The following is a 72089-nucleotide window of genomic DNA, read 5'->3' as shown; positions in this document are numbered from 1 at the left end:
CTTGGCACTACTTTGTTGATGCACGTGCGGCTACTGCGCGCACAATTCACAAACACAGAAAATAAAATTTTTTTTGGTTTGGACTGGAGTGTACTTTGGGGGTTACAGCACCCTTTAACGGTCAAGCCAGCCGGCCCTTTACTTATGACACAGGCGCACGCTTGGCACTACTTTGTTGATGCACGTGCGGCTACTGCGCACACAATTCACAAACACAGAAAATAATTTTTTTTTTGGTTTGGACTGGAGTGTACTTTGGGGGTTACAGCACCCTTTAACGGTCAAGCCAGCCGGCCCTTTACTTATGACACAGGCGCACGCTTGGCACTACTTTGTTGATGCACGTGCGGCTACTGCGCACACAATTCACAAACACAGAAAATAAATTTTTTTTTGGTTTGGACTGGAGTGTACTTTGGGGGTTACAGCACCCTTTAATGGTCAAGCCAGCCGGCCCTTTACTTATGACACAGGCGCACGCTTGGCACTACTTTGTTGATGCACGTGCGGCTACTGCGCACACAATTCACAAACACAGAAAATAATTTTTTTCTTGGTTTGGACTGGAGTGTACTTTCGGGGGTTACAGCACCCTTAACGGTCAAGCCAGCCGGCCCTTTACTTATGACACAGGCGCACGCTTGGCACTACTTTGTTGATGCACGTGCGGCTACTGCGCACACAATTCACAAACACAGAAAATAATTTTTTTTTTGGTTTGGACTGGAGTGTACTTTCGGGGGTTACAGCACCCTTAACGGTCAAGCCAGCCGGCCCTTTACTTATGACACAGGCGCACGCTTGGCACTACTTTGTTGATGCACGTGCGGCTACTGCGCGCACAATTCACAAACACAGAAAATAAAATTTTTTTTGGTTTGGACTGGAGTGTACTTTGGGGGTTACAGCACCCTTTAACGGTCAAGCCAGCCGGCCCTTTACTTATGACACAGGCGCACGCTTGGCACTACTTTGTTGATGCACGTGCGGCTACTGCGCACACAATTCACAAACACAGAAAATTATTTTTTTTTTGGTTTGGACTGGAGTGTACTTTGGGGGTTACAGCACCCTTTAACGGTCAAGCCAGCCGGCCCTTTACTTATGACACAGGCGCACGCTTGGCACTACTTTGTTGATGCACGTGCGGCTACTGCGCACACAATTCACAAACACAGAAAATAAATTTTTTTTTGGTTTGGACTGGAGTGTACTTTGGGGGTTACAGCACCCTTTAATGGTCAAGCCAGCCGGCCCTTTACTTATGACACAGGCGCACGCTTGGCACTACTTTGTTGATGCACGTGCGGCTACTGCGCACACAATTCACAAACACAGAAAATAATTTTTTTCTTGGTTTGGACTGGAGTGTACTTTCGGGGGTTACAGCACCCTTAACGGTCAAGCCAGCCGGCCCTTTACTTATGACACAGGCGCACGCTTGGCACTACTTTGTTGATGCACGTGCGGCTACTGCGCACACAATTCACAAACACAGAAAATAAATTTTTTTTTGGTTTGGACTGGAGTGTACTTTCGGGGGTTACAGCACCCTTAACGGTCAAGCCAGCCGGCCCTTTACTTATGACACAGGCGCACGCTTGGCACTACTTTGTTGATGCACGTGCGGCTACTGCGCACACAATTCACAAACACAGAAAATAATTTTTTTTTTGGTTTGGACTGGAGTGTACTTTCGGGGGTTACAGCACCCTTAACGGTCAAGCCAGCCGGCCCTTTACTTATGACACAGGCGCACGCTTGGCACTACTTTGTTGATGCACGTGCGGCTACTGCGCACACAATTCACAAACACAGAAAATAATTTTTTTTTTGGTTTGGACTGGAGTGTACTTTCGGGGGTTACAGCACCCTTAACGGTCAAGCCAGCCGGCCCTTTACTTATGACACAGGCGCACGCTTGGCACTACTTTGTTGATGCACGTGCGGCTACTGCGCACACAATTCACAAACACAGAAAATAATTTTTTTTTGGTTTGGACTGGAGTGTACTTTCGGGGGTTACAGCACCCTTTAACGGTCAAGCCAGCCGGCCCTTTACTTATGACACAGGCGCACGCTTGGCACTACTTTGTTGATGCCCGTGCTGCTACTGCACACACAATTCACAAACACAGAAAATATATTATTTTTTTAGCACTTGGGGGGAGCACCCCTGATGGACAGAGCACCCCCTGGACAACACTACAGCACCTCTTTAGGACTGGGACACTGCACAGGACTTTGGAGTGGACACAGCCCCTATGGAGAACTGACTGCACAACACAGTCCAGCCAGCCCCTATGGACTTTGAAGTAGTGGACACAGCCCCTATTAACAACAGCAGCACAGCACAACACAGCCAGCCCCTATGGACTTTGAAGTAGTGGACAACAGCAGCACTACACTACACTACACTACACAGCCCTAACTCCCACCCTCCCTCTTCACTGTCCACAGCCGAGTGAGAAAATGGCGCCGACGTGGGTACCTTATATAGGATCCAAAACCCGCGAGACTCGGAAGGCGGGATGATGACGTTTTGCCTCGATTTCAGATCCGAGTCAGGCGGGAAAAGTCGAGCCTGATTCGGATCAGACTCGGATCGGGGGGGCTCGGGGGGGTTCGGATTTCAGAAATCCGAACCCGCTCACCCCTAATTTCTAGTAATAAACAACACTTCTTTCTCCATCTCGTTTGTTTTTTTCTCTTATAATTAAGGACTTCTTCTCGTTTAAGATTCCAACTTTTTTCCTTAGCTTTTATAACTCTATCCTTATTGTATCCCTTACTCAAAAATTGTTTTTCCATTGCAGCCAGTTCATCATATATTTCTATTTTAGAACAATTTCTCCTTAGGCGCTGGAATTGACTGTTTGGTATACTATTGATCCAGTTGATGGTTACTATCTTGATTTATGTATGAGTTACAATCTGTCGGCTTGATATCATTTTTAGTCAGCAGATATTCCAGATATTTTTTATCACAGTCTCAATCTTTTTATATTGTTTATTAAATCTAGTGCAAAAAAGCCATATTAAAATTATCTTTATGGGGAGCTTTATCATTAACCTTTAGTAATATCAATTTATCCTTTGTGTCTATATCTGCATAAGTCTTATTTAAGGTTACACCATCACAAAACTATTGGATTAATATTTTTACCACCTGATTTTGAAAGGTTGTTTTGTATGTACAGTTACATCATAATCTCAAAAGTTGTTCCTTTGGTATACCATTAAGCCACTGAGGGAAATGGTTACTGTTATTATTTATATAAGTTTCACAATCCATTGTTTTTTGTAATTGAATGTAACTAAAGCTCCTTTATAACTTTGATTGACAAATCCAAAAAATTTAACAAATTGGACTGATATTAAGGAAAGCCTAATGCTGAAGATATTATCATTAAGATACTCACAAAAACTATCTAACAGGACCTCTCACCCCTCCAAATAAAAAGTTCATTGTCTATGTACCTCCACCAGTGCACCAGGTTTGCGCTCCAGTCATGTCCAGTCCAGACATGTGACTTCTCCCTCCTAGACATGAATACATTTCTATAACGCGGTGCAAACCTAGTGCCCATTGCAGTATCGATATCCTGCCTAAAAAAAGTCTTTCAAATTTAAAGTAATTATTTTGAAGGATGAAAAGTTTACCCTCCAACATATACTGACATAAGTCTTATCCAAATTGATGTGATTTAATGTGGGTTTTATAGCTGCTATCTCATCCTAATGTGTAATGATCATGTAAAGGGATGAAACATCTGCTGTAACTTAGATCATATTACTATCCCATATTACCATATCTAGTTTGTTTAAAACATATTTAGTATCCTTAAGATGGGCTTTTTCCATGCAAACCAATGGCTGTAGATAGTGGTCAATGTAGGCTGATAAATTTGAGTAATAACATTAGACACTGCAACAATATGTCACCCTGGCGGGTTAATCGTACATTTATGTACCTTGGGCAAAAAGTACAAAATAGGTATGGAATATTCCTCATTAATAAGATACTTAGATAAATAAACCTTTATATGTCTTCAGCCTTTAGTATGATGTAAAATATTGTGTGAGCATCACTATCCAAAACATATATTTTGCCATTGTGGTTCCTGGGATGAATATTGGTTTACAGCTAAAGAAACCTTTATGTTTTCCACATACCTATTTTATGTAAGCATACATGTGAGCATCCTCTCCTTATTAATTGAGTTCACCTAAGGTGATTGCATGTGCAGAGGGCCTCCACTTTTAATTATTTCACTTGGACTCTCACTACTTCTGTTTCAGTAAAACAGGGTGTGAAATAGGTAATTTTATGTTGTTCCTAATTTATTTTTAATTGTTTATTTACATATCATCTTTATGCTTGCAAGGAATTGTAACCAAAGAATTAGAGATGCCCTTTTTCTAATATTGGGATTTTACTTGGACTGCATTTACATGGAGTTCAGCTGCTGAAACAAGATTGGCACAAAAATTGTTTATCTTATTTCACAGGTACTCATACTCGTTCCTCAGGACCCCAAACAGTGCATGTTTTCCAGATCTCTTCACAGAATCACAAGTGAAATAATTAGCTCCACCTATGGATCTTTTAAAATATGTCAGTAAGTAATGATTACACCTGTGCACCTCCTGGGTGACCTAGAAAATGTGAGCTGTATGGGGTCCTGAGGACCAAGTTTGAGAACATCTGCCTTATTTCATAAATACTGTATTGTCTGATTGTATACAAGCTTGGTTACCTTTTTATAAGGTATATTTTTGCTGCCTTTCTGGTAGTGCCATGGTTTGGTTTCTATTGTTTTTTCTTGTATCTGTGCTGAGATGTCCATGAAAGATGATGTTTTACCTCTTTCTAAGATCAGAACTTGGTGTGAGAATCTGAGACAAAACTGTACTGCTCATCTCTACAGTATACAGAATATAGAATAACAAATGTTCTTTATAGTATAAGTCCCAGTTATGCCATATGTTTTGTAATGGGGTTGATGTGTTTAGTTTCTATAAATGAACCACAATTTCTAAGATTTTTCAAGCATTTGGTAAATAATTATCATACTATAGAAACCAGGTCATTGTCTAATATGCATAGGGTTAGTTCCTTATAATAATAAAGACTTTTCCTAGATAACATATGTCCACTCACTACTAAAGTCTACCACAACCAGTGTGATGAAGTGAAGTTCATCTTTACAGGCAATGTAGAAACAGTATTCACGAGGATATATAATTTGATGCCACATATATAGCAAGTATACGCATAAGGTGTCTTTATAATAGAAATAGGTTTAATAACACTATTCTCACTGTTAGCCAACATGGGAAGGTTTCATTGATTTGGGGGAAACTCACAATGTTCAACCCACACAAATCATACTAAAAGACCCCGAAGTAGAGCTCATGGTAATAGCTTGTTTTATAGATCATAAGCAAAATTTTAGGCAATGCACAGTGTTAAAGGTGACTGTTGGCTATGGGAACAAATGTGAGCCTTGAAGTTTCCATTGTTTCACCTCTCATGGAACCCTAAATAATCAGTCTCTTTTTAACAATATACAGGGATCTGGGAGGAGTAATATTGTTCTTGCTTTATAGTCTATTTAATAGTGTAGATTAAATAAGGAATACAGCATTTTTTGCTCTGATTATGTTATATTTGTTCCATAAATTTAATGAAAAAAGCAAGAAAATTATTTAAATTCAAAAATTTTTTCAAAAAGAGCAAGATTCTGTCATAGCTCATTAGTGAAGAAAAGGGAGGACTTCTTTTTAATATAAATATTTCTCTCTTGTTTTTTTTCTAGCAGTCTCACATCTAAGATGATTAAAAATGCTGCTGGTTTGAGCTTTTTCGCCTGTCACAACATCTCTTCTTTTAACATTTGTCTGACAGATTTTTCAGCAGTTTCTGAAACCACCAGATAATATATCCAGAAATTTGTAATTTTCTTGTGTTAAAAATTGCAATTTGCAACTTGGAATGTTTAAAAATTTTGGTTTTATAGCAGTTTTCTGGCGGTCTTGCTCTAATAAATCACTTGTTTTTGAACCAGACAATATATTTACTAAAAACATATTTTTTTATATTATTGCCAATCAATAAATTGACCCCGTTGTTGCTAGGAAGTTGACCTATGGTTGATTCTTAGCCTAGTTTACAAGTACCCCACTCACTATAGTTCCTCCTATGGTATTACTAAACCATGGATCACCATCATTACAGGATTTAAGCACTGAACTTCACAGTTCTTAGTCCCTCTGCAACAGGAAGCCTGAAATACTGTAGTGTACTCAGCAACATATCAGACATACTTTATAACTGCCCAGCTCCCACTAATACAAGAGGGCTAATTAAACTTACCAATCATGTTTCCACTTGACATCAGGGTGAATCTATTTAGTGTTCTTAGCATTAGCTGATAGATATTTACTCTCCCACACATTAATTACTTTTTGACTATTTTCTATATTTTTTATCTCTCAATACAATTATCATAGTAATTACTAGTGTGCTTAGCATTCTACAGTATTTTCAGCAAGCTGACATTTACTGTTACTTATCAGTGTGCTATATGTCAAATTAGTAAGAAGCATTATTGCAATTTATTTCATAGCAACGGTTGTTCATTATTGTTCACTGTAGCTTAGAAACTAGAGATGAGTGCAGACCCCCTTGTTTTGGTTATAATTCATTATCATGTTTTAGTTTTGACAAAACCACCTTCAAGTATTTTGGTTCGGATTCAGATTCAGTTTTGGATTTCTTTAAAAATCTATAAAAACAGCTAAAATCATGTAATTTTTACTTGTTTTTGTACCTTTTGTATTATTAACATCAATATCATTGATTTCCAATCAATTTTGACCACCTACCAGCACCTGAAATTACAAGAGAGGGACTTAATTGTAATCTGAAACATGCAAGATCCGTTTTTTTTAAATCTGACTTCCGAATTGCGAGAACACCCAAGCCAGAACTCAGTTCCAATTGGAACAGCAAAGTGATTCTGAACTGGAACTCGATTCAACTCTGAACCCTAAAAGTTCGGTTGTGAGGTGTGTTCGTATTTCAGAAACACAGAACTGCACATCTGTACTTACAACATTACACTGCATTAGTTAAACTAAACAATATACATATTTGGTGGTATATAGCAGAATGCATATATGCAGCATTTGTCCATCGATTTTGACCTTCAAATTGACAGATATAAACCCAAAATCAAACTGTTCGCTATGTAGGGTTGGTTTAGATTGTAAGTTTGTCAACCAGGATCTTTATATTGTCATCAAGGTATTATAAGACACCGACAATCAGATCACATGAAGTCCTTATTAAAAGTATCTTATTTTGAAGGTAAAGCAAAGCTTTGAATTGGCTATCTGGCTATTTATCTGAGCAAGTCACAGGTAAGTTTTGGAATCTTTTTAGATTTTGAATTCCCAGGTAACTAGATTGGATAAATCTATCTATCTATCTATCTATCTATATATTATTTTTTTTTAATTTTTCAAAATAGGTGTCACTACTTTTGTATTTTAGCAGTATAATGTTACTTAAATATATTAGGCATGCTTTCATTTTTGTTTTTGAAGGGGCAATACTTTATTATTTGGATGTGAAGTGGCACTATTTCATTTATATTTATACTACAGTATAAGTGTACATTCAAATAAGATTTATCTTAGAATTATTATTATTATTATTATTATTATTATTATTGTTATTACCTGATAACCGCACACTAGGGTTATAAGGTTGGGCAAATGGTATTTAGTATTGGGCCCACCATCTCTGGGTAGGACAGGACCCAATACTGAAGAGACCTATTGGATAAATGGTGTGGTTTTTTTTTTAAACACTAATACCTCTTTTCCACCAAAAACCCAGGTCCGACCAGGGTTTTTGGACTTGGTTCCAACCCTGGTCAGACCCAGGTCAGACCCATTTACATTGCACCTTTGATCTGGGTTACTCCCAGGTCAGCCCTGTTCACACTGAACTCAGGTCTGCTCTGCTATACTTGTGAGGTCATAAAAAGTGGGAGGTGAATGCTCCACAACCACCAATCAGCTCATTTTAGGCATGACCGAGGTCAGATAACCTGGGTTGCACCGTTTACACTGCACCATTACCTGGGTCCATCCTGGGTCCAACCCTGGTAGCTACCTGGGTTGGATTGCAGGGTCACTTGACCCAGGTTATTTTTCAGGGACCCTTTTACACTGAGCTGCGACCCAGGTAGACCCAGCAAAAACCCAGGTTTTTGCTCTGGTGTAAAAGGGGTATTAGTGCTAGCTCATGCCACTGGCAATGTGTAAGCTGTAAAAATTGGCACACATAGCAGAAAGCTATGAGTATTACATCCAGTGATTTGGAGGCCAAACTCAGCTGAAAATTGCAGCTATTTTCTGCAAGTTACTGCAAATTTGCAGCCTATTACATTCTGCACATCTCTTTCTCACATTCTTTCTCGCAATATTTCTCAGTCTCCCCATCTCATCCTCCTTTATCTTCCTCTCTTATGTGCTGATCTATCAAAGGTCAAAATGTCCTTTTGCCATTGAAAACATTTATTTTTGCTTCACCGTATATATATCAAAGGTCTCGCACCAGTGATAGCCTTCAGTTGTTGTGAGTTTCCTCTGCTTTTCAAGTTTATTTAACTTGTACCACCACCATACCTGTTCTATAATTGCCATCTCAGCATAGTGAGCTTTGGTCTTTGAATAGGTAACCAGTCGACTTGATGACATTCAGAATGTTGACAGGTCATTAGGGTGACATGAATTTAGGTCAACATGGTTAAAATGTGGACATATCGCAAATGGGAATGGGTATGTAATTCCAGCTGTCAGGATGCCTCCTGTCAGAATACCGACAGTGGCATCACGATGGTTGGTATACCGACATGGGTCGGGTAAGTATAGTTACCCTCCCCCCATCCTCCCTAACCTTCATTTTCTATAGCCTAACTAACCCCACACCCTAATCCTCCTTGTTAGTGCTTAAACCTAACCCTCCCCCCTTAGTGCCTAACCCTAATCCCCCCCAGTGGTGCCAAACCCTAACCCTTCCCCCTAGGGATGCCCAACCCTAACCTCCCCCCAAAAAAACCTAATCCAAACCCTGCTGCGCTCTCCTAAATAGAATAAGTAATTTAAAAATAAATGAGATAGCTTACAATAAATAAATATTGAAAACTTTCCAGACTCTGAAGCTGGCCACAGACAGAGCTATGTGCTCACGATCCGACATCATGTACGATTTGGCGTGAACTCTCCACGGAAGCTCCCAGCAGTCGTGAGCATGATTTGGTCCAAAAACCTGCAAATTTGACTTCCATTCTCACGATCCATCAGATCGTATGAATCGTGAGTTTCATCTTGAATTTTCCAAAACAACAGAATAGGCTCTTCAAGATTGGTGGGAAATTTATATAATAATAACAAAGGGAGGGGCTAGCCAGGGTGTATGAAAAGCAGCCACCATTTTAACCCTGTGCACATTCTGCTCTGATACTAGTGAGGCTAGGTTTATATCAGCTGAAACCTGTACATTGCTACGGTACTCTGCTTTATATTTGGCTTTTACCTTTTACAAAGTGTCTTCTATCTTCAAGTGTGTGCAACTGCATTCTATCCTGTTCCTGAATTCTGTACTGATGCATCCCTATCAGTATAAAGTTTTGGTCACCCAAACTGGGGTCCAGTTGATCCAGGAGAGGGCCCAGAGAAGGAGAAGAACATGTTGGACCAAAGAGGGGCTGCATTTGTTCAATTTAACTCTTTATACAACTGTGACAGCCAATAAGGCAGCATTAACAAAACTGTGCTGCATAGCAGTAATGAACATTTGTGTGGCAACAATACAACACTATGTAATTGTAAATATATTACATAAACATGTGTATAAACAGTACACAACAGCATTATCACCACATTTTATCAATCCCAATAGGTAGCCTGCTGTATGCTATACGGCGGGTCAGACACCAGATTGAACAGGCCAATACACACATGGCACAATTGCAGATTGTGGCCCCGGCTTCTAGCAATCTGTACTTAAGCCATATGTGTAGTGACCTTGTCCAATTTTTGTTATCACCACCATGTAGCATATAGCCTGCACCTATTGGGAGTGATGAAATTTGGTGATAGTACAGAAGAGGTAAAGAAAAATAAAAAACCTATCAACAAATTTTATCAATCCCAATAGGTAGCCTATTCCCAATAGGTATGCTATATGGTGGGTCAGACACCAGATTGAACAGGCCAATACACACATGGCACAAGTACAGATTGTGGCCCTAGCTTCCAGCAATCTGTACTAGTGCCATGTGTGTAGTGACCTTGTCCAATTGGTGTCATCACCACCATATAGCATACAGCCTGTACCTATTGGGAGTGATGAAATTTGGTGATAGTATAGAAGAAGAAGACATAAAAAAACATTAAGAGTAATGCGGCAAATCCTCCTCTGCATCCAGCTGAGCAATGTAAAAGGTCCTGCTTGTGGTTGGGGTGCTGGGTGAGGGAGTAATCTCCAAAAGGGCTGGGAGGGTACTGACATTGGCATTTGGAGGAGGCGAATAAAGCATATTGTCAGTAATATAGGTGAAGTCGTGCAAATTACTGCTAAGGGATCGAATGAGAAGCTCATTGACGAGCCTATGGAAATTCTTGGAATTTTACCGCATCCATTTTTCTCATCTGACTATTAATGTGAGCAGTAAAGTCGTCAATAGCATCAGAGGCTCTTTGAAGGATGCTTTCTGCTTTTTGTAGAAACAACTCCTCCTGTTCTGTGTGTTTTTGCTTTTTTTTGTTGGGTGGTATCGAGGAGGATGATGCTCCTGGTTCAATGGGTGTGGCCATTGTGGTGAAGTTTCCACCTCGCTGTCCCCGATCAAAGTTAGGTCGGGCATGATGGACAAATCAGGATCTTGGGTGGGAGTCTATATAGGAAAAAAAAAACAATATTAAAGTTATGTTTATCTAAAAAATTATTTTTCTATTTTTCCAGTTTCCTAACACCATGGAAGAGTGGAAGAGCATTGCTGAAGAATTTGAACAATGTTGGAATTTCCCTAACTGTGGAGGAGCCATCGATGGAAAACACATCTGCATCAACTCACCTGCCAACACCAGATCATATTACTACAAAGGCTTCTTCAGCATCGTTCTCATGGCAGTGGTGAATGCCAACTATGAATTTTTGTTTGTGGATGTCAGCAAGAATGGCCGTGCTTCAGATGGTGGGTCCTTCAAATAGACTGCTTTCTACCAGAGACTCACCAACAAAACCCTCCACTTGCCATCACTGGATGAGACAAAGCATGGCCTAAGTTAAGTTTTCATCGCAGACAAGGCTTTTGCATTACATGAACATGTGATGAAGCCATTTGCACAGAGGGGCCTGACCAGAGAGAAGAGGATCAACAACTATCATCTATCCCATGCACGGCACATTGTGGAAAATGCGTTTGGAATACTCAGCAACCTGTTCTGCATTTTCCACACCACCATAAACCTCTGTTTGGAGAAGATAGATTGGGTCGTGTTGGTCTGCTGTGTGCTACATAACTTTCTGCAAAAGAAAACTACACAACGAGGACCAGTCCCAGCTAGACAAGAAGATGTTGGACCCCCGGAGGAGATTGGCCAGTTTACATCAGTGTCTGCACTGACAAATTCAACAACATCAACAACACATGCCAAAGAAGTGTGGGAGGAGTATATGGCCTATTTCAACAGACCAGGTTTGGTGCCATGGCAGGAGGGCTATCTGTGAGATAAATGACTACAGTGGACAACTGTGATTGAGCAACAAAAAAACTTTTGAACTGTGTCTCTACTTACCAACAAATCCTCAGACAGTGCAATCACTTCTGCCACCTCCTGTTCTCCCTGTCGCTCAGCCATCAGGACCACTGACTGGTGTTGTGGCTCTCATTCACTTGTAAAACTTATAAGGTCATAGTACCAGAGTGTTGGGTGGTACACATCTTCACTGCCAGCCCCGGCGCTTTTGGAATCATCCACTTTTTGCTTTTCTTTTATATACACGGTACACAGATTCTGTATTTTGTGCAATACTGCTTTAAGTCAGCATCCGCAATGAACCTTTTTGTATATTCCAAAAGGACATTCAAAGCAGCCAATTATGTTGACTTGCGGTGGTACTGTCGACAGGATATCCTACAAAGGCACTCCTTTTCCTGGAGGATCTCTAGGAAACCGGTAACAAATTCCCGTTCACTATCCACGGACATTGCTAGGAGGAAAAAATAAGGACATTTTAATAATCTACAAATGTGAATTGTTTTGTAAATTTTTCATGTATACTTTTACCTTTTTTCAAAATTTTACTATATATTTTCTATGTTATTTTGGTTTTTTATATTAAATTTTTCAGGAATGTTATGTGTTTTAATATGTATTGTAATCAGTTTTTTTTCCAGTAATCTAATGTGTTTTTATATGTATTTTAATCATTTTTTTTACAGGAATGGTATGTGTTTTTATATGTATTATCAGTTTTTTTTATAGGAATGTTCTTTGTTTTTATATGTATTTTAATCCGTTTTTTTTACAGGAATGTTATGTGTTTTAATATGTATTTTAATCTGTTTTTTTACAGGAATGTTCTGTGTTTTTATATGTATTGTAATATGTTTTATTTTTGATGTTGCAATGTATATGTTTATGTTGTTGACATACATTTGTTTATGGTGGTATATTCAAACATCATAAACTAATGTATCACAGCAACAAAACAAATTTTATATATGTATCGGTGTTGTTGTAATTTTTTAATATTTGTTGTTAAACTAAATTTTTTTAATCAATTTATAAAATTTTTGAGTGATTTTTTTAATGTGAGGTTATTTTATAGATGTCACGTCACATTGGTGGGTAGGTGGGTGGCACATATTGGTGGGTAGGTGGGTGGCAAACATTGGTGGGTAGGTGGGTGGCACACATTTGTGGGCAGTGGGAGGTTAATGCATGGCCCAGCCACCACCCGCCTCATTATGGTGGGCAGTGGCTAGATCATGCATTTATAAATGGCTGGCACACATTGGTGGGTAGGTGGGTGGCACACATTGGTGGGTAGGTGGGTGGCACACATTGGTGGGCAGGGGAAGGTTAATGCATGGCCCAGCCACCACCCACTTCATAATGGCGGGCAGTGACTGGGTCATGCATTTAGAAGTGGCTGGCACACATTGGTGGTCAGTGGGGTTGCGGTAAAAACAGTACCAATACTCACCAAACTGCGGTAATCCTGCAGGCTCTATCATGCTTTCCTTTTCCACTCTCCATGATGCTGCAAAATATGGCGATTGGGCGTGTCCAGGGTCTTGTCCGTCAAATTCCCCAATGTACGATACATTGTGAGTATAAAAAATATCACAATTTGGATCAAATCATGTCTAAGATTGACAAATATGGCCTACAGCACGCCAAATCTGAAGATGCAAGGTGCGATGAGTGGGGACGCACATCAGCATCGTGATCATGAGTGGAACTTCACAGTTTGGCCATATTTGACACGATTTGTCCTCATGATTCGTCAAAATCTTCCAAATCGGGTAAAAAATCGCCATGTGTGTGGCCAGCATAAGGTAAAAATGTAATAGACACAGATTTGCTCAATTCTGGCAATAGATTTGCTAGATTTAAAGTGGCTATGCATTTTAGTTTTAAGGCAAAAACAATCAGGTTATTTTTACCTTAAACTAAGTGCCATTCTAAATCTAGTGGCTATGGGCCTGATTCCAACTAGCTACACACTGTCAGATTTGTTTCATCAGGATGACAATCTGGACAATTATTCGGCTACAGGTAGTTCCCGATATCTGTGATACACACTTTATAAATTTTTCTGAAAAATGGGATGATTTCTCATGGAATTGTTTGATGTAAAAAATCAAACAATGAGCTGGTCAGGTGCAGAATAGAGAGCTGCTGTCAGTGTCACTGCTGAGTGCAGTCCTGTCAGGTGCCATTAGATGCTCCCATCTCCATTTGTGCTGTCCCATCTGCCAGAAGTCGGCCCTGCAGTGCTGACCACAAAACTGAAAGCTGAACTAACTGAGGGATGGCATGCAGCTCAGAGGTGGCAGCACACAGTGTGGGGGAGAGACCTGATTCCAGAGATCCCACTCAGGAGGATCAATAACTGGGATCCTACAAAGGAAGTGACTAAGTTTTATTTTTTATGTCATCTATCTACAGTCTTTATCTCTCTAAGGGATTTCTACATCTATCTATCTATCTATCTATCTATCTATCTATCTATCTATCTATCTATCTATCTATCTACTGTATCTATCTCTTCGGGCTGTTCTACATCTATCTATCTACAGTGTTTCATTGTCTGGGGGATTTTTACATCTATCTATCTATCTATCTATCTATCTATCTACAGTCTCTATCTCTCGGGGGTGGGGGTTCTACATCTATCTATCTACAGTGTTTCATTGTCTGGGGGGTTTCTACATCCATCTATCTATCTATCCATCATCTCTCTCTCTCCTTCTGGGGGGGTTATACATTTATTTGTCTACAGTGTCTCACTATCTGGGGGGTTTCTACATATATGGATCTACAGTACAGTGTCTCACTCTCTGGGGGGTTTCTACATCTATCTATTTATCTATCTGTCTACAGTCACTCTCTATGGGGGGGTACTACATCTATCTATCTACAATCACTCTCTATGGGGGGTTCTATATCTAGCTATCTATATATATATCTATCTATCAATGTATCTATCTTTCTATCTATCTACAGTGTCTCACTCTCTGGGGGATCTCTAATTCTATCTATCAATCAATCTACAGTCTCTAACTCTCTGAGGGGTTTATACATCTCTGCCATTTGGGCCTCAATGTCCTGTCAAGGGCAGAAAAGCCCTTTGGACCTTGTTGGATGTTGCCCTATTGTTGCTGGTTGCAAAGGGGCCCCCATAACAGTTTAAGATTCAGGGACCCACAAACATAGATCTGCCACTGGTTGTTACAACTTGTCACTCCATTCATAAAAAAGCAAGATACTGTACTCACTTAAGACCAGCCATCACTCATGAGCAAAAACTACTTGCAACATTAAGGTTTTTGGTGACAAATCTTTTGCAGATTTGAAATTTACCGATGCTGTATCTCCTCAATCTTTGGGCTACATAATCCCAGAAACCTGTGATGCTCTATTTGCAGCACTGAAAAAATAATATTTTAAGGTAATTTTTATACAACACATGATGCATACAACCTTATACATTGTTCCCAAACATACACTTTCATGGCCAAAATAAGTGAAACTTCAGTTCAAACACAAACATTATTGCTGTCAATATGTTACAGTAAACAAAAACAATTAGTTATTACATTACCTTATCAGTGCATATGTTTCAAAAATACTAACAAACAGGCAGCTACAGTATAATTACTGATAAGTATAACTGTCTCCATGATCCTGTGGTGAATGTGTATTGCTTGCCATAGGTGGATAGTATGTCTGCCTTGGGTCAAGTATGTTTGGTGGATATGTCCTCATTGTATGTTGCTGTTGGTACATGGGCTGGTACATGTGTGTTTGCATGTATTGCCCACTTGAAGTTATGGTACCGGTCTCATTAAATCTCACCTTTATTATAGAATATATCATGTATCAGTCTTTCTGCATCCTGCCTATATTTGAAATCTAAATTTCTCATATTTAGAGCTATAGTGACTCCAAAAGCATCAAATGAATCTGTTGGTTTTTAGAAAAAAATCTTTGTATGACTCTAGAATGTGGTGTGTTATTAAGTCATGGCTACCCCCAGATGTGTGGGCACTTAAAAAGGTGGGATCTAAAAAAAAAAATAGGATTACACTTGCTAACATTCATATACAAATAAAAAGCAATTTAACACCTTCTATTAGTAACACAACACCACCATTAAATGAAAATGTATAAACTATATTTACTGTACAATGTTTTTTTGTAGAACAACAACAAATGGCTAGAGAACACAGGAAAAATGACAAAACAAGTAAAGGCCAGTATGGCCAGGCCACTGTAGATGTGTGTGGGCATAGAGCAGGCACAAGAAAGTACAGGTATAGTACATGCATGAGTTCCTTTAAGGTAGTTAAATACATGTTATTTGTGTAATGACCCTTATACTAACATAAACAATTTCTTACACAGTGACCAAGGGCACACATAAAAATAAATGAGGAAATTGTGAGAATCCCTGAGAGAAGCAAATAGCTTGAAAATTACCAGATATCCAGTACTGCAAAAGCTGTAGTACACTGTGTATTGAAACTTACTTTAGGAACAAACACATACTATATAACCCTATAGTCATCTCAGATAGCAGCACAGAGGATGACATACCTACACAAATGGGAGATGGAAGAGAAGTCATTGGGTTGAGAAGGCAACAAAACATAACCAAACACAGGGCCTGATTCAGAGCCGGACGCTATTTGCGCTCGCTCGTTCAGAAAAAGGGGCCGGGTATTTAAATTGAGCCCTCACTCTTTGCGGTCTGTTGACGCCTCCATGTCTGAGCGAGCGAACAAAACATGCGCTCGCTATTTTGTAAAGACGCCCCCTGGCCGCTCGCATCATACGTCATCTCAGCTATTAATTAGATTAATCGAGTACATCGAAAGGCGCCTGAACTGCTCGCAGTGCTTGTGGTTGGATTTTCCTACCGCAATCATGCGAACAGTTCAGGCTAAGAAACAACCAAGTGACGTGGTCGATGACGCTGCTTTGTTAATTATGCTCACCCTTAAAATGCCCGTTTTGACCGTTTGGCATGCCTGCGTTCGGATCACCACTCCCCGTTTTCAAGCACCTTCCCCTGTTACCACCCACAAACGCCTCATCCTGTCACTCAAATTAGCAGGCACTCGCTGTTTTGCGAGCGCTCGATTTCCGACCGCAATGACTGGTTTGCGCATGCACATTACGACCCATATGCATGCGCAGTTGTGCGAACATCGCTCGGAGCGAACGAGCGGCCGCTTACGAGCGGCTCTGAATCAGGCCCACAGTACAGAAGAAGTTGAAAGTTTGGTGAAGGAATGTACAGTATAGTGAAAATAAGGTTCATAATGGATCAAACACGTTAAGTGGAAATAACATTAAAATACAACCTGAATTTAACTAAATCTCAGGGTAGTGGCCAAATTCTAATAAAAAAAGAGTTTGATGTGTGTTAATAAGAAGTTTTTTTACTCATATGTGTACCTTTACCATGTTCATGCATGTTAAATTTGGTGTGCAAACTCAGTGCATGTTTTTCCTCAAAATTTACATTTGAATTTTAGACTGTTAAGCACATTAATGTTTTTGGAATTGACTTATAGAATAGCTCATGATTACACAAACTGGGTCCTTAAGGCACCCCAACAGGGCAGGTTTTAAGGATATATTTGCTTGTATAAGCAAACTACTGTATACAAGATACTAATTTAGAGAGTTGTCCTAATGCATGGATCTCCTTAAGACCTGGCCAGTTGGGGTGCCTTCAGGACCAAGTTTATAAAACACTGACAGTTTTATTGAGATGTTTTTTTCCATTTTAGATTGATACATTACTGTTACTTTGTCTTAATGGTGGGACAAACTTGTAAGCTTTGAAAAAGTAAAAAGCTTGACTTACATTACAAGTGTTCTTTTGTTTTTGGAATATATAAGTACATTCTTGAGCATAACACAAACTACAACATAAAGCCTCCCATAATGTCTACAATGCTGTGCTCCTGGCCTACAAAGTCACCTGTGTAAAGCTGGTAAATTCATGTAAAACATACTTGCACACAGGTGATTGGTATCATATCATAATAGTGTTTCACCAGGTGCAAATCATTTGTAGTATGACGGGAGTGGCATTGTGTGTGGGTAGGTAAGATAAAACATTACCTGATATTGTGATACTGACCTGTATTGCTGGTTTCAGAGGTGAAAATATAAAATTATACCCTCATGCACGCATTACCAAATATAGATGCTGACAGTGTGAATTCTCATACAGTTTGTAGGATGTTTGCTTGCTGACAATAAGGAAACCACATGGTTTCTTGAGTTAAATTAGGTTTTATTAGTTATAATATAAAGCATGGAATAGGAAGTCATACTACACTACTCAGTTTGAGCATAAAAAGAAGACTTGCAGTATTGTGTTCTCCTGAAAATTTACCAAAAAGTGTTTTGTCAGTTGTATTTGCACCACAATGCAACATACATTGTGTGTTTTTATACAAGACCTGAGCATTACAAGAACTGTCCAAGGTACTAGTGGCAGATGGACCGACTTCACAAAACAGTAATAGCATGTTGCCACCCACAAGGCAGATTAGGTATGGATGAAAATTCATATGACATGGTGAGATTATTGAGAATGCACACACACTGGTCGATATCGGGAGATTGCGGACGAGATTTTTGTGCTTGGCCGTTCGTGTTTGTGGGCAAACGTTCGTGTTTGTGGGCAATATTTCTACGAATTATCGTCAGAATTCCGAAACTATCGTGCATGCACACTATTCAATAAATGAATCAGATTTCCTGATTATTGGCAAATTGGCCCAATAATTGTGTAATGTGTAGGTAGGTTTAGAGTTGTATTTGTTGCACAGCTGCTGCTACTTTGTATGCAGAGGCTGTGCAATAATATGTTAATACCACAGAAGGCATCTGTGTAAATAGAGACCTCCTTCCAACTTCTACGATTTGCTGCTGCATCAGAGGATGCAGCCATCATGTCACTTGCGTGAACATCGGCCATCTAAATAAACCCTTAGGTTACTAAGGATGGCCGTGAAATTAACGCAGCCAGGGCCAGAGAAGTAGCCCTTGTTTTCTGGGATGCTGACCATTCCCACCCCTCCCTGCCCCCAAACAGCTGCAGCATGTCAATCATGCTGTGTCTTAGGGGGCACTGCAACCATCATCGCAGACACTGATTATCACAGTGCAGATCTTGTGCATGCACCAATTGGGAACCATCGATGTTGTACACAAATCATTGGGTTTGCATACAATTCTGAATCAGGCCTTACAGTATTTCATCGCAATTGTGGCACTTCTTGCAAATTGGTACACAAGGAATAAAGCTTTTAAATACTGTATAAACAAAAGGTTTAAGGCTCAAACCTGTTTTCATACAATTATGGTTTTTACAATTATACTAATGTACATCAATCTAAAACATAACCGCTATTTAGTATGAAAATAAAAAATAAATACACACATTTAAATTCAATAACAAGAAAAATCAGCACTAATAAATTTAGCCAAAATCAATTGTTTAGGATGTGTGACAAAATGTTACCAGTATTAAAAACCACAATAGTAGTAGTAGCAGCAGTCGTCTTAGTAGTATTCTTTGCAGAATGACCACATTTGTTAGGATTGGAAAATAGAAGCCAACATACTGTGGGTCAGACTTAATGGCAAAATATCACCCTGTAGGCTTTGAGGTTAATTATATTAACCTCTGTAGTGCTCTCCTTAACCTTGTTTCATTGACTATATGCTGCTTCTGTAGAATTGATATGTATTATAAAGTTGCTTACTGAAGATAAGCAGTTACAAAGAGATGAACACAGCAAATTTTATATGACTACAGTATATACTGTACAGTAAATGTCTGTACAAAGTAGACTGTTCATTTTTAAAGAAAAATGATGGCTCTGCATTACTTTCTTGTACAATACAAATACAAATTAGATTTCCCAATTTGACAACATATTTGCAGTTGAGACTTCAGTGTAAAGGATATAAAAAATATTGTTTAAATGGGCATTTCAGGAATGTGAATAAAAAAAATGTATGGGACTGGGAATTTAAATACAATTAACAAACATATTAAGAACAACATAAAGGTTTTTGGTTTAAGTTTAGGATTCATGGTTATTTATTTCTCATAAAGGGGTAAATTTACTAAGATTCGTGTTTGGGCGAGAAGGTATTCTCAAGTGAGTTTTGCCTGTTTTTCTGACTCGCAAATTTACTAAGGTCAAACACATGTGAACTCGCAGGAAACAGGCATCAAAACTTGCATGAGTTTACAAAACCCGACCAAATACACCATCGTCCAAACTCGCAAGTACTTTCCATAGAAAGTAATACAATACAGAATTTACCAAAAATTTAGTTTTGAAACTTGCACTGGAAATTAACAAACTCACCCCAAAATATACTTTTCCAATAGATGACCTCCTGAAGTAAGTGTTTGTGTGAGTTTGGATGTGTTTGCAAGTGTTCCCATGTGTTTCTACTTGCAATTACTGGTAACACAATGATGATGCATATAAAAGATTCCAAAGGTGCTGCATTGTTTTGTGTGCTGCTAAAATGGCTGAGTTTTGTTCCACTGCTGGCAACTTCATGTGTCTGGGATTTCAGAGGCTCTACCAGCAGGCTAAAAATGAAACTGAGCAGGCTCAGGAGGTAATGCAGACAGCAGTGGATTGGGCCGCTGGGCTAGTTCCCGCTGGGCCAGTGCCCTTGGTGGCTGGCAGCTGCCCAGCCCACCCCACACCCTTCAATGACTATCCCCCCTCGGGCTTTCCCCCATTGCTCTGCAGCAGTCAGCTCCAGTCGGGCAGCTGAACAGCGCAGCAGCATGGTGGCCATCTGGTCCTTCAACAGTCTGAACCCTACCCCACCTCACCTCCCCTCCCCTCCCGCATGGTCTTGTCTTCCCCAGACACCGGCCATCCCACTGCCGTGGGCTGCACTGTGCAGCTTCAGTTCCACGTAAGTGCAGAATCCAGTGACTGGGTTAAAAAGAAGAAGAAATATGGCCAACGGGGGTTCTGCTGTGCATACCCAGCTGCAGCAGCTCCTCCCACAAGCCTTTGCAGAGCCTGCCAGTCACCACTGATGGCTCCGCCTCCTGCCCCTCTGTGGCTGGGCACGATTCCCCACCTACAGGTCAGCATCCTGCATGGCGACACTGGGACAAGCAAGCAGTGACTTGGTAGCCAAACAGAGTAGCTGAATGTACTGTAAGTGGCTGCAGTGGCAATGGCACTGGTCGATGAAGGGCAAGGCTGAGACACACACTGGGGCTGGGGCATGGGCTAGGGGGAAAAGGCTGACTCACTGGGGTTGGTAGGAGAATGAGGCTGACATGCTGGTGCTGGGGGGAGAATGTGGCTGACATGCTGGGACTAGAGGAAAATGGCTGACATACTGGGGCTGGGAGGAGAATGAGGCTGACATGCTGGGGCTGGGGGGGAAGAGGATGACATGCTGGGAGGATAATGAGGCTGACATGCTGGGGCTGGGTGGAGAATGAGGCTGACATGCTGTGGCTGGGGGGGAGAATGAGGCTGACATGAACTGGGGCTGAGACACACACAGGGACTGGGGGGGAAATTAGGCTGACACACACTATGACTGGGGAGAGAATGAGGCTTACATGAACTGGGGACACATTGGTGGGAAATGAGGCTGACATGCTGAGGCTGGAGGGGGAATAAGGCTGACATGCTGAGGCTGGGACAAATACTGGGGGAAGAATGAGGCTGACACAATGGGGCTGGGGGAATGAGGCTGGGACACATGCTGGGGCTGGGGGAAAATGATGCTGACACAAACTGGGGCTGGGGGATATGAGGCTGACACACACCGGCTGGAGAATGGGGTTGAGACACACAATGGGGTTGGAGGAATGAGGCTGACACACACTGGGGCTGAGACACATGCTGGGGAATGGGGTTGAATCACACACTGGAGGTGGAGGGAATGAGGCTGACACACACTGGGGGGAATGAGGCTTATACACACTGGGGTTGGAGGGAATATGCCTGACACACACTGGGGCTGAGGAAATTGGGATGGGAGACACATTGGGTCTGAGAGCATAACACACTGGGTCTAAGGGCATGGGGCTGAGACACACTGGTGCTGAGGGAATGAGGCTGTTAGCTACAGGTGGGCCTGGGGTTGGAGAGACATATTGGGTCCTGGAGACAGACAAGGGGGCCTGGAGATGGAGAGACATGGAGCTCGGGAGATGAAGAGACACAGGGAGCCTGAAGAACCACAAGGGGCCTGGAGAACCACAAGGGGGCTTGAGGATGGAGAGATGTAAGAAGGTCTGGAGTAACATGGGGGCCTGGAGAGACACAGAAATTCACATTTTGCCCAGCACTAAAACCTCTGTTACTATACATTTTCTGGTTACGATGATGACATTGGTTGTATTTCTACATAAACAGGCATCTTCCAGATAGTGTGATCTACATGAATAGTGAATATCAGCTGAAGACGTTGCTCAGTGAGGCTCAATTCTTCAGAGGGTCCCCATGGCAGAGAAACCACCATATAGGTGGAAGAAAAGACTTCGAAACTGACTGGCCTGTACCTAGTGCAGAGGTATGGCAGTGTATCATTCACCAAGATTTCTGTTGCCGACCCTGCTACCCTCAGCGGCTTGCAAAAGCACCTCCAGGCCCTAAAAGGAGGGAATATACTGCCCTACTCAGACCCATCCCCTCAAATGACCAGCACCCATAAGGGCTGCTTCCAGAATTTTCCCGGGCTAGTTTTCTATCCCAATCGGCCCCTGAACGCAGGTATCAGAAAGGCTGTGCAGGCCACATTTTTTTGGGAGGCATTTGAACCTGAATGCATTGGCCAATGCCGAGGTCATACAGATTTCTCGGCTGAACTGTACTAACATATTCCATCTGTATGACCAAGTCAAACTGGACTTAGACCCTGACCCTAGGGCACACCTGCAGTTTATGGGCGGCCCTACTGATATCAATCATGATGTCAGTACTGGACTTCCTGCTCTATTAGCGCAGGAAGTCCACTTGGGCTTGTGGGAGCCGAGACCCTCCTGCAGGGTCTCGTCACAAGCCCGATGGTCGCGATAATCGCGGCCATCGCCAGGATGCTCGCACTAGCTGTGGTTGGTCACCCACAGCTTTGCGAGCAGCCTGGAGGCCGAAACAAAAAAAAAACTGCCCTGATTCAGAGTGAGCCATCGTCAACAGAAAGCACCTCTGAATTGGGCCCTCTGTTGTATCCGGTGATAATTTGAGCATAGAGAGTGGTAGACATCTCATCACTCAGCATTTTAGCAGTAAGTATCATGTCTTTTTTTGGTAAAGTAACCTAAACATATTTTTGCCTTAATAATGTAATATCACCTTGTATTTGTGGTTTAATGTTTTTCAATATTGGCAAAGTCATACATCAGAAATATTATGTGTTCACCACGTCGGCTCCATTAAATGTGACATTAACTTTTGATGTGTTGCTTACTTGCCTAAGCCTCCTGCAAAGATAATACACTTTCTTTGAAATAGCAGCATTGCTAGATACTTCTGATATGGTACGATAGGTTGGCAAAAAACATTATGATATGTCCTTGAACTTGGTTTGTGTGCATAGAAATCTAGATAGATAAAGTAGTATGCATTTTGGTACCCAATATATCTATTTGTAAAATAATGTAAGGCAAACTAAAACCACACTTTGATCATTTCTCTTTATTGCAAATGTGCTTGGGTGACACCAGGGGCGGATTGGCAATAATATTTAAGGGGAAGATTCCCAGTGGGCCACCACCTGTGGGGCCACTAGGGCTGTTATAAGTCCTGAAAGTGGGGCTGACTGTGCACAATGTGCTCATAGAGCGGGGTGGAGCACAGCCACGGCTGTCAGTGAAGTTGGAACAAGCATGATTACACTGACTCAGAGGACTGGCCCTCTCCACTACTGGGGGTGGGTGGTCTTCTGCCCTGATATATCCAGCCTGCAGCTGCTGTGTGCCTAGGTGTGAGGGCCACATCTGGGTGTAAGGCTCTCCTGGTACATCAGCCAGGCTGTCTCTGGCTGGAACACAGAGACAGAGCAGCTCACTGTGAAAATGCTCCCCCCTTTGTCAGGTTACTGATGGTACAGTCTGGGGAGTCTACTGATTACTTTCAGTTTCACTCTCCAACCGAACATGCACGTTGGCCGGGAGCAGGCAGACAGGGACAAAGCAAGCTGCAGTCCCGACATGTCATCCAACACTGAGAGGTGTACACTGCCCAGAACCAGCACATGGTGGAAGAAGAGGAGGATTGAGTCTGAGCAGGATGAGTAGGTGAATGAGGTAAGGCAGTGTCACATGTCTAGCTTCTCTGTTGTGGAACTACAAGTCCAAGCACACTATGAAAAGCTCCTTCCAGGGCATGGGTGGATTTGTAGTTCCATTGCAGGAGGCACACAGTCTGCCTAAGCTGAGTTTTCTGAATCAGGGGAAGACAATGTGTGGGGGATGCGGCCAATTTCCCGACAGTCAGGATGCTGGTACTTAGAATGCTGGCGCCGGAATCCTGACACCTGTAAGAATTCCAGTGCCAGCATCCCAACTGCCAGCATCCTGACTGTAAGTACTGGGGTTAGTAGGCAAGTTAGTGTTAGGCACTAAGGGGAGGTTTGGTTTTAAGGTGTAGGGAGGGGGAGGTTAGGTATTGGCACAGGGGGGAAAGGGTTATGGGTAGGGATAGGGGGAGGGTTAGGATACTGACCAACAAGTGTTGGTATCGTAACTCTGTTGGGATGCGGGCAGTGACATCCTGACCACCAGGATCCCATGCGCTGGCAATACCCAAACCTTTTGTGGCACTCAGCTGCTGGGAATCTGCACATCCTAGCATGACTTTCCATAGATTTAGGTTGTTCTAACAGCAAAACTGTTGCATGGCATGCTGGGAAGTGTAGTACTACTGCAGTTGGTATGCCAAACATTGCCTCCACCTGTACTATATCATTAACCCCATGATCTACACCCTGCTGCAGTCTATGTGTGGTCTGTTTTGGTTGGTGTAAATTAGGGATGCTATAAGCCCTGTAATAGAGTGTGGTGCAGGTTTACTGCATTTTTGGGATCCAAATGTGTCCCCGATTTTTATTTTAGAAATATAGCAAAAAAGGTAGCCTCCAAATGTGCCATTTTGTCCAGTACTGTCTTTTATCTGTCTACCTGTCAGTACTGGCAAAACCCCTCATACTCAGCATAGTCCTCTAGCATCTTATTGATCACCTTTTTCCTTTAAACATTGACTTGATAGCCACTACATGTTGATGTCATTGTTTTTTTTTCCCTACACAAATAGGCGGCTTCCAGATAATGTGATCTCTTGCATGAATAGTGTAAACCAACTCAAGACGCTGCCTGTCCAGGAAGGATCAATTTCTTCAGAGGGTCCTCATTGCAGAGAAAACATATAGGTAAGAAAATAGTCATTCACATGCTCGCTTTGTTTATTCACTGCAGAGAGGTACTGGGGCATGTCCATTTGCTCTCGGAGCGGTGGGCATTTCCCCAGCACGACGAAAACAAGTGGAAAAATGGCTCGCAAGCATGGCGTCTTACACAAGGTCATGCCCCTTGATACAAGACCAAACCCCATTTTTTGGGGTGCGTGCCTTAGGCGTGCGCACATGGGGCCACTTTACAAGAATTTTCCAGGGCCATTTTCAACTCCCAATCCTCCCCTGGGTAACACTTTACTAGTTTGTAAAGTTTCACATACAATACACAAAAGTTAATTAGTAGTCCAGTGGTGCAGATATAAAAGGGACAATACTGTATTGATCAAATTTATGACATAGTACAATATTTTATCAAGAAGGTTGTCTTTATGTCTTAATCTTTGACATTTGTTTCCAGATGTGTGCTTATTAATATTGACTTAATGTTTTCCACTTTTTCCCACAGCAATAATATTTGCAAAACAAGGTAAGTTTGTTCTGGTTTGCACCAAATTTTGGATGTTCTGTGCCCTAAAAGCCTTTAATTGCAATTTGTCTGTTCAGTTTTAAGCAAGCTTATTGTAACATGTGTTATTACAAAGGGTGTGTTGATTAAAAAACCTATATGTACCCCTTTTTGCAAAAAATTACTCTCAACATTGTTTACACTCACTATAATGTAGTTCAGATGTACACATAAGTCTAATTTAATACCCTAAAAAATAGTGTATGTTTGCAAAAGGAGCAACAAAAAAACAGTTACATGTTCCCTTTCCCTTTATGTGCCTTGTGTAAAATTAACACCTAAATCTAGAGAGAAGAGATGTGCATTAAGTGGAACAACACTGACATTGCAAAATCACCATCAACAAGATTTAACCACACTTTGGGGTTTAGGTACAAAAGTGTTGGTATTTTAAAAGAGGAGATTTATAACTAAAAAAAAATCGTATTATATTATAGTTGGATCTAGCACCTTCTACACGCTAACAGCTAGAATATGAATATGAGCTAAGAACAACATATCCACTTCTAAACCCACACTTTAGTAAATAAATGACTTTGTGTATGAGGCCATGTCCAAAGATGTTTAATTTTGGTGGTCTTTGTTTCTGAAAATGTTCTAAAAAGTAAAAACAAGGGCAGCTACATGTATTTTGGTTTGTTTGCTGTTGTTGCAAGGCTATTTTACATTTTCTACCTCCTCATGAAGTCATCTTATCACCTCCAAATGGGCTTACCAGCAGTAGGTTACATGCTCATGCCTCGAGGCCAGATGTACATAAATGTGTTTTTTTTTACTTCAATGCTTTTTACTCCATAACATAATCAAATATGTTACTTGACAATAATTTATTTAGGCTGTAGCTGGGACTATCCTCATTTTAAAACATTAGATTTGTGTCTGATGTGGAAACGCCAAAAACATTCCAAAAAATATGGCTTCTTAAGATGTTGTCCCTGGCCATACTCAATTACAACCCATTAAATCTAATTTTTAAGTATGGTCCAATGGTTTTTTTTTTAGCCTTCACTAAATGTAGTAGTGTGTAATGTTAACATGTGTGAACAGATTTCAATGACTCACCTTCCAGAAGAGAAGATTCCGGACTAGCAGCCAGATTCAGTGAGGACATTGTTTGACCTATGCCTTGGTCTAGGTGTGTTGTGGGTTGCATTGGTTTTTGAGCCAAGGAGGCGTCTATAAGCAAAACTAACATTAAATATACTGTATGCTGTACTGTTTCTTCTTGTATGCTGGGAGAAGACTATTGTTTGAATTGAATTACCTTCATCATCCAAATCACAAACTTCCACTTGTCTGGACTTGCTTACGTTCAGTGTTGGTTGCTGTGGGCTGGATGGTCCTTAAAGCAAAACATTACATTTTTAACATTGGTTCTTCTTACTGTTGTATGCACAGCCAACAATGTTAGACATTACTTACCTGCAGCATTATCCTCAAAGGCCTGCACTTGGCTACATAGCCTTCTACCTGATGCTGGTTGCTGTTGCCTGGATGGACCTTAAAGCAAAAAATGACCTATTTTACAATGTGACTTCTTACTGTTGTCTGCAAGGGCAAATACTTTGTGCAATTATTTACTGGCCTCTTCCACATCTGAATCCTCCTGTTGCCTGTGCTTTCTCTTTCTTGTGGTACTTTTAATTGCCTGTTGAAAGATTGATGAAAAATTAACATAAATAAGTGTGTGTTTGTAATTTGATATTGAGGGTTGATATTATTGCTTGATTCCAAAACATTTTTAAATAAAAATGCATTTGGTTAAATAATCGTCCTTTACAAATTATTGCCATATTAAAAAGGTACATTAGAATAGTTGACTGTGCCTAAAATAGAAAAATGGAATACAATAATATATGTTTTAATCCATTTTTAAAGAGCACATGAAATTTCTAGCTTAAACAATAGCAAACACACCAGAAGTACAGTAGCTTCACATAAGTTACCAAACATCCTAAAATAAGATATGTGTAATAATTTTACCTTCTGCTATTGTTCAAAAACATATGGCTGCATGTGTAAGCCAAATGTAATAATGGTTTCACCACTAGACTATATAAAGGCATAGTGGGATGTGTAGGGACAAAGCAAGTGGAGTGTGAAGTGCTTTTTAAACCTAAAGTAATGTGTTTGACTAAGGAAATTACAGACATGCAAAACAGGCTTTAAAAATAATGAGTTTTAAATATTGTATGTCAAAGTTTTAAAATACAACTTTTTTTGGACAAAGCAAAACACAAATCAACACCTAAAAACAAAAAAACAAAAAAATAAACCTTAAATTTACATTTAATGTTTTTTAATAGAAAAAAAACCCAGGGATGGTCAATAAGGTCCCCTCCAGCTGCTGTGGAACTACACATCCCAGCATGGTCTGCCACAGTTTTACTGTGAGGGCATGCAAATACTGTAACATACCATGCTGGTATATGTAGTTCCACAACAAAAAATGCATATATTGAGATGTGACAAATTCCAATTTAATAACATTGAAAGTCAATAGTGCAACCCAAACCAAAAGGACATTGAAAGCCTACCAAGAACCTGCAATAAAAACTTTACAGTACTTTGACTTTATAAAATGTAGATAAAACTACAAATCCAGAACACAAATAAACAATTATTTGAACAAATCACATGTCCACTTATCAGTGCACCTAGGGGCATCGGTATCCTGGACATTGATACGTCTGACAACCTCAGGTGGTATCATGGGCTTGACTGCTTTCTCATAGTCAAGGTAGTCTACCTGGTAGGGTGAGCCTCTGCCAGTTTCTCTTTCTGCCTGGGACTCAATCACCATCTTGTCTTTCACATGACGTTTGATGTCTGAGAAATTATTTTTAATGTTATCCAGTATTTGGCAAGTGGTCCCCTCAGCATTGACTGCACTCACAACCGACGCTGAGATGGCATTTATGCGATGTGTTGATGTGCTTGCAGCCTTATGTCCAAACAGCAGGTGGTGGTGTATCATGACCTCCTGAACAAGGGCCATGTTTTACTCCCAAGTGAACTTTACATTGCACCCTGTCTTTGTCTTGCCCCTTGGCCTGGGTGCCACATCACTGCTGCCTGAACTGATCAATAGGCCTGCTTGAGCAGCAACCTCACCCACCTCACTCTCTCCCTGCCTCTCCTCTGCCCTTGACATAATCCTAACCACCTCCCTACAGAAACACAAAACACTGAAAAGTAAATAACAAACAAACACAAACTTACACACCTGCTTCCAGCACACACAAAACACTGACAGGACCCTAAAAAACAAACAATGGAGACAGAAATGAAGACAAACTTACAAATAAGCACTAAACAACTACCACACACCAAACAGCAATCGAATCCACTAGCACCAAACTCTCCTTCACCACTAAACACACTCCTTACTGTCCCTCTGCAAACTCTTACCAACAAAACTCTCACAGGTGTGTCTGTTTGGGGCATTTTAATATACTTGGACAGTGGGTATATGACATGTGAGTGATTCAACCAATCACAGTACTTTGCTAGTAAAATGCATGCATTCTTGCGTGATTATTTTAAAACTCACTTCCTTTCTCATATGTAATTTTCCTCGCATGTAAAGTAAAAAACCATGGACATTTGCACAAGAGATTGTACTCGTGCCAGCTTGGACCAAAGTTTCATGACTAAACTCGATTGCATTTACCATTGGAAAACACAAATTGTGAAAACTCATTTGTTAATAAATTAAAGAATTCTGGCGGGGAAAAGTTGTGTGTGTCCGTGAGAAGATGTTCGAGCTTAAACTCGCCCAAACTCAATTCTTAGTAAATTTACCCCAAAAAGTCTAAATTTTGGCAACCAGAACACCAAAAACTCACAAAAAAACTTTAATTCTAACACTGTAATTAAGTAGCAAGACAGCAAGGAAATATCATGATATTATTTTAAGCAGATAATAGTTTCAAGTGAAAGAGCTGTTACTACAATCATAGGCACCTTCCTCAAGGGTTTCCCATACATACTAAACAAACACACAACACATTTATACCTGTATGAGTTCATATATCATTGAAAAACTTGAATAACATACCACAAATTGCAATGAATAAAAAGTGTCCTACCACAAACAGTTATACTTTCACTAATAAAACATCAGCCATGCAGCCATACCTATTCACAAAGTTGGATAAAAAATCAAGGGAAGGAGACAGATTGCTATGTAACATTAAAGATAAACACAGTAAAATTATCAAATGTGATAAATTATGAAAAAGCAACAATATCAAAATTAAATGCATTTTTGAAGCATCAGAGCTCACACAATCCCATTGAAAATACTCAGAAAGCTAAATAAAGCATCACAATATCTGTCCATAGACTGCCAACTAAGCTGCACACTGCCATACAGATCTTAGTGAATATGCATATGACTTATTGCAAAAGAGCATGCAAGCTAGTTGCTAGGCAAATGCAAAGAAATATCTAGTGAAGTTTTATATGACATAGGGGCCTATTTATCATTAAATGTTTGCGGCATATTCCGGAAAACACCCATTGTCGTGGGATATCTGCAAATATTATGGTTCATCCAATGTATGAATGAGAGAATGCAGCAGATATCTCTGATATCTCTGATATCTGCAGCGGTCGCTGTATTTCTGACAGCAGCTGCAACCCCCAAATGTTTCTATAGGTGTTGCAAAGTTTCAGATTTTACATTCCACAGCTTGGCCTCAATAGGAAAATGCCACCTGAAGATGGAGCTACCTAATGTAGCCTACAGGCTATGCTTCACAAAATTTACAGGGAGAGGGCTTCTCCAGAATTCTCTCCAGCAATGTCCGACATATGGTTGTGGCCTACAGTGACAATCCCGATGGCAGAATGCCGGCTAGGGATTCATGATAGGCATCGAGAAACCGACGTCTATCATAATCCAGAAGCCAGAATCCAGGACGACGCAGGCCTGAACGAGGCAAGTCTGGGTCACCCATCCTCTTAGCCTCGGGGGGGGGAGGTTAGCTTTAGGAGAACACAGGGGGACTTAGGGTTAGGCACCCCTGGGAGGGTATGGGTTAGGCTCAGGGAAGGGTGGGTTAGGGTTAGGCACTACTGGGGGGAGGTTAGGGTTTGGCACCCCCCAGGGAGGGTTAAGTTTAGGGTGTGGGGAGGGGGGATTAGGTTTAGGCACCCTTGGGGGGAGGTTAGGGTTAGGCACCCCTAAGGGAGGGTTAGGGTTAGTGGGAAGAGAGGTGAGGGTTATGTTACTTACGTGCCACTATCAGAATTTCCCCCCTTCGGGCAGCTTCTGTCGGGATTTGAACCGGCGGCTAAACAGCCACTGGCATTTCAATCCATTCCTTAACACACATGTGTGGTTAGTAGAGTGCGAATGTGCCAGAGTCCCATTAGAGGCGTGAAGAGATTGCCGATGCTGTCACTTCACTCTGAGCACATCACAGAGATGGGATCCTTTCAGAGCCCCAGACCCTGCATATGCTATTTGATACATGCCGGAGGTATTATCACATACTGCTCTGCGATTTTGGGCATTAAATTGTACCCAGATTACATTGAGAATGTGATAATTGAGAAATGGATCCAATAGTAAAGATATGCACATATCATGTGTTTTGTTTTTGGTAAAAACCCCTCAAAGGTTTTTTTTCTTTTTTTGGAGGGGGGTTGGATAAACTACCTCAAGTATTTTTGGTTCTGTTTTGGATTTCTTTTATATGAATAAAACAGCTAAAATAATATAATTTGGTTATACAGTATTAGTAATTTCCAGTAAATCTTGAACAGCTTACAGCTCACAACATTGTTTTCATCCACGTTGGCCAAATGCTGCAGTTAGCTGACTGGCTAGAGTAAGTGACTGAGCAGTGGCACAAACACAAAGCAGTTTTATAAATAATAAAGTGTTATGTTCTAGGTTGTTTGTGGACCCGGGGTGGTAGCAGGAGCGATCACAGAAGCAGATTTGAAAATAAAACTAGGATTTTTAATAAGTGCTTGAGTAGACATATAATGTGGCAGTAAATAAAAGTCCAGGAATATATAAATGTGCACAAGAGTTCTGTGGTGAGAGCAAAAGGGTTAATGTCCAAGTAGAAACACTTAGAGCTGTCCAGGTGTGCAGGTAGTGAAACTGAAAATAATCAAGCCAGGTTTGCAGGTAGTGAACTGAAAATAATCAAGCCAGGTTTGCAGGTAGTGAACTGAAGCGCAGGATGTCAGCAGGCTCAGGCACTCAGGTATGGGCAAGGGTGATGGAGGAAGCGGGGTAGTCCAGTGGGAGCTAGGAGCTGACAGGCAGACTGGCAGACAGCGAATTCACAGGAACAGGAAAGCACAGAGAACTCCCTCTCAGCTAGGCTGAGATACATGTTGCACTGGCAAAGAAGGAAGGCACTGACCCTTCCTAAATACCCCATGCCGTGCTGTTATTGGCCGGAGGGAACATGTGACTCACCAGGATTGGCCAGCCGTATCACATGGCCAGAAGGCAAGATGGTGGCGCCCATGCCAAACGTAATGGAGATGCCGCCAGGCCTCACCAGCGCAGAGTGACAACAGGGCCGCACAACAACACGCGCAGCCAAAGCCCCCACCAGACACCAGCTCCGCCACCAGAAATCCCGCGCCACAACGACCTCACAGGTAACACCCGCCTAGCGCCATGCTGAAATACCCTGGCCGTGACAGTATCCCCCCCCTTTTGGGGTGGCCTCAGGACACTCACCAGGCTTCTCCGGATGGGCAGAATGGAATCTCCTGATGAGCGTGGGAGCGTGGACATCACGAGCATCGGTCCAGCAACGTTCCTCTGGACCGTAACCTTTCCAGTCCAACAAATACTGAAGATGACCTCTGCGCAGACGAGAGTCCAAGATCTGGGCGACTTCAAACTCAACTCCTCTCTCCGTCTGGACTCGAGGAGAAGCAGGTAGAGTATTATGGAACTTATTCAGGACTAAGGGCTTTAATAAGGAAACATGGAAGGAATTGGGAATTTTTAAGTACGGGGGTAACTGTAAATGGTAGGCCACTGGATTAATGACTTCTGTTATGGTGAAGGGACCGACGAAGTGGGGTGCGAATTTCATAGAGGTAACTCTTAGATGAAGGTTCCGAGTAGACAACCAGACCTGGTTTCCTACTTGCATGCGTGGAACTATTCTACGCTTTCTATCAGCCTGGGTCTTATAGCGAGAGGATGCCTTCAACTAATCAGACCGTACTTGAGTCCAGATGGCAGCAAAATTCTGCACCATGTCCTCCATGGCCGGAACATCGAAAACAGACAGGCTTCGAAATTCGGGAAAACGAGGATGAAGGCCATATACAACCTGAAATGGCGTTTGGTTAGTTGATGAGTGGTAGGAAGCATTATGTGCAAACTCAGCCCATGGAAGCAAGGCAGCCCAATTGTCCTGGGAAGATGACATAAAAATTCTTAAGAAAGTCTCTAGATCTTGATTAACTCTCTCGGTGGAGCCGTTGCTTTGCGGATGGTAGGCCGTGGAAAAGTTTAACTTCACTTGAAGAACAGAACACAAAGCCCTCCAGAATTTTGCAGTAAATTGCACACCACGGTAAGAGACATTTTCAGCAGGAATGCCATGTAGACGAAATATGTGTTGGACAAACAACTGTGCCAGGTCAGGGGCAGAAGGTAACTTCTTCAACGGTATTAAGTGGACCATCTTAGAAAATCGGTCTATTACAACCCAGATAGTGTTGAAACCTTGAGAGACTGGCAGGTCTGTGACGAAATCCATGGAGAGATGCGTCCATGGACATGAGGAGTAGGTAATGGAAGCAATTCCCCAGCTGGAGCTTGTCATGATGATTTATGCTGGGCACAGGAGGAGCAGGAAGAGATGAACTCCATTATATCTGCCTTCATAGAAGGCCACCAATAGTGTCTTTTCAGGAACTCCAAGGTCTTCCGAGTGCCTGAGTGCCCTGCGAAGAAAGAGGAATGTGCCCAAGTGAGAAGCTGCTTCCTTAATTCCGGGGCCACAACTGATTTTCCCGTAGGAGGCTGAACTTGTAATGTGGCGAAAACTCTTGATTCCAAGACAGGGGTATTGCTTTGATTTTCAGATTGATCATCACAGAGGAGAGATCTCGATAGGGCATCAGCCTTCTGATTAAGTGCTCCAGACCGGAAGGTCAGGGTGAACTGAAATCTGCCAAAGAATATTGCCCAGCAGGCCAAACAAGGACTCACACAGTGGAGGTTTTTGAGAAATAGGAGATTTCTATGGTCCGTAAATACAGTAAATGGAAACTTGGCGCCTTCTAGCAAATATCTCCATTCCTTCAATGCCAACTTTACAGCTAGCTGTTCTTGCTCACCTATGGCGTAGTTCCTTTCGGCAGGTGAGAATTTTTTAGAAAAGAGCCCACACGGATGGACTCGGTTGACCTCATAACGTTGAGACAAGACTGCTCCCACAGCTTCAGATGATGCGTCCACTTCCAACAAAGAAGGCCTGTCCAGATCTGGTTGTCGAAGAACTGGTGCTGAGACAAAGGCCTGTTTTAGAAGATGAAAGGCAGACTCTGCCTCAGGTGACCATTCGGCAGGATTAGCACCTTTGCGGGTCAAGGCTGTAATGGGAGCCAGCAGTGTAGAAAATCCTTTAATGAAGCGTCTATAATAATTGGCGAAGCCCAACAATCGCTGGATGGCCTTCAGTGTCTGAGGTCGGGTCCAATCCAGAATTGCTTGTACCTTCTTGGGGTCCATTTCTAAACTGGAGCCAGATATTACATAGCCGAGAAAAGGTACACTGGGCACTCCAAAGATGCACTTCTCCAGTTTGCAGTAAAGGTGGTTTTCTCTCAAATGGGTCAGAACTTCTTTAACATGTTCTTGATGTTTAGCCACAGAGGGTGAAAAAATCAGTATGTCATCCAGATAGACAAAAACTGAAACATATAACATCCCGAAAAATCTCATTAACAAAACTTTGAAAGACAGCAGGGGCGTTACACAATCCAAAAGGCATTACTAAATACTCGAAATGTCCATCTCTGGTATTAAAAGCGGTCTTCCATTCATCGCCAGCTCGGATACGAATGAGGTTGTAAGCCCCTCTCAGATCTAATTTAGAAAAAATTACAGAGCCCTTGACCCTATCAAACAAATCAGTAATCAGGGGAAGAGGGTATCGATTCTTTACAGTAATGTCATTAAGGCCTCGATAATCGATACATGGTCTTAGACCACCGTCCTTCTTTCCAACAAAGAAAAACCCAGCTCCGGCAGGTGAAGTAGAGGGGCGAATGAACCCCTTTGCCAGGTTGTCCCGGATGTACTCGGTCATGGCTTGAGTCTCAGGCAAGGACAGCAGATAGGTACGACCATGAGGTGGTATCTTATCAGGTATCAATTCAATTGGACAGTCCCATTCCCTATGAGGGGGTAAGATATTTGCTTGTTGCTCAGAGAACACATCGGCGAACATCTGATATTCCTTGGGAATGGCAGAAGAAACTAATGGAACTGTCTTTCTCACAGGTCGAATTTTTGGAAGACAGGATTTCTGACAGTCCATACCCCATGACAGAATCTTCATAGAACTCCAATCAATCCTGGGATTATGTTGACGTAACCAGGGTAGACCAAGAACCACTTCTTGAGAGGCCTCTGATATCACCAGGAATTTTAAAGACTCAGAATGAAGTGCTCCAATTCGGACCAATACTGGTTGAGTCTCTTTCGTGACTATCCCGTTAGTTAGAGGGCGTCTGTCTATAGAGGTCAGAGAGATGGCATGGTTGAGAGACAAACAAGGAATCTGAAATTTATCTATGAAACTAGACGTTATGAAATTTCCGGCTGCTCCCGAGTCAAGTAGAGCAGTAGCAAAGACAGGTTTGGGTTTAAGATCAAAGGCTAGGGTAATAGTGAAATCTTTAATTTTTGGAGACGGGTTCATAACTCCTAACTTGATGTCTCCAGGGTCAGATAGGATTTGGCATTACCCGGTTTACGGGGGCAGGAGATTAGCAGGTGACCGGACTCTCCGCAGTACAGACAGAGGTTCTTTTGCATTCTTATCTGACGTTCTTCTTTGGAGAGGTGTGTATGATTCACCAGCATAGGCTCCTCTTCAGTAGGAGAAGGAATGGGTCGGGTAGAAATGGAGGGGGTAAATGACCTTTGCCGGTCAGTTCTGTTTTTTTCAGCCTGACTTTCCCTGAAGCGGAGGTCAACTTTGATACACAATGAAATCATGTCATTCAGATTAGTAGGAAGCTCTCGAGTGACTAGATCATCCTTTAGTCGGTCTGATAACCCATGCCAGAAGGCCGAGGTGAGGGCTTCCTCATTCCATTTGAGCTCTGATGCTAAAATTTGAAATTGCACGGCATATTGACTGACAGGACGGAACCCTTGTCTCAGTGTCATGATGTTTGATGATGCGGATACAGTACGCCCAGGTTCATCGAAAATCCTCCTGAAGGATGACACAAAGCCTGCGTAATTATCCAGCAGCGGATCTGAGCGCTCCCAGAGTGGGGAAGCCCATTCCAAGGCCTGGCCGGATAACAGAGAGACTATATAAGCCACTTTAGTTCTTGCATTTAGAAAGTTGTCAGGCTGCAGGGTAAAATGTATGTCACACTGATTAAGGAATCCTCAGCAGAGTTTAGGATTGCCATCAAATTTACTTGGTAAAGGAAGATGTAAGCGGGGAGATGATCTGCCTCCTGTATTCCCAGACGCTGATGCGGATGTAGATGCTGGCACTTCAGGGATAGAAAAGGAAGTTTGCAAACTATCCTGTCGCTTGGACATCTCTTGCAGAAATTGAGCCATCTGATGCTGCATGTTTTCCAGATTTTCTAAACGACCAGAAATGCACCGGAACAAATCCACTCCTGACTCCTGATCCGTGGCTGGCTCCATGGGGCCAGTGCAAACTGTTATGTTCTGGGTTGTTTGTGGACCCGGGGTGGTAGCAGGAGTGATCACAGAAGCAGATTTGAAAATAAATCTAGGATTTTAAATAAGTGCTTGAGTAGACATATAATGTGGCAGTAAATAAAAGTCCAGGAATATATAAATGTGCACAAGAGTTCTGTGGTGGGAGCAAAAGGGTTAATGTCCAAGTAGAAACAATTAGAGCTGTCCAGGTGTGCAGGTAGTGAAACTGAAAGTAATCAAGCCAGGTTTGCAGGTAGTGAACTGAAAATAATCAAGCCAGGTTTGCAGGTAGTGAACTGAAGCGCAGGATGTCAGCAGGCTCAGGCACTCAGGTATGGGCAAGGGTGATGGAGGAAGTGGGGTAGTCCAGTGGGAGCTAGGAGCTGACAGGCAGACTGGCAGACAGCGAATTCACAGGAACAGGAAAGCACAGAGAACTCCCTCTCAGCTAGGCTGAGATTCACATTGCACTGGCAAAGAAGGAAGGAACTGACCATTCCTAAATACCCCATGCCGTGCTGTTACTGGCCGGAGGGAACATGTGACTCACCAGGATTGGCCAGCCATATAACATGGCCAGAAGGCAAGATGGCAGCGCCCATGCCAAATGGAACGGAGACGCCGCCTGGCCTCACCAGCGCAGAGTGACAACAGGGCAGCACAACAACGCGCGCAGCCAAAGCCCCCCGCCAGGCACCAGCTCCGCCACCAGACATCCCGCGCCACAACGACCTCACAGGTAACACCCGCCTAGCGCCATGCTGAAATACCCTGGCCGTGACATAAAGCATGTCTGTGAAACATAGTGGCACTATAGGCAAACAGGATGGCAGTAAAATATAAACTATATGATACTATAGAATGTTTTCATTAATCAAGAACTAGATCAGATGCCTGAGGCAGGCACAGGTAAATGGAGGTGGAATATTTAGTTGAAGCCAGGTAAAGTATTGATTGATTGATGAATTTATTTATTGATTACAGTACAAATATAACTATAAAAGAATAAATCTAAGACATGGAAAACACTATTAAAAAACAAGTTTCCAAATTCCCAATGAGAATGAGGGTGTGATTGCAAAATTTTTTTGCATTTATATATATTATTAATAATTTGGAGTTGTGTTCTTGAGATTTGTCTGTTTCTGTGCCTGCAATTAGTCTCATCAGGTAGCACCTCCCATCATATATATAGTCAGGTTGTGCAGTCCAGAAATCTTTCCCATATGCTCCATTTAATGTGCTTTACTGCACTTCTGAGGGAAAAGAGATGCCCTCATTCTGGATTAGCACCCTTCCTTATTGGTTTAAAAGCATGGAGTATGGTAATGTATATGCACACTGTATTAGGCACAATTCTAGATAAGTCCTACAAGTTATATACTGTAGTGCAACTTTGGTTCGTCTTTGGGGTGTGGGTCCCCCTGGATTGCGTTGGTTAATCTGTCTCAGGGCACCGCATTATAACACATTTTCCTTTATAACACATTTTAACCCTTCACTGTGTGTTTAATATATATGTACTTCACTTTTTTTATTTTCATTCTTTATATGCAGCTGCAGCTGCTCCTAACTATCTCTTTACACTGCACTTTTCTTACTATGGTGGTGTCCTGGGGCGGCATGGCTGGGCCAGTTTTGGGGTTTTGGGGGGTTCTGCGCTCTGTATTTGAACCCTAGTATGTTAGGGACCAAACCAAAAGAGGTTACCTGGATATGGTGGGTAGGCCCATAACCTTGGCCATGATTATGCTAAAAACCTCTAGTGATTGCAAAATTTTATTGCATTTATATATATTATTAATAATTTGGAGTTGTGCACCTGAGATTTGGTCTGTTTCTGTGCCTGCAATTAGTCTCATCAGGTAGCACCTCCCATCATATATATAGTCAGGTTGTGCAGTCCAGAAATCTTTCCCATATGCTCCATTTAATGTGCTTTAATGCACTTCTGAGGGAAAAGAGACACCCTCATTCTGGATTAGCACCCTTCCTTATTGGTTTAAAAGCATGGAGTATGATAATGTATATGCACACTGTATTAGGCACAATTCTAGATAAGTCCTACAAGTTATATACTGTAGTGCAACTTTGGTTCATTTTTGGGGTGTGGGTCCCCCTGGATTGCGTTGGTTAATCTGTCTCAGGGCACCGCATTATAACACATTTTCCTTTATAACACATTTTAACCCTTCACTGTGTGTGTTTAATATATATGTACATCACTTTTTTATTTTCATTCTTTATATGCAGCTGCAGCTGCTCCTAACTATCTCTTTACACTGCACTTTTCTTACTATGGTGGTGCCCTGGGGCGGCTTGGCTGGGCCAGTTTTGGGGGTCCTGCGCTCTTGATTTGAACCCTAGTATGTTAGGGACCTACCCAAAACAGGTTACCTAGATATGGTGGGTAGGCCCATAACCTTGGCCATGATTATGCTAAAAACCTCTATTAACTGCAACATTTTATTGCATTTTTATATATTATTAATAATTTGGAGTTGTGCACCTGAGATTTGTCTGTTTCTGTACCTGCAATTAGTCTCATCAGGTAGCACCTCCCATCATATATATAGTCAGGTTGTGCAGTCCAGAAATATTTCCCATAAGCTGTGTGAAGCTACCTGCGGGTCCCTCTGCACCTGTGGCTGCCCCTCCTGTGTATTCTGATCACTGCTGGTGACATTGATCAGGGACACTGCAGCACCCCACTCCTGGTGTGGCTGCAGGCAGTTGTGACTTCATTAGAATTAGCAGCTGCAGCTTCTAGTAGCCACAGATGCTGCTGTGTCCCAATTACTGTGGCTATCAGTGATTGGGCAGCCTTGCCTGACCTTTCTCCCTGCCATACTTATAAGCAGCAGCCACGGCTGCTGCTGTTCCCCCCAGGCAGCTGTCGCCACATCATCTCCTCCTGGTGTGACTGCCTGCTGCTGTGTTTCTGCACCACCCTTTCTCCTAGCTCAGCACTGCTGCTGTGCCTTGTCAAACCCACCACCCAGTCCTGGTGCAGCAGTGGCTATGTCTGACTCCCCCGCTCCACCAGGTGTGGCTGGTCATGTGTCCCTGGCCCTCCCCCTTTGCCCAGCACAGCTGTTTGTGTGACCATGACAGCCAGCAGCACCCATACCCCCTCCGTTCTGTTCAAGCTCTGTCTCTGTCCTGCTGGACATTGCTGGGCTTAATTACCATCAGACATTTAATTACTAATAACGTTAATTACACTATGCTGAATATTGATTTTTTTTAGCCCTCCTTGAAATGACATTGATTAAAAACAATTTTCTTTTTTATGGATTCTGGTACATACAAGTAGGGGTGCCATGGGGTCTTTTGTCACTCCCATATTTGCCAATTTGTTCATGTTAGAGGTAGACAAGGACTGGTTTTTGATAGATCCAATTAGGACATCTCACCTACACTACACCTACACTACCTTGTAAGATATACATAGATGATCTTTTCCTGATCTGGATTGGCAATAAGCAACAATTTGAGGATATGATGACAGCCATTAATTCCCAGGACGAGAATATAAATTTCACATATGAAATGGATCAAAACTCCGTACATTATTTGGATGTTCTAAATACAAGGAATGGAGTCCAAGTAATGTCTAAGGGCCTTATTCATAGTCGGACGCTATTTGCGCTTGCTCGTTCAGAAAAAGGGGCTGGCTATTTAAATTGAGTGCTCGCTCTTTGCGGTCTGTTGACGCCTCCATGTGTGAGCGAGTGAACGAAACATGCTCTCGCTATTTTGGAAAGGCGCCCCCTGGCCGCTCACATCCTACGTCATCTCCACTATTTATTAGATTAATCGAGTACATCGAAAGGTGTTTGAACTGCTCGCAGTGCTTGTGGTAGGATTTTCCTACCGCAATCATGCGAACAGTTCAGGCTAAGAGACAACCAAGTGACGTGGCCGATGACGCTGCTTTGTTAATTATGCACACCCTTAAAACACCCGTTTTGACCGTTTGGCAAGCCTGCGCTCTGATCACCAGTCCCCGCTTTCAAGCACCTTCCCCTCTTACCACCGACAAACGCCTCATCCTGTCACTCAAATTAGCAGGCACTCGCTATTTTGCGAGCGCTCGATTTCCGACCGCAATGACTGGTTGGCGCTTGCGCATTATGACCCATATGCATGCGTAGATGTGCGAACATCGCTCGGAGCGAACGAGCGGCCGCTTACGAGCGGCTCTGAATCAGGCCCTAAGATATACCAAAAGCCTACAAATAGGAATACTAAACTTCAGGCTGGCAGTATCCACCCTATGCACTTGAAGCGAAGGCTTCCTTTCTAACAACTGTTAAGGATACAAAAGATTTCCAATAATATGGAAAAAACAATTAAACAAATGGATCTGATGATAAAAAAAATTCTTATGTGTGAATATAAATATCAGGATTTATTGGCAGCTAAATGTAAGGTCCTCACAATTCCATCCGAGGATACCCTAATATCAAAGGACAAGAAGCCACATATAGAAAGAATTGGATTGGTGCAGAATTACTCTACCGGGCTGTTCTAACATGATGATTTGATTGCTGTTACATCTAACTCCAGGCACATGTCTGCTAAGTATCTGTTGCTTCTATGCCATGCACTTTGCACTTTCTTGATTTGTGACTGAAGAGCCTTATTGGAGTCATTTTTGTGAAAACATGCAATTCTCATAAATATTGTTATTTGGCATTTATTTCCGGAGTGCTGTTTTTTTCTGGTTTACACCAGGTTCAGATATATATGTATATATTCCACAAATCTGGCACTCCCTGTTAATCAAAGTAACTATAGTCCGTTGCCAGCATGAGCATGACAACATGCTTTAATAAACAAGCAAAGTTGTCATGACTCTCAGGGATTTCAATAAGACTCGTAACAACAAATTTCCTGGGGTCAATATTTCAATGTCTGTGCATTTTCATCAGGACAAAACGTGGACCCCAGGAAATTTGGTGTTATGAGTCTTACTGAAACCCCTGAGTGCCGTGTTTACTTTGCTTGTATATATATATATATATATATATATATATATATATACAGTGTTTTATGGTATATGACAGCTGCGGTCTCAAACAATTTATGGTTTCTATTGATGGTTGAACCCATTGGTCATCAATGGTACAGCTGTCGATGGACATCACTACAGTAAACCATAATAATTTCTATTTTTATGTTATACAGTGTATACAATTTTCTTTTTATAAAATTGTGCTGGATAAGTTTTAAAAACATGTTCTTGACCTAATTAAATCATTAAAAAAGTACAATTTCTAAGTGGTTTTTGGAAAAAATATTTGCCAGTTAAGTGGTTAAAGTGAACATGCACAGTTTACCAAACCAATCACTTCTGCAACAGTGTCTGCCACTTTTGTGGGTAAAGTGCTTGGTTTATTTGGACCCCCACAAACCAAGCTACCAATGGTTTACAGTAGCTAACAGTGTCATCATCACAGTTGGAAAATGTCATTATCATACTCATCCTCCCTCTCACACTCATCAGTATCATCATCGTTATCACACAAGATTAGCTCATCATCACTAGAGTCCACAGTTACAGAAGTCTCTATAATTTGTTGTAATTGGTGGCAAAGGTCTTCCTCAAAGATTTTGTAGTTCATGTTTATGAACATCAGTTTTTACACATGATTAGGAAGTAGCCTCCTATGCCGATCGCTCACAATGTTCCTGGCTGTTCTAAATACTTTTTCCAAGTACACACAGCTTAAGAAAAAAAAGAGGGGCTCCAATTTTTTTTCCTTTTAGTATTCAACAGAACTGTGTGACATGCTATGTTGTACATTGTTTTCTCCACTGTGCTGGACTAAGGTTACATCCCCCTCCTATCTCTGTTATATAATGGAATAATTCCACCTGACTACTACCTCTTGCTTCAGTTGGTTACATGACTAATTGAACTGTTGTTGCAGCTACTGCATTTTCTACATGTGGTTGCTGAATGCTGAAAATGTCCAGAAATTTTAATGGTTTTATGGCCACAGACAACTGGTCCTACATGCACCCGTCATTTTAAAAAAATTCTGAACCACCAAGTTTATTTTGTGTACGAAACGTGGTATTTGTTCAAATTCACCCAGTTGTAATGCTCATTCAATGTAACTTGGATTATTGGAAATTACAAATATTTAGGTGAGTCTTAGTGGCTTAAGCCATTTTGCTATCACATCCCTCAGTTTTTCCTCCAGATTGACACTGGTATGACTCTTAGGGGTAAAATTACTAAGAATCAAGAATGGTTCAGTTTAGTTTTTTATTATCTCGATTTGCATCGCCGAATCTCGGGTGATTTTCCCATTTTTCCTCTCTCAAATTTACTAAGAAGTGAGTTTAGCTGAAAGTGAGATGGCCGATGGTGAAGCAGATCAAGATTACTTACACGAGATTGCAGTGTTTTCTCTCTGCAAATCTCTCCTGAGCTAGCAACCTGCACATATCAATGAGATATGTGCAGGCTGCTTGTGTGTTAGACCTGTAAAAAATTGATTACATTCTTTAAAAAATTATTTGGGTTCCCCCACCAAAAAGCTAACCAGCCCCGAAATTGTCAGCCAGTCCTGGTTCCAAAAATCATGGGGAATAAAGGCCAGTCCTGGTTTTAAATATAGGGGAATAAAATTGCGTAGGGGTCCCCCTATATTTAAAAACAACACCGGACCAAAACCAACCGGGGTTTGTAATTCCACAGCCAGAAGACCCTATTACTAGGTCTCCAGGGCCAAAGCATTCTCACCCAAGCCAGTCATGCCAAGCTGGGGATCTCAGGGGAGATGGGTACCCACAAATAAAGGGTCTCCCCTCTCCTGAAACCCCAGCATTGGTCTGAAGCCTGGGGCTCTTCCCCGAACCCCTGGGCTGTGGGTAATAAAGTGTCAATTCAAAGTAAACTATTGTATTTTACAGTGGAACTACAGGTGCCAGCATGCCTGCCCTTTGGCACATGAGGAACTACAAGTGCCAGCAGGCAGCCAGCACCCGTACCTCCACTGTAAAATAAATAGTTAAATAAAGATATACCACACACACCTTTAGACAGTACAAGTTTATTACACACATACATCAATCACACATACTACCTGCTGCCAGATGTTCACGTCCACTTGTCCAAGTAGAATCCCATTTGGAAGACCTGAAAAAAAGATCTTTACCTCCATCCTTGCGCTGGTCTCCGTAGCATCCAGGGGGGTCTTTGCCAAAAAAACAAAAACTTAGCTGTGTACAGTATGTGTGTGACCACATACCCTGCTAACGGGCTCTCGACTGAACAGTGAGAACAGTCAGGAGTGCATCAGCCAATCAGCTTATTGACTCCCAGAGTGTCACTGTTAAGTTTCAAATGTGTTTGTGATGAGAAAGCATCTAATGTAAATTACATGTATGGTTTATCAGGTAAAGATGAGACTGTAGTGTTGGAATGCACACTGCCACTGACTAAAAATGGTCCATCACATATGGCAATGCACAAAAGTTTAGCACCCACAACAGACAAACTGATTGGGGAATTGGGATGTTAACACTGTTTTGCAATGCAGAAAATTGTGGATAGAAAGAAAGATCAGACTCTAGTGTATTTTCTGACCCTTGTCAGTCAATGGTTTTGAAACAGCTGAAAGATGCACAATCACCATCAGCAATTAGCAGAGCATACATGTCAATTGCTGAAGAGTTTAAATCAGAGGAATGGATTGTGCATAACAGATGGATGCAAAATCAGATTTTGATACATGGACGATGGTACTCACAAGAAAAGATACACATGAAATGATAAGGCCCTTACATTGTACCCATTATACCGCAGCCACTTGCTGGTCTTTTCAATTTTAAACCAGTGTTGCCATAGATAATGACTGGATTATGGTGCTGTCTACACAATGATACAGAACTTTTATGGACTCTTGCGGAGGCAATGTAGTCATCTTTTTAGACTGTCAGACAGACAAGTGAAGAAAAAAAGCTACCCTTACTGCAAATAGGCAGGGGACCAGTTAATAGGGCAGAGTCATATGCCAAATTAAAAGAAGACCAGCTGCAATTTGTGTGGTTTACATGATTCATGCTCTTTGATAAAGCTTCATGTAGTGGAAGCAAAAATAGTTAGAGGATTTTCATCAAGTGACACAGTCGTTTTGCTGACTTTGGATACCCGTTTATTTCCACGGAGAGCCATAAGCGCTACACATTGCAGTGACGGTGCCCGCTGGCTGGATTCAAGATGGCGAGAGATAACCAGGTGGTCATGTGTTGACCATATTACAGCCTCAGGATTTCACCGTCAGAGGATAACCTTGTCCATTGGCCAGCCAGTGGGAGATACCAATAACTGCTACACCTCTTCAGGATATAGAGGTGGATTATATGTGCACTTCAAATTAGCATGGAGTCCGTGTTTCCTAAATAACATTGTATTGTTTACACCTTTGGAAAACATTCCAGCGCTACTCCTTGTCAAAACCTGGAGGTAAAATCAAAGGGGTTATTAGGACTCTCATATGTGGACTTTGATCGGGTGAGAACTGTCAGAATAAGATTGGTCACAGTTTACATGCAATATACAATTTTTTTATATTTGTATGTTTTCTCTAGTAAACCTGTCAGTTATGCAGGTTTCTATTAGGAATCAAGAGGTTCCATGGTAATATATGATAGTCTGTACAGACTTTTACAATATTACGGTGATTGTTATATGTCATTTGTATACCATTACTGATATGCTTATTGTGTATTTATTAAATTCATGGTAGATTTATTTGGTGTCTTGAATTCATTTCTGCCATGTTAAGTATTTATTTGTAATTACAAATCCAATTAGCGCAACACCATCAGTGTATTATCTTTGTTTGGGATCATCAGCAGGTGATCTTTTATTGGGTTTATAAAGACCCATAGTTGTTTGCAGCTGTGGTCTATTATTCAATAGTAGTTTATTAGTGCCAGGCTGTTATTTGGTGGGACACATTTCCAAACAGTTGACAATGGGGCCTACCTTACTTGTTACTGGAGAGGATATAATGGACTGTGAGATATTAACGGCAAAAGCACCAGCTTTAGTGAGCACCCAACTTGCAGGAATGATTGCCTTTGAGGCACCTGAATATGAGTTACCCTTCTTACAAATGGGGAAAGGTCCGGTGAAAGTTGCAGAACTATATACGAAGCAGGATGAAGAACAGAAGACACTTGTGCACTTTACAGATGAATCTTCACACATAAAAAGCCAAAAGCTGTACAGCTATAGCCAATTAGCCCAACACTTAAACTATCTTGAAGTTTTGACAAAGACCTATGAGACTTTTATGAAACATTAAGCAAAAACATGGAGTACACTGGATGGTCATTAGTATTTCTTACTATCCACAAAAACATCAGTATAAATGAGTGAATGTTTTGTTTAGGGAATTAAAAAGTTTACAGTTACATATAGAATAGATATTACAGTAGATTGTATATCCTGTTTATTACAGTATGGTAGCTGATTAAAGCAAAAATTTACTCTGATTCAGCAGGAGTATGTATACAAGTGATAAGGTATAGATTTCACCATCCAGGAAATACACTGAAAATTTAAGTGGGAAATTATATCTATATGGCAGATGTATTATGTTTTATTAGATATTGAGACTCACTCTATTTTTATTTCTTCTTTCAGGATGTATTAACAAGAAGGATGACATCCCTTAAGTTTACCTCGGACCTGCTGATACCAGTTCTTTCTTGTCTACCACTGCATATCAGAAAATAGAGGAACCATGGAGCAACGTGCACATTCAGATGCATTACCAAGTTGCCCGATGACAACAGAGGGGAGATTGTTAAATCTGTATTGGATCTCCAACAGTGCAGGATGGGGAGATATTGACTTTAAATGAGACTTTCACAACAACTGGAATCAGGTCTCACACAGGTCAATTTCAGATACTATTAAGGACTTAGTATGTCCAAGTGTTAGGGATCTGGTGCTACAATATATTTATTATGAATGATATATTTGTACATGTGCAGTCAAAAGCCAAAGAATGACTAAAGATGTTGAATATAGTTATAAAATGTAAATGTACACAAGGGCATTTTACACTCAACAGAATACAAACAGAGAGTTGCTATGTGTTATCTGAAAATGTGTTTTACCTTTGTGGGAAAAAGGCGTAGAAATGGATATTATTTTGAAGATATGGTAATTGTACAATCATAAATATGAGTTGTTATATTTGACAAATGTATACTATCCACATCATAAAACCAAGGGTGGATTGTCATGGGAAACCAATCATGGCTGCTAAAAGCCATGTTTTATTCAGTGCTTTTATGAGTGTGTCAGGCATTAGATGGTACAAGGAAACTAAACACATAAACTAAACACATCATATATCCAAAGGGCTTTGTCTTCCAGACATGTGCTAGATTGTTTTAGGTTTTCTTATCAGTTTTTAACTGATAGTGTAGTTGGAAACATGTTTATACCCTTATTTGTAAGTTTTATTTTTATGGAGCCCAATAGCAGGATGATAGGACACTGCAAATTCCAAGCAGCCTGGCTAGGATACTGTCTGCAGTGGTGCATGTACACTTATATCTTCAAATTCCAGCTATTAGCAGAGAATCCGCTCCTGGATTAACAAGCATGAACAATTACACCCAACTCTCAAATCAAAAGCTCAGTGAAGTGTTATTATATACTTTCTTTCTTTTGTAATAAATATTACTCTTAACTGGGAGATTTGTTTGTGTGGCTTGATTACCTCTTTGTATTCTCATCTGGTTCCACCAGGAACATCATGGATGATCTCACCTTTTCTTTGAAATCTTCTTCCACTGACTTTACAACTACAGTACAGTACTTGGTTGAGTTTTAAGGAGACTTCAGAGTATAACACACACATTACCTCTCCTACCCATATGATGCAGTTACTGACATAGGTCACTTTCCCTTTCTTACCTCTTTTTTCATGTTTTCTTTTTGTCTTCTCTTACTCTATGCTAGTGGTTCCCAAACTTTTTTGAACCAATGCACCCTAGAGTATCAGCATTGTTTTCAAAGCACCCCAAGAATAAAGTTTGTTACTGAGAAATTCAGAAAAAGAATGTAAAAGTAGTAAAGTGAAGTAAATTGTGCTTACCTGTAATCCTTAGGTTCAGTTATGTGGTGGTGGACAGGTTTATGCTTCTGTTTGTCCACATATTTACATTACATTGACCATAAATACATGTATTTAGTGCTGGACCACCAACCTGAGGCACCCCTGCAGGTGTCACAAGGCACCCGAGGGTGCCACGGTGCACTGTTTGGGAACCACTGCCCTATTCTATATTTTATTCTTTTCTGCATTATTGTTTTAAAAATTTTATTTTTTTATCATCTAAATGAGCACTATACTGTGAGGTTATGGTAAGAATTGTTATGATTATGAGTTAGTATTTGGTTTCAATGTCTGCTCTTAATATTTGCATTGTTTGTCGACTTCACTTTCTGTTTATGTACGCCATTCTTGGACATATTTGTGTTGTGCTGATTTGGCTTCAATAAAAACAGGTTGTACAAAAAAAGAAAATTGTGTGATTCTGCCACAAGTGCTAACCTGTTAGACAGAATTGATTGATATATAACACAACATTAATTTCATACTGTAAAAATAATTTGATTTATTCACTATATGTATACAAATACTGCAATAATGCACCTCCTATACAGCCCTTTAAATAGAACTAGAAAATGTATCCATTTTTTATTTCATTTAATTATTTTATATAGTACCAGTGTTCCTTAATTATGTAGCTTTAGGAAATATTCAGATACACATCTTTCAAAATCACAATAGTTTCCAAATTATACGATTTTAAATTCAGTTGGGAAACTTTTATCTCTGAAAATATGACTTATATGTCCTAAGTGTTGTGCTTGAAAGAACACAAGATAACTGCTGAAATGTCAGCATTTTATGTCCTCGGTAAATGTCAGGACAAAGAACATTTTTTCATGATATTCAAAGATGAAGATATTGACTTTACATACTTAAAGAACTCTAACAAAACTTACAATGATAAAAAATGATGTCCAATGACATTATTCTTGTTGACTAATGTATTTAATTTCACTTATACCTGACAAGGGTGGTCAAGTTCAATCATTGTGAGTCACTAATTAGACTTTAAATCTGATTTTTATGGTTGTAAATGAATTAATGACATTAAAAATCAAGCTCAGTGAAGGGCTCCCAAGGACTATCTGTGCTAGAGGAACACTGCCACATGTATTTTAAAGAACACAGCTGGAACTCCAGGTCCATTTCTTCTACTGGTCCATTTGATATTTTTAGTCTCAAGTTATTTTACTTTATGCATATTTTCAATTTAGAATCATGTTAACGGTCATAAGTGTTAATATTAAACCTTCAACTATATTTTATTGTTTGGTATATTTTTCATTTTAGCATGTTTTATCACTTGTGTATTACAGTACCATTCATACATAATTATATATCCAAAGTTAAAATAAGTATGTTTGGCAAGTACATTTGTTGATGTGAAAATAATTTTTTGATTGATTTCAAATGGTGGTTTTATTTTATTTTATGTTGCATTATTAATTTTTTTTTACAATTATAACAGCATAACTAGAACAGACATTCAATAAACTATATACAAATTTGATGCAAATTAAAGAAGCTAAAATGTAGACTAAAATATATCAATGTGTCATAAATTCATATTACTTAGATAATGTCCGGTTTGGGGATTACAATTGTTAAAGGAACTATGACATGCAGTTTGGAGAGATAGAGAAGTAGATACATTTATATAGTAGTTGGAGAGAGAGGCTGGATGAAGAGATATTTTCTTTAGAATTGGTGAGTTGGGCATATATTTAAAGAAGGGTGGGAATGTGCCACTGGAAAGAGATAGGTTGAAGAGGTAAGCTAGATGAGGACATGCATTGGGAGAAACTGAGAGGGCATAGTGTCGAAAAGCAGGTTGTACGTTTTGATGATGAGCTGAGTACAGAAACTTTGGGCCTGATTGAGGATTGCATGCAAGTCCTTTTGCAGACATATATTAAAATGTTTCATCCTGAGCTTTCTCTGTAGTGAGCAATCTAGGGTGATTTAGAGTCATAAAACTATCAGCTGCTTCTCCACTTGTGGCTGAGTCGGTGTAATTGGGCAACAAGTAGGTGCTTGGATGTAGGCTACATTTTCAGAGAGCATGTTGTGGCCATGTATGTAGAATTATGGTCAATTCAGATTTGAGCACATGCAGAGCTCTAGCTTAATGGTAGATACTTACAAGTTGGTAGGTGCATAGCAGATGTGAACAAGGAGGTGAGTCTATACATTGATTCCAAACCAGAGTAGTATTTATTTAATATAACATGATACAGGTGATATAAGATAAACAGCAGTCAATATGATAACACAGTAATCTTGGGCTAACTATTGTATAGCATTGTGATGCTTCAATATACACAGTGACACGCTTGGGCACATGTAAACAAGTCTTGCAGCTGCAGTCTAATTACCCTGACGTGTAAGTCTTGTGAATAATATTTACTCAGATATGGAATGTGTATTTAAACAGATTAGTTATGCATCATACTGCACAATTAAAAGACGTGATATTATTGAGTCTGATGGGTCTTTCACAGTAATACTCAGTTAATGAGACAGATTGTAGAATTTAACCATTTAACTACATAGCAACATATCTGAGTTCAGAAGGATCTCTTGTACCATATATATGGCTGTGTAAATGGCTGTTCATAGTGATGAAAGTTACTTTCACATGCTGATGCACACTGTAAGGGCAGTGCACCCCACTGCATTGTGTGCTCAGAAATCTGCCATTATTTCTGAGCACACAATGCAGCTTCATGCAGTATGTGGCTAACTTGTGTTCAACTCTGGAACAGATCCTTTGTCCTCAGTTACTGGAGATAAGGAACTGAGAGTGGATTGAATAGTGTGTAGAGTTAGGATCTGGTTTGAGAGATAACAAATCAAATGGTGTTGATTTGTAGTTAACTTTTTTCTGTCAAGTGCCTGTCATACAGTATAAACAATTGCATGCTACGTGTAACTTCCAATATGTACTTTTCACCACTGTTAGTAACTCTCCATGTGCAAAAGAGCTGTCCTACCAGAAATATATGCAACTTATTTTTTTAAAACAAAACCTTACACCACCTGTGTTGATATTATTCCTTATCTCCCATCTCACTCTATTTAAATACAAAAGGTGAAATTGCTTTTCCGTTGCTGGAACAGAACAAGTGGTAAGAGTCTATCCCGGCAAAACAAAAGGAAACCTCTTTCGAAATAACTGACAAACATTTTCCCAGATGCAACAATGAGATACTTTACCCCATCTATCATAAATTTTAAATCAAGGTGCATAGTCAAATAGGTGCGAGAATAGCAAAAATCCTGCACATGCGGGTTTTTCCTGCAGGCGCAGAATTTTTTCTTTTCAATTAAGTGCTGAATTTTTAATTTTTTGAGTGGCGGGAGGTTTTTTTCTAGTAGCTTCAGAACACAACCAATTTTTCCTAAAATCCATATTTTTAGGAAAAATGTTTGAGAATGGCTTTGGGTCCCCTAGGACATCCCCCCAATGACTAATTAAGCAATTAAAATTTTCCAATTAGCTTAATTAGTCAGTAATTACACACCTTCGAACTGCTGTCTTCTTCATCCAGGTTGTCGGGATCCAGTCTTTTGCAACAACGTGTGTAATAAGTGTGTGTAAGCATGTGTGAGTGTGTGTAAGTAAGTGTGAGTGTGTAAACTATATTTGAGTGTATGAGTGTCTGTGTGATCCCCCATGTGTGTGAGCTCCCCCCCAGAAGCAGCATCAGGGAGAGCTACATCTACCTGCATCCTTTTCCCCTCCCAGCAAATTCTCTGGCCTCCCAGTAGGCCCCTCCCGAGTGAAAGATGGAGGGGAGATGACTGGAAGCCAGGGAGATCACTGGATCAGTATGTTTGTTTTTCTCGAACTGTGGGGTTTTCTAAGCAGAAAACCAAGGGTACATTTTTTTTCAATTGGATGCCATGGATATTGGGAGCGTGCATACCTGCAGTAATCCAAAATTAGGTGCAAGGTTTTTTGCGGTTCAAACCTCAAGCCCAATTGCATATGCCTGTAAATTTAGCTACAGTAGTTTGGGATGGCTAGGATGATTTCATGGAGATCTGCCATGTGGAGCCATCTGTATTAATATCATATGCAGGGCCAGCCCAACCTATACGCCTGGTATGCGGCTGCGTAGAGCACCAGAGTGAGGAGGGTGCCACGGCAGTCATGGACAGTGAGTAACTCACTGGTTCTGGCGGGTGCCCTAAGGACAAAAATGCACTGTATGGAGCTGCACCATGGATGGACAATATAAGACAGAGGGGAGGGGTGGGCAAAAACAATACATGGCACGGGGGACACAATACAAGGCATGGAAGGAGGTAGAGGACAATATAAAAAAGATGGGGAGAATACAATAAAAGGCATGGGGGTACAAAACAAAGTATGGTGGTGGAGAAGACTATTTGATGCATGGGGAGGACAATACGATGCATGGAGGGTGGAGAAGAAAGTGGGGGGAGAACAATACTAGGCCTTTGTGTAGATTTGTAGTTGCATATTTACGTACATATGTGAACATGATTTAGATATGTGTATGGCTTTTTCCACGAGACCACACCTGTAAGACTGCACAGAAAAATGTGTATATTTGCCCGTTTACAGACTTTTTTGCATCTGAAGATGTGACTGCTATTTCTTTGTTACTAGTCATCATCAGTGCACTACCTAACTATAATTATCCACAAAAGCCGTTTTTTAACTTATAATAATAATAATAATAATAATAATAATATATAAATGGTGAGTGCGTTTATATTTCTTAAATAATAAAACTTTTTTTTACGGTATTATATGATATTGTCATTCTGTTTTTTACATATCTCTGAATTACATCAAGAACACCATCAAACAAATTTATAGGATACATCATAGAAGCTACTGGAACCATCCTGTATTTCCCTAACTGTCTTTTGGGGGGCTTTGTTGAAAGGCTCCTACCATTCCAAGCTGCACATCTGGATCTACCATTGGATCTAACAGGGAAATCGGCGCTAGTCTCACACATTCCTAGGGACAAAAGTTTGACAGGGACAAAACACACTAAAGTTCGACATGTAAAAAGGTCGACAGGTGCAAAATGTCGACAGGGTCAAAAATTCGACATGAAAATGGTCGACACTTTATTTTTTTTTACTTTAACCCGTCTGTAAACTGAAAGTTAAGCAGACCAAATGTATATTTTTCTATCACTATACACATGCTTGCTGTCTATACATTAAGAAAAATATGGATTAAATAGTTGCACAATAGAGGAATGATTCGGAATTGCATAGTTCTCTGTTCAGTTTTTGCGTAGAGTGCATGCACAGATGCAAATTCACTTATCTCTATCCTATTCTGTGTAGGACACAACTTGGCCAGATCTGTATATCCGTGAAACAGGGTGATTTCAGGGGTATACTGGGCAGTGACAGTATGATTGGGGCAGCACAGATGGTGTAATGGTTAGTGTAACTGCCTCATAGTACTGAGGTCATGGGTTCAATACCCACAACGGCCCTAACTGTGTGGAGTTTGTATATTCTCCCTGTGCTTGCGTAGGTTTCCTCCGGGTGCTCCAGTTTTCTCCAACACTCCAAACATATACTGGTAGGTTAAATGGATCCCCACAATTAAAATGACCATAGTGTGTATGTGCATGAGTATGTCATAGGGAATATAGATTGTAAGATCCACTGGGGCAGGGTCAGATGTGAAAGGTAAGATATTCTCTGAAAAGCACTGCGGAATATGTGTGTGTTATATAAATAACTGGTAATATATATAACCGCCCTGACTTGTGGTAGTGTCATGGGTGTGTATCAAGAGCTCTGTGCAATTCTGAATTGCACATATGGGAAAGAGAAGCCTGCATCTGACAGATGATCACTTTGTAACTGTTTTCCTAAATGTGTGTCCAACTAATCCTCAGTACACACATGGTAAAATGTGCATTTATGTCCCCCAAATCAATAGTCAGTAATTAGCCCTATGTTATTCTTAATGATGTCCAATTATACAAAATGCTAAAGATAAATCTATTCTCCATCCTTTAATCAAGCACACCTTATACTCTGGGTACACTGGAGTATCCTTTGTCAGGTCATTCTGCTCAACCTTCCTGGACAGAGGTTGCTACTGGTTCCACCAAGGCGTTGGGCCTAGTCTGTTTGTTTGCTATTAATACTGGTTTTTATGGCCTTGTTCCAGGCTTCTCGGGCTGCTTGAACCTTCTACCTTCCCTGGATAGTACATTGTTCTACTTTTTACTGAGCTTCCAAAAATGTTTGTTTTACATATCTTCACTTCTGTGGAAGAACAACTAATTCCTTCCAGGAAAGAATGAGAAGTGTTGTTTTTTTATTTATTTGTTTTTCAATCTCACATATCTTGTGGCATCCTTTACCATATCAGTTAAATTTGGTAGTTTGGAATTGACTTTGGTGTAAGAAATAGGCTGCTCAGACCTAGTGAAGCTTCTTTTTTTTCTTCCAAACATCAGTTCAAAAGATGACACCTTTATCATTTACATATCTTCCCAGATCCACTACTACCAAGGATGCAACACTTTTTACTCCTGCATCCATCTCTGAATCAGGCCCACAATGGATGTAAAATCAAATATGACCACTGCTTATCTGCTGAAGGCTCTGTTGATACATATGAGTAAGACATGACAAGACTGTGTTTGTTTAAAGTGAATGGGTACACAAATCAACCAAATAGGACACCTGTCTGGGCAAATAATGTAGAAAAACCATATATTATCTGCCATAAATGTTAACATTAATAGTTTGTGTACAGATTTTGAAAAGCAAAATATCACACTCAGCAGAATGCATGATTCTAATCTTAGTATGCAAGAAGATGTTCTTAGAATGCAACAGTGCCAAAATAATGCTTTAAGGGATTTGAAAACTAATATTCTGTCTTTGCAGCTAAGTTGATAGTGTACCTGACACACATACAACCATCTCTTCCTGCAGCACTATACAAACTGGTCCTGCCCCATCATCACCACCAGGGGTGGCATCTGCACTAGAGGTGGCTATCAGCAGTGGCTGATACCCTCTTGGTTGAGGTGGACTGCTGTTGTCCTTGCTGCCAGCACTACACTTGTCTGGACAGAAAGGAGGTGGAGACAGGGACATATGCAAAATCAGTGGTGGGACTGCATATACGCAAAACACCAGCTTCTAGGGAAAGCATTGCAGCCCCTAGAAGAGGGGTAGGGCTGTCCAAATGGCAGAGAAGTGGGTTCCCACTGGAAGCACACTCTCCTTGTTAATTGTAACCCAGACTGGCAGTCCCAGGGGGAGAAAACACCTCCAGCTGGGACTGCCTGTCCTATGTGTTATTGTCAGGTAGCCCTTCCAATGGGAAGTCACTTCCAGTCACAGTGTAGCCAGTGCAGTCATGGTCTGCAACTGGCTCACTGAGGTTGCAGATTTTACTGTGGGCTGCAGCCTTGTAGCCCCTAGGTAAAATCCGTCACTGGTGGTTATGCAGGCTGAAGCCCTATAGATCCCCCACCTAAACATCCTAAATGGAGAAGATAAATAATGTGTTACACATTTATCAATGTCAGAGACATTGATATGTAACACCATTGCATTTAGCAAATAATGTACTTGCTATTTTTGTATTATTTGTTTGATGTTTGCACTTCTTTTTTACACTTTATGGTGCACAATGTTGTCGACTACAATAACACTTTTAAATTTTTTTTGCAATACTATCTGTTTCTTCATTACACTTACAGATGTTTCCTCATACATCTCAATATGCCATATGGCACAAGACGGCCAGTGTGACTGAGCCGCTCTAAGAAGTTTAAAGTAGCATCTTTTTCTTTAAATGTTGCATCTTATTCACGTTACAGATGCAAAGAAACACCACTCAAAGTGTACTCAAGATGCTGGGCTGCAACTTTAACAGCACAGGAAATAGTTTTAAAAACATTCAAAGTTGAAGATGAAGCACAACGAAACTTGAAAAAAGCTACGGCCACTGCATCGAAGCACTTTGCATAGATATAGATTCAGTCACACACAGGTGTATAAATGTCATACATAAAATTGATCAGTGTACTGGCCTGGACAGGCATGATGTGGGAGGCTGACTCTGTACCTTCTGTCCCAATTATCCTGTTTGTGATATACTGCAACCTCTGCCATACCCTGGCACCAGCAAAGTAATATTTAATTAGCTCTCTATGCTCCAGGTATCCTGTGGTCTTTCTGTTCCTGCTGGCTGCTGGGCTGTAGGAGCTTCTAGTCACAATGCAGTAGCTCCTCATCATGGGCATTATCTTGGATTTTGGTCTCGACAGCTGTTGTGGCTCCTGGTTTTGTTGGTGCCTGTCTGCTCTGAATTTTACACTGATCCTGTGGGCTGGTAGGAGGATTTGCCACTGGCTGCTACTAGACATCTGGGTTCCTCCTGGGGTATGTAGATCTGGACTGCAGATGCCATTTTGGATCCGTGCATACAGTAGGTGCCTGGGTGGTCATCTGCCTTCAGGGGGTCTGTGAATTAAAGTGCACACTGTGGCTGAGACAGAGTTTATGATCCTAGTGCTCCCCCACCCCTTTCTCTGCTGGAATTTCCTGCAACATCTGAGTCTCATTGCTGCTATTCCTCTCTGCTGGACTGTGTACAAAGCTTTGTAGAGTGGGGTTTCACTGTACCTGCAGTGCATTATCCCACCTTCTCATTTCTGTGGACCTTCCTTTGGAGCCTGAGTTCACTATGCATAAATGGATGCAGACAATTACTGCTTCAGAGAATGATGTACTGGACAATATTTTTATGGTTCATCTGTATAGTATTTTGTTACTTACTGTAACTGCTTATTTTTACTCTCCTGATCTCTCAGCTACTGTATTTGTTAGAGATGCCTGCTGACCCTCGTGTTTTGGTTATGGATCCTTTCATATTCGTGTTTTGGTTTTGGAACTGGATTTAAAACAAAAAATTATAAAAAGTTTTAAAAGCAGCTAAAATCGTGTAATTTTTGCTATCAACAAAACAAAATTTGGATTTAAAATCTGAATTCTGAACTGCTGGAATATCAGTAGTGTAATTTTGATTTATCTGGATCTCCTCAGGAGATTAGAATTGCAATTTGGATCTGTTCAAATTCATGAAATGTGTCTGGATTCGGATTTCTGGAGAACCGAACCATACATCTCTGGTATTTGTCTTAGGCTGGGAACACATTAGGTGGTATATTGGATGATATGTCAGTTTCAAGCAAATTGGAATGACATATCATTCACATCGCATAATGTGTGAGCTCAAACACACATTCATGTGCGTCATTCATTGCATCTTCACATCTAATGGGAAGATGTCATGAACAATGTGGTGCACATAGTGCAGTGTGTTCCTAAACTGGAAGAGCACAAATTATATTGTAAATAAAAGCAAATGAGTTCTCCTTCCACAGGAAATCAGCAGTTAGAAGTTCACCAGGTATTATTGAAACCTAGTAACATACAAATAAATACCAAACAACAAATGAAATTCTGCACTCCACTGATAGGATATTATAGATACTTAGGGGCAAATTTACTAAGAATCGAGTTTGATCAAGTTATGTTTTTTTTAAACTCGATTTGCATCGCCATAATTTGGGTGAGTTTTTTTCTTTGTTTTGCATATTTATTAAGAAGTGAGTTTAGCTGAAAGTGAGTTTTTCGATGCTGAAGCAAATCGAGATTTATCCCCAGAGTTGTAAGTGAAAATGAGATAACTCACCCGAGATTGCAGTGTTTTCTCTCTGCAAATCTCTCCCGAGCTAACAGCCTGCACATATCAGTGAAATATGTGCTTGCTGCTTGTGCGTTAGACCTGTAAAAAAGGGTTAAATATTTTTTTTTAAATCATGTGAGGTCCCCCCAAAAAAGACCAACCAGCCCCAGATTTGTCAGCCTGTCCTAGTTCTTAAAATTACAGGAAAAATGTGTAGGGTTCCACTGTAAATTAAGGGGCATTAAGGGCTCAAAAGTACGTGTAGTTCACCTGAAAAGAAATGTGTAAAAAAACACAACACACACCATGAAAATAAAATTGTATTACATACATACATACATACACATACATACTCACCTGCTCCCAGATGTTCACATCCCCTTGTCAACGTACAGTATCCAATTGAAGTACCTGTGAAAAAGCTTCAATACTTAATTTTTGTCCCACGATGTTCTCTGCAGTAATCCAAACAGCGGCCCAGATACTCTGTGTCAACACGCATCAGCATGTTGATACAGTAACGCTAATGAGAGCTCAGGGCTTGAGCTAACATTATTGCTGGGATGTCAGCCAATCATCACCAGCTTCCATTCGAGGCCACTCATTGGCTTATATATGGGTGGGGGACAGATCTACTGATAGAAAGCATCTTAAAGACTGCTTGTTTTCAGCAAAAAATACAGTTACTATAGCATTCTGCTGTGCTGATAGGGGTTGTTTAGCAACAGTGTATGAGGACACCTCTGTATATACTGTAAATGTTTTTTATCTATGTATGTGATTACAAGGTTCATGAGTTTATATCTAACACATAACAGAAATAGTGGAAAGGAAGGTTAATTACAAATGTCATTACAAAAACACAACTTTATCGAGCTACAAGGTGAAGCATAGTTTCTTCTGAACAATACCTGCTGCATATAGTCATGATGTTTGACACATATTGTATAATTTTATATGCGATAAGTGAGGACAATTAGCATAGGCATTTCATTACATATGAAACCTTAGATAAAGGTAATTTGGATACATGTGTGCAAATAAATACATGGGCTTACATTTTTTTTAGGTTATTATGCACATTGGCATAAATTCATGCCATATACAAGTCACAATTTGGCACCTCCCAGAAAAAAAATAAAAAAAAATTGGTGCATCTATCTATCTATCTATCTATCTATCTATCTATCTATCTATCTATCTATCTATCTATCTATCTATCTATCTAACATTTAAAGTGGTCCTGGAGACATGGCAGAACTCACCCCCCCCAAGAGTTTATTTAATAAAGGGACAGTGGACTGCACGTGACGTATATATGCACCACAAAAAGGGGCATGGTCTCAAAAAAGAGGTGTGGTCACACAATAATATCCCCAAATCAAATTACGCCACACAGTAGCACAATCTTATTCACATTGCATTGCACATAGTGCACCTGATTCACATTACACCACATAGTAGTGTCCCTTATTCATGTTATGACACACATAAGTGCCCCTTTTACACAATGCCCAAATTAGTGCCCCTTATATACAATGCCTACAGTAGTAGTACCCCTAATACACATAATGCCTACAGTAGTAGTGTCCCTTATACAATGCCAACAGCAGAAGTGCCCCTTACACATAATGCCCACAGCAGTAGTGTCCCATATGCAATGCCCACTGTAGTGTTAGTGGCCCTTAAGCAGTGCCCACAGTTGGAATTCCCAAAACACAGAGCCTACAGTAGTGGTGCCCCTTATAGAGTGCCCCCATTAGTAGTGTCCCCCAGTAGTAATGCCCACAGTGGTAATATCCCCAATAGTAGTGCCTCCAGTAGTAATGTCTCCTGTAGTAGTGCCCCCAGTAGTAGTACCCCCAGTGATAATGCCCCCATTAGTAGTCACCCCAGTAGTAATGCCTCCTGTAATAGTGCTCCCAGTTGTAAAGCATCTATCTATCTATCTATCTATCTATCTATCTATCTATCTATCTATCTATCTATCCATTTATCTGATGTAGTCAGCATCCCAGCGGTTGATATGCCTGCAGTCAGATTCCCAGCATCAGAATTCCAGTTCCAGGATCCTGAACACTGACATCCCAATGGTAAGTATTTGGGTTGGGGTTAGGCACTAGTGGGATGGTCAGGGCTATGCTGCAGGGAAAGAGGGTTAGGGTTCAGGAGGGGAAGGTTAGGTTTAGGTTGTGGTGGGGAGGGTTAGGAGAAGGGTTAGATTCTTACCTACAAGCATCGGTATTTCCAATGCTGAGTGCCGGTATTCTGTGCACCAGGATTCCATATGCAAACCCTATTTATCTGTATATCAATTAATCTACCTACCTATATACATACACATGCAGAAACACACTAAAATAGAATATGTGACTGTGTTTCTATTGGGCCTATTTACTAAAGCACTTTGCAGGATATCACCCAAAAACACATTTCCAGAGGATATCCGCAAACTTAAAGCATCCCCTGGATGCATTTATGGGAATGTTTTTGCTTGCAAAAGCAGCCCCCAGCAGCCCCCACAGGTTTCTAAATGGGTGATCTTCACTCTCAAGTGGTCCATCTTCAGATAGAAATAGGATAGATTGTTTCCTATATCAAGTTTCTCACTACAAAACAGGATATGCAACCACTTCAGTCCAGACAACAAGAATCTTTCCAGTCTTTGGTCTTACTTGTTCATCCAGATATAACTCACTTGGGTTCAAGGGTAGCCTTTCTGGAGAATGACAAATAAGTTTCTGATGTTCTCCTGTCCTGTCTCTGAGACATGGTATCCTGACAAGCAAGTAAAATGAAGGCCATGCAAGCTAATCTTTGTGACCTCAATAATAGGGACCATTGCAACAATATAAGATTTTGTCACCTTCCTAAAGATTGCACATAGTGGCTTCAGGATGCTCTCAATAAAATCTTTGGATAAATTCCTGGACTGAAATCAAATGACATGATTAAATTTGACCATGCCGACGAGCAAAGGGACAGATTGGAAATTGACCTTGTGATATTATAAGTAGGCACCATTTTTTCTGACAGAAAGAAGAGTTCCTCAAAAAGGTTTGGACTCTCGATAGTGTTGAGTTTAATTGCACTAAACTACAATTATATCCTGATCTTTCCAGGCATACTCTCCAGCTGCACAAACTTCTTAAAACCCCTGACAGAGAAACGTATGTATTATATACAGGTGGGCCAGCTTCTCATATTCTCAGATTTTCCTACATTCTGTTAATCGCTGGGCCATGAAAAGATAGCTGTACCCAAGGGGCAGGATCATATGCTTCTTATTGAAACTCCATCATGTCTCCCATGTAGAGCGCAGTGGCAGATTGTTCAGCATCTCAGGAAGAAGCCCAGAAAAGACCCATCCACTTGCCAAATGGATGTCACTCTTATGTGGCTCCAATTATCTTTAATTAAAGTTTTGTGTCTTTGTATGCCTTGTATTCTCTTTTTTAAGCAAGTCCATTGACATCTGTCCAGAGACTATGACCACCATCTCCTGCCTTCAGCTGTCACCAGTTTTACCTAATTCTCTATACAAGATGTAATGTTTACCGACAATATGATTCTGGTAATACTGTCCCAGTTTTACACACCTTACACCCTTCTCGGTTGGTTGAACTTGTTTGTTCCCTTTTCCAATTTTTGTAGTTCCACTATAGATTTCATATTTCTAGCACATCAATTCAATCCTTCTCTACACCTGACTCCAAAGTACTGATGGAGACTCTAATCCTCAGTTTTCCCCCAACCGCTCAGTTATTTCCTTGCTCGGGATCCCTCTTGGGCCCCACATCCATTCTGGAGAGGTGTTTCATGTTACATATGTGTCCTCACTCATTTATGCTGCAATAGCACTAAACAAGCCTTCTTGGCGTGCATTGTCCCATGAGACTCTGTTAGCGCTCAGCATATTTTTTTTGTTTTTAGCAAAAATGTGTCTATGTTGCAATATGATGTGACTAGGGTTCTGATTAATTTGATATGTGACATTTGTATATCTCAGTGCAGCTGAGTCTCTCAATCAGCATGTTCCCTTTACAGACTCAGTTGCACACAGATATCCAGGTGTTGCATATCAAATTAATCAGCACAGTCTCCTGGTATGTCCTAGCCATATCGCATTGTAATGCATTTCTGGTAAAAAAAACAGATGCCCAACACTAGCAGATTTGCCACTCCTGATCTGATATCTATCTATTCTATTTTGTACGCTCCACCTCCATTATTCCTCTTTGGCTAAGTCATTGTAATTTCCTTTAATGCCAGGGGATAAATATTCCTGAGAAGAGAATCCAGGCTCTTTGATTTCTTTGTTTTGATATACCTGATATTGTTCCAAGTGACTCATTTTAAACACTCTCCTACTGCCCCCACCTCACTAATGCTTTCTACCCTATGACCAATTACTGTAATAACTCTCACAGTAAATCTAGAGATGTAGTCATCCTCTTTGCAAAATAACTTCCCCTCTCCCAGGTATCAGTGTATAGGTTAGAGGAGGGAAATTGCCTACTGTTTAAATGTATGATATTCAATCCCATTTTCACAATTGTAAAAATGTATGCTCCCAACCAGCATCAGCCAGGCATCCCTAACAGAGCTTAAGACAAGGTTGTTTTGCTTCAGATTGTATGTTGCTCATAGGAGGTGAGCTTATCTGTTAACTGTTCCTCAGTCACCCCATCTGTTTCAGCCTGCACCACTAGCATCATTCACACCAGCTGTCTGAAGGTTGGAGCATTCTCCACCGCTTTGTCAGAGATTTTACTACCTTATCTCACTCTCACAAGAACTATTAGCGTATAGATAATCTGTTCCTAGGTCATAGACATTTACACCTGGTGAAAGTGGCTTCTATTGGGGTAATGATATGGTCAGACCCTGCTCCTAAATTCTTTGTCCTCTTCTCACATAATGCCCTGGAGCATAGGTGCTGGAAATTAAATGACTAAGTACAGGATGCATATTGTAAATCTCAACTAGGATAGTCCATTGATGACTCCTTTAGATTCATAATTATCCCTGAGCCTTTTAGCTCACTAGAAAACTCATAAATGCATGTTCTGGGACTGCTGTGACCAACTTGGTTCCTTTCTAAAAAAAAACTGAGTATTTGACAGATATAAGCAATTTTAGAAAACAGTTGGACCCTTAAAACTTCCCTTTAAGCTTGTCTTTCTCCTAATATTCTTGCAATTTATCAACAACCTGCCACACCCTTAATAAATTAATGTTGGACAAACTCAGGCTTTCATATAGGAATTATAAAATATTTTTATTTCTGCAACAAACCTGGTAAAATGTTGGCCAATTTACTCAGACCAGAATGATCATTTTACTGTATGGAACTAAAGGCCTCCATGAATTTCTAATTGTACATCGTTTATTACTTTATTGCACTCATAAATCTGCACAGATCACAGAGATCAGTGCAGCACTTCTAATAAACACAATGCTGAGGAGACAATATTTTCCCAACTTCTATTTTGTCCCAAATTTGCTCCATTTACAAAGTGTTAGCAGACATGATTCTTGATAAGTTGTATTCCTTTCAATGGAAAGTACTTGCGAGTTTGGCCAATGGTGTTTTGACTTCTGTATGTGACCTGTTGATCATGCATGTGCAATAGTGCCACTGCTTCAAAAGGAGCAGTGAAGCACTTTAGAGACACAGCTGATTTTCAGATCAGCTGTCTCTGTGCCAGAGCAATGATGAATTGCTGCGGCACTTGCATCCAGTTAGTATGTTTATTTTTGGGGCCTGTTCGGACATCAATAATTAACATAATGAATAGACCATCTAATCACAGATATTTAAATATACATGTTTATGTGTAAGTGTCTTGTACTATAGCACTGTGTTACTTGTTGAAACACAATGCAAATAACACTAAAAATAAATTTTTGGGCACATTTACTAACAACCAGGGTGTGACTGGGGTCAATAATCAGTCCTGGCATTTGTAGTGCATGTACACCATAGGCACAAAAACATTGGATGTGGCCACACATCACAGGGGCATGAGCATTCATAATAGGGGTATAATCACTCATCACAGGGGCATGGCCTTGTGGCACTTCCCAGCCTCAGCATGCCAGCCATGCAGAGTGCTGGAAGATGGAAATGCTTGGCTAGGCCTTCAGATGTCTGGGCAGGCCCATCAGGCCATCGGCCCTTTTGGAATTTCCCGTTAGAATGTCAAACATGTTCCACTACAGGGGAGCATGTGGAATTCCATGAGTATGAAAGAGGCTCCCAAATGCGATCCTCAAGGCTCCCCAACAGTTCAGGTTTTAGAGATATCCACAGTTGAGCATAGGTGGTTAAATCAAATTGAATGAGGCACTAACTAAGTCACCTATGCTCAACCATGGATATCTCTAAAACCTGAACTGTTTGGGAGCCTTGAGACTCGCGTTTTGGAACCTTTGGTGTATGGGTTACTGTAATATACTATAAAATAGTTGTGGCATAATATTGTAGAAACCTTTTCTTCACTGAGAAAAGGGTTACATTTTAAAATATTATGCGTTATAGAAAGTGCTACAGCTAAGTATGCCTTTTACTAATACTTTGTCCTTTGTAAAATACATAATGCAATGGTTCCTGGGTTCAAGATAGTGTAATTATCTGTATAGTAGTTGTCAAAGAAAATTGTGTGTTATAAATGGTTTTGCCAACTGATATAACAACTAAGGAATGATGTCAAAATACTTAGATGCTTTATGTTATTCTATATTTGACAGCAAACTGAGCATTTTAAAACTCCTTTGTTGGTGGAAATGCTTCTGAAGATGAATGATATTCCACAATCAATATTCACAAAGCTTGTGTGTGTCAAGTGTTGAGGATGTAGATGAAAATATGATACACAGTGCTGTAGAGAAAACTTTTAAGACAATAAATATTAACCCTTATAACTGCATTATTGATGGCCACAAAAAAAGAATCCACCATTGATAAAAATATACCATTACAAACAATAACTGAAAATGACATTGCAATAAATGAAAGTGCCATGGCTGCCAGATCTTTATCATGCTCATTCTTTTAAAGAAGTATAATTTATGTCCGACATCATCTAAGAGACAAGCTTGGATTGCAGTGACAAAATAGTTAGACGGGAAATGCTTTAAAACTAGTGCAGACAATATGTCACTGGCCAAGAGTATAGTGCACTGTATGAACAAGCAGTCAGTCAAGGCTGTCAGAGGAAAGACCTGGTAATGTCTGTTCTGTACTGTCAGAGTGTGCATTTGGGACTATTGAATTGTAACTTAGCAACAACACAAGCAATTATAATAAAATGTATTTTTTATTACTGTAACAAATTATTATTTAGTTTATATTAAATGAAAATCAAATTATGAGTACACAATGCACTCATCAATTTCTTATGTTGAATATAGTTGCTTCTACAACATTTGTTGAGTGATGTAATATGTATTAAAAGATAGAGAGAGAGAGATAGGGATATTTTTCTGGAAAACCAGGTTCAGGAACTGGGTCGGAATCTAAACAAATGCTCAATGGATTTGATTTAATTGATAATAGAACAGTCGACTAAAGAAATGAACTCTGTGAAAAGTAACATCAGTCATTTTGAAGGCATACATAAGACTACTCTTGATAATGACAACGGCAACAATTGGTACAAGAAATTGAACAACCAATTACAACTCTATAAGAGAGATCTTATAAAGTTTAAAAATGAAAAACGCACCAAAGTAGATTATGATAATCACACTGTTTACAGATGGACTGATAATACCCACCCTAGTGAACGTAGAAAACCATTTTTTCGCAGGAAATTGTGGCATAATTGTGACCCAGAATCCTATAATGAACTTACCTCCTCTAACAGTGATCCTGATATACCTGAAGGTCCAAACAACTGGGCAGGCCCCCCTGGTGCCATAACCAGAGCAAAAACACTAGGAGACAGCTCAGGCAGTTTATGAGATGGGGCCAACAATGGAAAAGGCAAAGGGCAGGGACGTGGCACAAAGCCACCATGGAGTCGCAGAATTTAGTCATTAATTTATCCAGCTATGATTTATCCACTTTAGAGAATCAAATACTTTCTAAAGGGTTATCATTTGTGCTGATGCTTTCGATAGATTCCAATGGGCCATCGAGAAGCATTGATTACAGAGTCAATTACATCTAAAGGAATTTTTCAATAAGTCTACCCTAGCTCCCATTGTCAAAGCTCCACTACCTAATAAGTTAACTAAACTATTACCAAGATCTACATTTGATCCTCCATCATCCAATTCAATAAATAAGACATGTATGTGTTTATTGGATCAGGATATAGAGGTCCAGGACAAACCCGCCTTGTCTGTGAGGAATACTTTCAGTAAAATGGAACATTGTGCATTGGATTAATGTAAAAAAATAAAAATCTGGTATTTTGACCGGCTGATAAGGGTGGTGCCTTGGTTCTTCAAGACGCAGTGGACTATTTTGCTGAGATTTAACGACAATTAAAGAATACTGTTACATGCCAGACATTATTATTATTATTATTATTATTATTATTATTATTATTATTATTATTATCGTTTATTTATATGGCGCCACAAGTGTTCCGCAGCGCCTTACAAAGTACATAAACAAATAATTTGACAATGGACTTACAGTAAAAAATAGGACAAGGATATGGATAATATACATTGATACATAAGTGACCATAACACCTAGATATGCAACAGAGCGTAAGCAACCAAGTGTTAGGTGCCCTGGTGGGGGGTAAGAAGTATGTGAAAGTAAAGTAAAGAGAAACACAAGACATTAGATATGGATCCTACTGCTCTCTTTAAAGAAACATTAATGCAAATATTACAACAAGCAGTTGATGATAGTTATATCACAGATAACGTAAAAAATGCATTAGTACCTGATTTCCCTATAGTTCCAGTTCTTTACACTACCCCAAAGGTGTATAAGTCATTACACAACCCCCCGGGACATCCGATAATTTTGGCCATTAAATCATTCACCAACGTACAGCTGTCTATTTAGATGCTCTTTTTCAACCTTGTATACAGTCACATACAAGATACCTACTAGATATGACCACGTTATTGTGATAGCTTAAAGAGTTACCTAGGTTTGATGAACAGATATGGCTATGCAGTATAGATGTAACAAATCTGTATACAGTAATTCCCCATGAGATGGATTTGGGCAGTATGCTTAGATTTTTGAATGGTCATCCTTTATATACTGGTCCATGTATTCAGTTGGTCATGAAACTGATGAGAGAAATACTCACAATTTTTTTTTGTCTTGTGGATGGTACCTTTTTCCTCCAATGTATTGGCTGTGCGATGGGGTCCAGTGTGGCACCATCGTACGCCAACATATTGATGTTTGAGGTTGAAAAGGATATCTTTTTTACTGACCCTAATATATATGAACACATAGTCTATTGCACTCGATACATAGATGACCTTCTTATCTTTTGGAAAGGTAGCAAACTACAGTTTGAAACCATGATGACAGAGCATAACTCTAAGAAACATCCGATAAAATTGACATATAACATTAATGATACAGATGTTAATTACTTAGATGTACAAATATATATTATTGATGGATGTATAGCAACTTCCCTATACACAAAACCCACGGATTGCAACAACCTCTTACATATGCACAGTTTCCACCCGGTTTCATCTAAAAAAGGACTTCCCTACTCACAATTGTTGTGCATTAGGAGAATAACATCAGATCTCCAGTTAGCGGAAGAACAAATGGACATCATGATTAATAAATTCTTGGACAGAGGCCATAACAGAAAGCTACTTATGCAGTCCAAATCCAAAGTCCTTAAACTTGATAGGGATAAATTATTGGCTAAAAAAACATCCATTAACATCTTTCCATGGGTTACCCAATACAACCCAAATAATGATACCATTAACAGAGTGTCAAAAAAATTATGGCCAATGTTACAGACTCATACCGTGTTTCCCCGACAATAAGCTCTACCCCGAACATAAGCCCTACCCTAAATTTAGTAACCCGGTCCAAATTAAGCCCTACCCCGAAAATAAGACCTACCTGAATCTCATTTTGGCTGGGAATGCTGCAGAGACCAGCGTTCCCAGTCATGCAGTGCGCGGGTGACGTCATGATGTCACCCGCGCGCTGAGGATTCCGGTGCGGCCACGCCTGCTGGATCATGTTAGATCCAGTCAGCGTGCAAGTGAGAGCAACATCCCGGATGGCGGCGAGTCAGGTAAGTGCACTGCAATAAGGGACACTGCTACAGGGGGGCCTGCAAGAGGGGGGCTGCATAAGGGTCACTTCTACAAGGGGGCCTGCAAGGGGGAGGCCTGCATAAGGGGCACTTCTACAAGGGGCCCTGCAAGGGGGTGGCCTGCATAAGGGGCACTTCTACAAGGGGGCCTACAAGGGGGTGGCCTGCATAAGGGGCACTTCTACAAGGGGGCCTGCAAGGGGGTGCCCTGCATAAGGGGCACTTCTACAAGGGGGCCTGCATAAGGGGCACTGCTGGCAATGATAATTAATATAAGACCTACCCCAAAAATAAGCCCTATGGTGTTTTTTTGAACAAAAAAAAAATAAGACAGTGTCTTATTATCAGGGAAACATTGTACTGACCTTGGATTACAACAGGTTAAATTGATGGAAAGCTATAAAATGGGTCGTAACCTTAGAGATTATTTGGTTAAAACTAACATTAATAAACCTAAAGATCAACATAAAGTTAATCTCTTGATGGGCAAAAATGGTTGTCACAAATGTTCTTGCACTACCTGTAGTTTCATGATTTCAGGAGATGTATTTTTTCATCCCCATTCTGGAAAAAAATATATTAAATTAAGTATAGATTAACCTGCACCTCTAAATTTATTGTTTACCAGATCATCTGTCCCTGTGGACTGTCATACATAGGGAAGACGGAGCGGACCTTTAAGGAACGTATGACAGTCCACAGATCGGCCATTCGAGCAGCTTTTAACAGTAGGGTTAGTGATCACCTGTAGCTAGGCACTTTGTGACAGCTAAACATACTTTGGCATCACTACGTTACAGAATGATAGACCATATACCCAATGACATAACCGTGGCCTCAAACTTTTGCAAGCAGAAAATAGATGGATTCATATATTAGGCACCCTTATTCCCAAGGGCCTGAATGAACAAACAGGTCTTCATCACTTTATATGATATATATGCATATGTTTCGAGCCCATATTGGGTTTCTCTTACAGGATAATATACATCAATGTAGAATTTGACTGTTTACTTGTATGCTGTGTACTCTAATATTATATCTGTAATTTAGATAGATGAGCGGCGACCGCGCAAAAGAGCTTACTGGCCGCCACACTCCAAGTGAAGGTCCCAGTAAATAGAAGACTTAGACTGTGTATGTGTGTTTTATTTGAATATTTCTTTTGCAGGGGTAATATAGGTGCCAGGAGGCCTTTAATCCCCCACCTGCTGGTACTTGTGGATCTCCAAGTACCAGCATATGGGGGATGCCTGCTGGGACCTGTAGTACTATTGCAAAAGACAATATTTATATTTTCTAATGCACCACACTATACATAATCAACCCAGCACCCACTGCCCAGGGATACCGGGGATAGCCCCGGGCTATCAGCCTGGGCCTGGGGTGCTCTGAGGAGGGGGACCCTTTTATTGGGGTGGGGGGGTCCCCAACTCCCCAGGGATCCCCGGCCTGGGATGACTAGCAGTCAGGGGTGATGCTGCGGCTGGGGGGCCTGGTGAAAGAGCTCCCCTGGCTGTGGCATCACCCCCCCGCTATACGGAGACCAGTGCTGGTTTTGGGAAATACAGGGGGAGCCCTATGCATTCCCCCCCCTGTATTTCCAGAACCAGGACCAGCTCAGTGCCCTGTGATGGTTGCACTAAATATGAGGGACCCCAATGTCATTTGTCTCTCATATTTTGGCAACCAGGATAGGTTCTCAAAAGCCTGGTGCTGGTTGTGCTTAATACAGAGGACCCCTGTATTTAGCACAACCAGTACTAGGGCTCATTTTGACTGGTTGTTTTCTGGGGGGGTACCCTTTTTTTTAACACATTCAACTTTTAACATTGATGCTTAGATCTCACTGCTGCATTCGTCAATCTGTGACTTATTGATTTGATTATCTCAGTTGTATATTCACTACCAGTGAGCCCTCTGTCACCCACTGATGCCCCCTTTGCACTGCACCACTGCCACTGCTCTGCACCACTGCTGCTGCCGCTTCCCCACACGCCTACATCTGTCTCGCACTCTGCACCTCCCAAACCAAACTCCTGTGTGCTGTCCCCTCTCCTACCTGCATTAGAATACCATTTTGCTGCCCTTCTCTCCTGCAAGTGGCCTGTTTTGCTCATCCAAACCCTGATATATAATACATTTTAAAAAAGCTATGAAATTCCATAGACAAAAAACCTTACAGTTTCATATGTTCCATTAAGGCTGCTTAGACATGATCTGAAAATTCACAAAACCTATTGATTTTCTGCCACTCAAACTTCAAAAAGCAATGAAATTACGATTAAGGCTGACGCCTTAATGGACGTGTTCCTTGCACAATATAGATATAGTATGGTTAATGGCAGATTCAGCACTCTCACAGAATGAGATTGCTGTCACTCACAAAATGGTTGAGCTGCTAATTCACAGAATTGTGTGCTCATTGGAATACACACATGCAGTCTATGCAACTAAGGTCAAAGCAGAAAATAGAGCTGTGCAGATGGGATAAAAGTGGTGTGGATGGGGGGAGGAGACACAGCAGCGTGGATAGATGAGATACAAAGGATTGTAGAGGAGGGAAGGTTAAGCAGTATAGAGGAAGGGGGGGTGGCAAAGTAATGCAGATGGGTGGAAAACAGTGATGCGGATGGGGGAAACAGAGTGGCACGGTTTGGGGGGACAGTAACGTGGATCGAGGAAGAGAGTGGCATGGATGTGGGAAGACAAAGCAGTGCAGATGGGCAAAGACAGATTGGTGCGGATAAGGGAATACAGACTAGCACAAATAGGAGAACACACAACAGTAGGGATTGGGGGAGACAAATTAGTGTGGATGGGTAGGAAGACAGAGTAGTGCAGGTCGGGGGAGGAGAGAGATTTGCACAGTTGGGGGGGCAGAGTGGTGCAGATGGAGGAAGAAAGAGTTCCACAGAGGAAAGGAAGACAGCGGCGTGGCTTAGCGGAAGGCAGTGGTGCAGAAGGAAACAGAGTGGCTTGGATGCAAGGAGGTGCAGATGGAGAAAGACAGATTGGTGCAGATGAGAGAACACTGACTACCATAGTTTGGAGACCACACAGCAGTAGGGATTAGGGAAGACAGATTGGTGTGGATGGGGAGGAAGACAGAGTGGTGCGGGTGGTGGGGGGAGACAGAGTTGCATGGTTGGTGACCAGAGTAGTGCAGATGGGGAAGAAAGAGTGCCACAGATGAGAGAAAGACAGCAGCGTGGCTGTGGAGAAGGCACAGATGCAGGGCGGTGCAGCTGGGGAAAAACATTGGTGCAGATGAGGGAACACAGACTATCACAGTTGGGAGACCACACAGCAGTAGGGATTGGGTTATATATAGCAGCATGGAGGCATATAAGGGAAAGAAGTGTACATGCTTAGACAGAGTATATTTTTAAAAATAAGTCAGCTGAAGGTGTATTCTAAATTAGATAAATGTATGCAGTGAGAAGGATTTTGGAAGCCAGTAAGATTGTTTTGGTGATCAAATGGGAAGATTGAGGGCACTGAGTGGGATGTGGGAGCCAGAAAACTGCTCAAACCTCAGTTGCATAGACTGCATGTGTGTATTCTAATGAGCACACAATTCTGTGAATTAGCAGCTCCACCATTTTTTGAGTGACAGCAATCTCATTATGTGAGATTGCCAAATCTGCCGTTAACCACAGGGTGTGATGGCATACTATATCTGTATTGCGCAACGAACACGTCCATTAAGGCGTCAGCCTTAATGATCGTAATTTCATTGCTTTTTGAAGTTTGAGTGGGAGAAAATCAATAGGTTTTGTGAATTTTCAGATCATGTCTAAGCAGCCTCAACAGGACATATGAAACCGTAAGGTTTTTTGTCTATGGAAAAAATATATATATATGTGTATATATATATATATATATATATATATATAGGGATAGTTTATATCTGCACTCACATCATCATACAGAACAAATAATGTATCAGGGGTGCTCCTCCTCAGGTCAAAAGGCCAGATCTATCATATACTTTGATATCACACACAATAGAACGTGGAATGAGTGCACTCACCGTAGAAAAAAAGGTCAACTTGTTTAATTGAGGCAGCAGGTTGCTACATATGTGGAATTACCGACGTTTTGGTCCAAGCAGGAACCATTTTCAAGGTACAGCAATCCAAAAGTAATAGCACAGCATGGGTCCAAACAAGTCACG

Source organism: Taudactylus pleione, unplaced genomic scaffold, assembly GCF_031769625.1.
Source record: "Taudactylus pleione unplaced genomic scaffold, aTauple2 ptg000041l, whole genome shotgun sequence".
In the NCBI taxonomy this organism is placed as follows: domain Eukaryota; kingdom Metazoa; phylum Chordata; class Amphibia; order Anura; family Myobatrachidae; genus Taudactylus; species Taudactylus pleione.
This window is presented reverse-complemented; position numbering follows the sequence as displayed.